Source organism: Lineus longissimus, chromosome 13, assembly GCF_910592395.1.
Source record: "Lineus longissimus chromosome 13, tnLinLong1.2, whole genome shotgun sequence".
Taxonomy (NCBI): domain Eukaryota; kingdom Metazoa; phylum Nemertea; class Pilidiophora; order Heteronemertea; family Lineidae; genus Lineus; species Lineus longissimus.
The window spans coordinates 15,418,037-15,489,761 of record NC_088320.1 but is presented as its reverse complement, the minus strand read 5'-3'; the positions used below and the strand labels follow the sequence as shown (position 1 = coordinate 15,489,761).

The 71,725-nt window shown below is 42.6% G+C and overlaps 5 protein-coding genes across 8 annotated transcripts; 2 read left to right on the top strand and 3 right to left on the bottom strand.

The window, feature by feature from the left end:
* The first annotated feature begins 21,003 nt into the window (after window positions 1-21,003).
* LOC135497724 (uncharacterized) lies at window positions 21,004-26,569 on the top strand. The gene is made up of 3 exons (XM_064787556.1): window positions 21,004-21,070; window positions 21,178-25,740; window positions 25,911-26,569. Exons 1-3 carry the CDS (start codon window positions 21,004-21,006, stop codon window positions 26,567-26,569), a joined length of 5,289 nt encoding a protein of 1,762 aa, XP_064643626.1.
* Window positions 26,570-26,593: 24 nt separating this feature from the next.
* On the top strand, window positions 26,594-27,316 carry LOC135497723 (uncharacterized). The gene has a single exon (XM_064787555.1). It carries the CDS (start codon window positions 26,594-26,596, stop codon window positions 27,314-27,316), a length of 723 nt encoding a protein of 240 aa, XP_064643625.1.
* A 14,809-nt stretch (window positions 27,317-42,125) lies between these two features.
* Window positions 42,126-48,695, bottom strand: LOC135497883 (death-associated inhibitor of apoptosis 1-like). 4 transcript variants are annotated; one of them, XM_064787871.1, is made up of 4 exons: window positions 48,669-48,695; window positions 47,442-47,576; window positions 45,316-45,607; window positions 42,126-45,078 (listed from the first exon to the last, which is right to left on the bottom strand). In XM_064787871.1, exons 3-4 carry the CDS (start codon window positions 45,595-45,597, stop codon window positions 43,525-43,527), a joined length of 1,836 nt encoding a protein of 611 aa, XP_064643941.1. In that variant the 5' UTR covers window positions 45,598-45,607; window positions 47,442-47,576; window positions 48,669-48,695; the 3' UTR covers window positions 42,126-43,524. The 4 variants fall into 4 exon arrangements, with proteins under 4 accessions (XP_064643941.1, XP_064643943.1, XP_064643942.1 ...); XM_064787873.1 differs by lacking the exon at window positions 47,442-47,576 and having other exon boundaries at window positions 48,669-48,683; XM_064787872.1 differs by lacking the exon at window positions 48,669-48,695 and having other exon boundaries at window positions 47,437-47,856.
* Window positions 48,696-53,739: 5,044 nt separating this feature from the next.
* LOC135497995 (sodium/mannose cotransporter SLC5A10-like) lies at window positions 53,740-59,512 on the bottom strand. The gene is made up of 11 exons (XM_064788103.1): window positions 59,344-59,512; window positions 58,836-59,012; window positions 58,470-58,634; window positions 57,947-58,133; window positions 57,563-57,768; window positions 57,092-57,227; window positions 56,613-56,871; window positions 55,355-55,523; window positions 54,818-55,033; window positions 54,492-54,597; window positions 53,740-54,048 (listed from the first exon to the last, which is right to left on the bottom strand). The coding sequence occupies exons 1-11, from the start codon at window positions 59,416-59,418 to the stop codon at window positions 53,819-53,821; spliced, it is 1,926 nt and encodes a 641-aa protein (XP_064644173.1). The 5' UTR covers window positions 59,419-59,512; the 3' UTR covers window positions 53,740-53,818.
* Window positions 59,513-63,857: 4,345 nt separating this feature from the next.
* On the bottom strand, window positions 63,858-69,610 carry LOC135497722 (cation channel sperm-associated targeting subunit tau-like). The gene is made up of 7 exons (XM_064787554.1): window positions 69,492-69,610; window positions 68,712-68,828; window positions 67,163-67,371; window positions 66,579-66,667; window positions 65,460-65,650; window positions 64,636-64,765; window positions 63,858-63,883 (listed from the first exon to the last, which is right to left on the bottom strand). The coding sequence occupies exons 1-7, from the start codon at window positions 69,510-69,512 to the stop codon at window positions 63,858-63,860; spliced, it is 783 nt and encodes a 260-aa protein (XP_064643624.1). The 5' UTR covers window positions 69,513-69,610.
* Between the last annotated feature and the right edge of the window lie 2,115 nt (window positions 69,611-71,725).

Sequence of the window (71,725 nt, the reverse complement as noted above, 5' to 3'; positions counted from 1 at the left end):
TGTTTCTGCTGAACCTTCTGATATACCGTGAGCTTGATACACTACAGGGTGGCCCAGAATTATTTGCCTTGGGACAGTAGAATTCCATTGTGTATCCATTGTGTGAGGGAAAATAATTCTGGTTCACCCTGTGTAGTAGGAGGAGTTTGCCGACCTTTTAACGGTTTTTCTAACTTTGCCTGATTTTTGTCCGACAAACGTCTGACATTGTCGGACTTTTCCCGGACAAGTCGGATTCTAAAAAACGGTAAACGATACCAGGGCTTCACAAAATAGGGAAGCCCTAGTATGTTTTATATGTTTTCACATCTGATATTACATGTAATATACATTATCACTTAATGTCACCATTTATACATCAGGCCTACTTATGGTCACCCCGCCCCTGTTATTAGTGACACTATGTCACACTCCCAGAGTGCTATAGAGTGTTCGATACGTGTTTGACTGATTAAGATAACTACTCAGTATAATCATTCATATATGCCTTCGTTAGTCGAGGAGGTTGACCCGTGCTGCAACTTTGCGGCCCGGGTGACGAAGAGCAGAGGCGAAGAATACCCGTGCCGCAATGTTGCGGGCAGGGCAAGGTCGTTGGGGGATCAAGGGTCGCAACGGGTCGCAACGTTGCCGCCCGGAGCAAGTTGGGATTGTTTCGTAATCTTTATCCGGGACTTTATTGGTATCATAACGATGTACTTAATCCTGACGAAGGAGAAGTCAGAAGCAAGACCTCGATTGACAACATAACGTGTACAGGCCCCTTAGAACAATTCATCTCCTCCCATGATTTGGCCTATTGACCCGTGAGCCTAATCCCTGAACAGATGGTCGACCATTACCATGATTACAATGGGGTATCAGCTCTCGGACAATGGGCGGGTTGAATCAAGCGATGGACAGTGCGCGATATGACCAACTCTGGTGAAACTAAATAGTTATGAAGTGCTCATGATCGCCCTCGTTTAAAGCTTCCTTCAATTCCATGGTAAAATAACTGCAATGTTATGGAACCAGTTGACCTTTTCGTTAATACAAGTCGGAAAGAAGAAATCCTCATTGGCGTTAAGAATGTCATCATCGTTCCACTGGTTCCACTGGTTCACTATAAATCCCACAGATTACAAATCCTTAAAATCCAAAACTTCCAAGAAGAAATTGGAAAAGAAAGGGAACAACATCCTTTCTAAACCTCCTCCACCATCTTCAAGTCCAAAAGAGGCCCACATAAAATGTAAGGGGCTATCTAGAGGTCCACAGAACCATAACCAATCAAAAATGTCAAAAGGGAGGCAAATTTAAAAGGTCCAAACCAGAGCTGCCTCCTATCCTAAGATTTTGAAACTAAATTAAAGACTGGGCTCTACAGTGTCCTTGACTTCCAGGGTCTTATTTTTCCAGGGGGAGGGGGACACTTTCTACTTTTACACCGGCACGTTCCGAAACATCGCCGATGCGTGCGATCCATAGAAATGTGTGGTATTTTCCATCACCAGGGCATAGACAAGCGTCCATAGAAATTGTCTCTACTCATGTTGATGTCCGGCTGTCAAGATGTCAAGAGAAAACATTGTATTCATTCCGCATCTTTCTAATGCTGTATTATAAAACACTTGAATAAAATTGTTGTATTGCTATTTTTGCATCACGTTTCCAAATGAATGCGTGCAGAAGTGTGACAAAAGAGGCGTCCGGTATAGTGACCAGTAGGTATTGTGCATGTCTTCCAAGCTTCAGGGATTTTACCCGTTTTTGGGTCGGGGTCATCGCTGGTTGGGATGTAAATGTGAAAAGTGTTATTGGTTTCGTTGACATTGCTCCAAGTGCGTGGATATTTTATCTCAGCAAGGCCGACCACCCAATTTTCAGCAGAGCCAAGTCTGATGGCTGCGCTGAGCTGCTTTGTGTAATGACCTATTGTATTGTCGGGAAAGTATTTCAAGGAGCTATTGCAGGGTAAAGAAACATAAAAATGGTCATTAAAAGTAGTCATTTTGCCTTAATTGGGAAAACGTTTCTTGGTTAATGCACGCGTGTTCTCGGGTATTGATGGATTTGGTAACAAGTAACCTAAACAGCTGCACAGGAGAGAGAGATCCACACAGTACTTTCACCGTTGGCAATAGCTATATCAATGAGAGCAGTAACGATCACTATGTAAATAATTATGATCTGGGCAAAGAAATTATCTCGGGTTTAGGGACATTGTGACCAAAAAGTTTCCAATTCTTCTGTTGTGAAGTGATTGAATCGTTGCCGTCGCCTTCCTTGTTTTCAGATCCGCGTGACATTTCTGCAATCATGCTTTGTTTACTCAAATATCAAACGTGTCTGTGACAGTGTAGAATAAATCATAGATGTTGAACGTCTGCCTTGCGCACCCAACTGTTGAACTTTGCTGGATATCCATCCCATTTAACTAAATATTCTTTTGTTCTACCCCTGCCGCGTTCTGCAAGTATTCTCTCGAATTTATAGGTCTTTTCTGGCGACACATCTACTTTCTGCAGCTCTTTTTCGTAGAAAGTGCCTAAGATGTTTTCACCTTGCGCGTCATGGACGCCGTACAGGGTTGGATGACTTTTAACGCGTCTTTTTATAGTGAAGATTTCTGTTGACCAGTTGGGTAAATAAGATTTTTCGAATAGCATTTTTGTCTTGCCAATCCTTACCTTATCGCCAATTTCAAATTTGAATTTGACGTTTTTTGTTGATAGGTTTTCTTTTGAGTACAGTACGTGCCAAACGTCATCTGCATTACCCTCGTTCACCTCGCTGGGTTTCCTCTTGATGCTCCTATGCCACATGTTGTTGTATGAATGTACAAGTTTCTGAAGAATTGACAGGTATGACAGAGTGTTCTGCCATGTAAAGGCACAAAACATGTGTTATTTGAAAGTTATGTTGAAACGCTCGATTATAGCTGCTTTAACCTCATTATTCGAAGTAAAAAAATTGATATTTTCTTTTTTTAGAAAGGCTTGAAATTTCTTGCCCAGAAACTCACCCCCCCTTATCGGTTCTTAAATTTTTTGGTTTTCGCTTGGATGTGGCAAATATTTTAGAGAATGAATCCACCTGTTCTGCCCCTGTTTTAGTTCTTAAAGGGACCACCTACGCGAATTTCGAAAGAGTATCGATCACTGTGAGCAAATATTTATGAGGTTTATTATATTTGACTATTCTACACAAATCAACGAGATCCGCTTCCCACTGTTCGGCGATGTCGGCGACAACAATACGCCTTCGTTTGAAATGGCGACGGATCGGCATGTGGAGCGTGTATGTGGCTTGACTTCTTAACCATTTCTTGATGTCAGAGGTCGATATCTTACTACCGACCACCCTCTTTAAGGTATTTACACCTCCAAAACTACCGGAAATACCAGGTGTGTAATAGATCTTTTTCAATAGCCTGGCTGCTTTGTCACTACCACGCTTCCCAGCTTTCATTTTTGTCGTCATATTTTCATGTGGAGAAGATGGTATCAGGACTGTCGAATACAGGAGAACTCTGTCTGTGAAACGTCGGAGAGTTCCAAGAAGCTAATGGGTCTCTCCTCCTCGACTTGGGCGTTTTATTGACCCCTATACCCTCCCTATCATTGAGTTTGAGTTTTTTCTTCCATTCCCTGTTCGTAATCATGTTACTGGATATTTCACCCTTACCATCGAGATAAGATAGGACCGAATCAACGCCGACAGGAGGGCTAGAATGTTTTGCGTTTGAAGAGGCGTTTTGTATGACCGACTTGATATCGCTTCCTTTAATGACGTCTCCGTTAATTGAAATTTCGCCGCTTTCGTTCCAGCTAAATTTTGGGTCGTCCAGCAATGCCTGTACTAATTTTTTGGCCTTTGGTTTTGAGTACCCGGGTACTTGCTGCAATATCGCCTTGGGGGAAAGCGGAGGCAATACGGAGGGCTGGGCAGCCATTTGGTTTACAGCAGTTGTATCCGCAGCTTGGGCAGTCGTTGTAACAGCATTTTGGGCTTGCCCTATTGTTCCAGCGTTTAAATCTAGTGATGGGGAATGTATTGTTCCCAAGTACTTGCGAAGCAACTGCGAGTATGCTGTGGCCTTGTCATACTCACTCATAGTTGTTGAGGACAGTATTTTTTGCATTTCTTGATCAATACCCATTGCGTTGTATGCCTGGGGTTTGGTATCCTCTTTGTGGCGTTGCTGATACAGATATTTATCTACCATCTCATGAGGTATTAACGCCATTTTGCGCATCTGACTCATTATGCGGCTATTTATCAACCACCAAAAATACTTCCAATGGCTCTAATCACGGGGCCTAGCAGTGCTCCAAGAAAACCACCCTTTTGAATGATCCGTTTTCGTTCCTTTAACGATGTCTTCTTGCACGCTAATTTACGGAGGGAGTGCTTGTGTTTCTTCAGACATTTAAATTGATTTCTATTAAAGGGGTACGTTGCCTTTTAAACAGTTGCTCGCAGACTCCCCCACCGCATTAAGAGGCCCTTTGTCGGCTGTTTGAAGAATCTGGCGTCTTTTCTTAGCCTGAGCAGATTTCAGTGCTTTGAGTTGGCGCACGTAATGTTTAATGTGATATTTTGCCATATCGAATAACTGATGCTAAAATCCAAGAATAGATATCCAAAGGGTTGACGCGTCGCATCGGCAAAAGCTTCGGGAAGGGCTTTGGTATTACCAGGAGCAATTTGCTTTGCCAAATGTGTGATCTGAGACACGTCTCTTGGATTTTTGAATAACACCACATAATATGGTGCGCTGCTGTCTCCCATGAAAAAAAAAGTTCTGTACGATAAAGATGGCTCTCCGGTTCAAATGATGACAATCCTTGGTGAAGATCTTTGTAACTTTTTCATCTGTTTCACACGTTAAATCGTCGATAATGAGCAATGTTCGCTCATCTACAGATGTATTTTCAGAAATATTCTGACCAGAGACGAACTCCACATTTGGAAACGCTGCAAACGCCTCCTGCCATACGCCTCCAAAGCACCAAACAATGCTATCAGGTGGAGGGTCAATAGTAGAGGCAGCATTGGATATCAATCGTTGTACAAAGAAAGACTTCCCGCACATGGTAGGCCCTGCTACTAGACATGTGAATGGATGTTTCAAGAGAAGGTCTCCACTTGAAATATGCATGCTGAGATCTCGACTAATATAATGAGGGATTCAACAAAAAAATACTGTTATAGGTTATAGTGTAACTGTCTAGAGCAAAAACAGATAATGATCTATTGTACCGTGGATGTTGGTGATAATGATGATGATACAGTCTGTAATAGTGCTATCAAGGTATTATACCTGTTTTCTGGCGCAGAAACCATAATAGAAAAAACTGATATCTCTGGCATGGATGGAGTTGTCTGCAGTGCTGATGATGATGATGATGATGATGGAGATGATAACGATGTTTCATGTTGACTAAGAAATGACACTGGCAATAATTTTTACAATAACATCCCTTATAAAATGACATATATGTAAGCACGATACAGTTCAATGATGTTTATAAAATAATAATATCAGATGTACAATGATGATAATAGCGCTCAAGGAGCGCGTAAACTTCACTCTGGTGAAATAATGGTTTATGCCTGTTTCGCCTATTCCTGTTTCGCCTATTCCTTTTTCGCCTATACCTGTTCCGCCTATTCCTGTTTGGCCTATTTCCTGTTTGGCCTATTTCCTGTTTCGCCTATACCTGTTTCGCCTACTTCCTGTTTCGCCTACTTTCCAGTACCCCTACAATAAATCGACTCTCCCAGGGGGAACCTTAGGGATGCATGTCCATTTTATGGGAAAAATGTGAGGGAACAATTGGATGATGTTAACGATGTGATGACAATTTGACTAATCAAATGCCATCAACTTTATTAACAAACCATGCCATGACCGTTTTGAAAGAGTCACCTTGAAAGCGGGGACAGTCCGGGACTTATTTGACCATATGACTATACTGACACACAGTAAAAACTAATAGATTAAGTAGAGTAAAGCAGTCGCTTATTTTATAAAACAGGAATTCATGAGTTTTTGATAAAAATACAAAATACTGTACATTCTCATAATTATTTGATCAAAATCAGCTGTAAAACCCATGTCATAGTAAAAAACAATGTAGCTATAGGTATTCTTTCTATTACGTAGCCAGTTACTGACTAAGACAAAAGAAAGAGAATCCACAATATAAAATGCAGGTCTGAGAAACCTTTCTCAAATCTAATGAAAGGGTAAAACTTTCTTACAATTTTATTTCTTGCCTTTTAAAATAAGCTAAAACATAAGCCAATGTAAGCTATGTATAATTTTCCAAAGTTATTCCGAATAATACTGAAATAATTGACATGTCGCTAAATCCATTATCTCAGACTTTATTCTTAATGATAGCCTTTAACACTATAGTAAGGGACGGTTCATATTCCTACGTCTGTGGGGAGGTTAGCAATACTTTTGAATAGGCGAAACAGGAATAGGCGAAACAGGAATTAGGCGAAACAGGAATAGGCGAAACAGGAAGTAGGCGAATCAGGAATAGGCGAATAAGGAATTAGGCGAAACAGGAATAGGCGGAACAGGAATAGGCGGAACAGGAATAGGCGAAACAGGAATACACCGAAATAATACACGTGAGAGAGAGACGTCATAATAGCTAATAGCCAAAAGGCAATGTAAAGAAATCGTCTGTCAGGTAACGCTTGTCGTATACTAAGCCGTACTTTTTCACCTCCCGAACTGTGGTAATTTTGAAATCCTTACGTCGCCGAATTTTGTAAGGATTTTCGACCGAAAGGGTGTCGGAAAAATTCAGGTTTTGTACCAAGTCCCTCATGGTTTCGAAATTGATTTTTTGACTATTACCATAGTTCAGGGTGAACCCTCGGACTTTGCACACAGTCTCTTGACTCTCTTTGATGCGATACCCATAGTTTTTTGGTCCCCCCTGAAACAAACTCTTCAAGGGATGCGCCGTTCAACTCATCCTTGAAATCCCCCAGATAGTCGCCTAGGGGTGGGTTGAAGTGTTTTTTGTTTGTTTTGTCGTACACGTATATAATACTATCAGTGTCAAAATATTATACTTGTTGATCAAGTTTTTCCAACTCCTCATACAATTACAGCCGCACATGTGCAGTTGTGTAAGCTGCGATAACACAATTTGTGTAAGGACACGCTTCTATGAATTCAGGCTTCTCACGGTATTTCAAAAGAACGAATTCTTCGTTCACTAATTGAGAATCTGTTACTTCAATGCTATCGTCGGTCAATTTATTGATATAAACCTCTGGACTATCTGTATATAATGTCTTCACAAAGTTATTTCGTTGCCCGAATTTTCCCCACAACGCACATATCCCTGCCTTGTAGGTACTGCGCATGCCTGCGTTATATTTGATATTGTAACGGTCTAAAGTGATCCCCTCGTGCGGCACGTAATCATCGATGTACTTCTTTTTGTCTTCTTCGGTCTCACACCAATCGGGCCAAATGCTAGCTTCTTCTTTTCTGCTTTAGAAAAGTATTAATGAAACTCATAAATAGACCGCCCTCTTTCTTCTCAAGATCATATTGGGTTGTTTGCTCGAAATCCCAAATTTCGTATGTTCGCACCAGACGATAGCCCTTTTCGACCACTTTTCTGACTTCAAATATAACCCATGTCCCTATCAGAGTGCACTCATCGTCTGAATGGTCACACGTTTTAGACGACGTCTCCGCACACTTCGCAAAAAGAGAAAACTTCAACTTGTTATCCGTCCTCTGGGGTAAAACAGGAAAATACAATTGCTTTGGCGGTAATACTTTACATTTGATAAGACCTTCGCACTTCAGTGGGTCGTCAACCTTTTGCAGATTTTCACCCCAGTACACCACCGGGTGCCCTAGAGGATAATGTTTATATTTATTGACATACGGATAAAGCGATGTAAAGTCGACATATTTGATGCTTTCGTTTTCATTGCATTCGTGATACAGTTTCACAGCGTTCGTTCTTCCCCCGAAAAAGGCTAAGGGAATTCTAAGGGAATTTATGAAGTTTGCACGAAGTTTGCACGATTTTGAGTCAACACAGGAGAAAATACTGGCTGATGGTTCAAAGGAGCACGTGCCCAATCTGTGTGTTGCATAGCGTTGCTGCCTTTTTTGTGGGAGGGAACAAAGCGCTGAAAATGATGATGACTTGAGCTGTATTGTGTGCGGGGACAGACGTGATGAATGCGTCTTCAAGGGGGAGGATACCGTAACGGAATTTTGTGAATGGTTATTCAACGGCGAAAATATGGGGCGAGTGGCAATCGCTCACGACAACAGGGGTTACGATGCTTTCTTCATCATCCAGTATCTTCACCGTGTTGGTATTAAGCCCACAAACGTAATACAGGTGGGACAGAAGTATCTTTCATTCGAAGCGTGCGGCATAAAATTTCTGGATTCATTGAGTTATTTGACAATGCCGCTGAGTGCATTTCCGAAAACGTTTAACCTGAAAGAGTGTCGAAAGGGCTGGTTTCACCATCACTTTACAGCAGAAAATCTAAATTATGTCGGGGAGATACCCGACATGAAGTACTTTGCCCCTGAGAGCATGTCTGTTGACGTTAGAAAGGAATTTATGATGCGGTACGAAAATCAAAAAGGAAAAGAGTACAACATGTTCGAGGAGCTTCTTGCATACTGTAAAAGTGACGTTACGATTCTCCGTCGCTGTTGTGTCTTATTCGCTCTGGCTTTTGAAAGCATTCTAAAGGTTAATCCCTTTGAGAAAAGTGCAACCGTGGCTTCAGCATGCAGGCGAGTGTACCGTCAAAACTTTATGGAGCCCAACACCGTTGGCGTACTACCTCCATACGGCTATACATGCGACAAACAGTCTGCTATAGGTGTCAAGTGGTTGGAATGGTTGATGCGAAAAAACCCAAATCTCTTTACACAACATGCGCAAAACGGGGGCGAAAAGGCGATTGCGAATTCCAAAGTAGATGGGTGGGATGAGCGGAATAACGTTGTCTATTCTTTCGACGTGTGTTACTTTCATGGTTGCGAAGTCTGCTTTCCAAAAGGATACACCATGAATCAACGTACAGGTTCAACTATGGGTGAACTGCGCGAAAGCACTGCGTTTCGGCGTACTTTCTTAAGAGACCGCGGATACACTGTCATTTCCAAGCGGGAGTGCGAGTTCAGAGCGGAAATTAAGGCAGATCCCGAACTGGCAGCATTTGCCAAAGATCTGAACATCTCCGAGCCTCTGAACTCCCCCGAGAAGCCTTTTTCGGGGGAAGAACGAACGCTGTGAAACTGTATCACAAATGCAATGAAAACGAAAGCATCAAATATGTCGACTTTACATCGCTTTATCCGTATGTCAATAAATATAAACATTATCCTCTAGGGCACCCGGTGGTGTACCGGGGTGAAAATCTGCAAAAGGTTGACGACCCACTGAAGTGCGAAGGTCTTATCAAATGTAAAGTATTACCGCCAAAGCAATTGTATTTTCCTGTTTTACCCCAGAGGACGGGTAACAAGTTGAAGTTTTCTCTTTGTGCGAAGTGTGCAGAGACGTCGTCTAAAACGTGTGACCACTCAGACGATGAGTGCACTCTGATAGGGACATATTACGTTATATTTGACGTTATATTTGAAGTCAGAAAAGCGGTCGAAAAGGGCTATCGTCTGGTGCGAACATACGAAATTTGGGATTTCGAGCAAACAACCCAATATGATCTTGAGAAGAAAGAGGGCGGTCTATTTATGAGTTTCATTAATACTTTTCTAAAGCAGAAAAGAAGAAGCTAGCGGTTGGCCCGATTGGTCTGAGACCGAAGAAGACAAAAAGAAGTACATCGATGATTACGCGTCGCACGAGGGGATCACTTTAGACCGTTACAATATCAAATATAACGCAGGCATGCGCAGTACCTACAAGGCAGGGATATGTGCGTTGTGGGGAAAATTCGGGCAACGAAATAACTTTGTAAAGACATTATATACAGATAGTCCAGAGGTTTATATCAATAAATTGACCGACGATAGCATTGAAGTAACAGATTCTCAATTAGTGAACGAAGATTTCGTTCTTTTGAAATACCGTGAGAAGCCTGAATTCATAGAAGCGCGTCGTTACACAAATTGTGTTATCGCAGCTTACACAACTGCACATGTGCGGCTGTAATTGTATGAGGAGTTGGAAAAACTTGATCAACAAGTATAATATTTTGACACTGATAGTATTATATACGTGTACGACAAAACAAACAAAAAACACTTCAACCCACCCCTAGGCGACTATCTGGGGGATTTCAAGGATGAGTTGAACGGCGCATCCCTTGAAGAGTTTGTTTCAGGGGGGACCAAAAAACTACGGGTATCGCATCAAAGAGAGTCAAGAGACTGTGTGCAAAGTCCGAGGGTTCACCCTGAACTATGGTAATAGTCAAAAAATCAATTTCGAAACCATGAGGGACTTGGTACAAAACCTGAATTTTTCCGACACCCTTTCGGTCGAAAATCCTTACAAAATTCGGCGACGTAAGGATTTCAAAATTACCACAGTTCGGGAGGTGAAAAAGTACGGCTTAGTATACGACAAGCGTTACCTGACAGACGATTTCTTTACATTGCCTTTTGGCTATTAGCTATTATGACGTCTCTCTCTCACGTGTATTATTTCGGTGTATTCCTGTTTCGCCTATTCCTGTTCCGCCTATTCCTGTTCCGCCTATTCCTGTTTCGCCTAATTCCTTATTCGCCTATTCCTGATTCGCCTACTTCCTGTTTCGCCTATTCCTGTTTCGCCTAATTCCTGTTTCGCCTATTCCTGTTTCGCCTATTCAAAAGTATTGCTAACCTCCCCACAGACGTAGGAATATGAACCGTCCCTTACTATAGTGTTAAAGGCTATCATTAAGAATAAAGTCTGAGATAATGGATTTAGCGACATGTCAATTATTTCAGTATTATTCGGAATAACTTTGGAAAATTATACATAGCTTACATTGGCTTATGTTTTAGCTTATTTTAAAAGGCAAGAAATAAAATAGTAAGAAAGTTTTACCCTTTCATTAGATTTGAGAAAGGTTTCTCAGACCTGCATTTTATATTGTGGATTCTCTTTCTTTTGTCTTAGTCAGTAACTGGCTACGTAATAGAAAGAATACCTATAGCTACATTGTTCTTTACTATGACATGGGTTTTACAGCTGATTTTGATCAAATAATTATGAGAATGTACAGAATTATGTATTTTTATCAAACACTCATGAATTCCTGTTTTTATAAAATAAGCGACTGCTTTACTCTACTTAATCTATTAGTTTTTACTGTGTGTCAGTATAGTCATATGGTCAAATAAGTCCCGGACTGTCCCCGCTTTCAAGGTGACTCTTTCAAAACGGTCATGGCATGGTTTGTTAATAAAGTTGATGGCATTTGATTAGTCAAATTGTCATCACATCGTTAACATCATCCAATTGTTCCCTCACATTTTTCCCATAAAATGGACATGCATCCCTAAGGTTCCCCCTGGGAGAGTCGATTTATTGTAGGGGTACTGGAAAATAGGCGAAACAGGAAGTAGGCGAAACAGGTATAGGCGAAACAGGAAATAGGCCAAACAGGAAATAGGCCAAACAGGAATAGGCGGAACAGGAATAGGCGAAACAGGAATAGGCGAAACAGGAATAGGCGAAACAGGCATAAACCATTATTTCACCATAGTGAAGTTTATGCGCTCCTTGAGCGCTATTATCATCATTGTATATCTGCTATTATTATTTTATAAACATCATTGAACTGTATCGTGCTTACATATATGTCATTTTATAAGGGATGTTATTGTAAAAATTATTGCCAGTGTCATTTTTTAGTCAACATGAAACATCGTTATCATCTCCATCATCATCATCGTCATCATCAGCACTGCAGACAACTCCATCCATGCCAGAGATATTAGTTTTTTCTATTATGGTTTCTGCGCCAGAAAACAGGTATAATACCTTGATTGCACTATTACAGAATGTATCATCATCATTATCACCAACATCCACGGTACAATAGATCATTATCTGTTTTTGCTCTAGACAGTTGCACTATAACCTATAACAGTATTTTTTTGCTGAATCCCTCATTATATTAGTCGAGATCTCAGCATGCATATTTCAAGTGGAGACCTTCTCTTGAAACATCCATTCACATGTCTAGTAGCAGGGCCTACCATGTGCGGGAAGTCTTTCTTTGTACAACGATTGATATCCAATGCTGCCTCTACTATTGACCCTCCACCTGATAGAATTGTTTGGTGCTATGGAGGCGTATGGCAGGAGGCGTTTGCAGCGTTTCCAAATGTGGAGTTCGTCTCTGGTCTGAATTTTTCTGAAAATACATCTGTAGATGAGCGAACATTGCTCATTATCGACGATTTAATGTGTGAAACAGATGAAAAAGTCACAAAGATCTTCACCAAGGATTGTCATCATTTGAACCGGAGAGCCATCTTTATCGTACAGAACTTTTTTTTTCACGGGAGACAGCAGCGCACCATAAGCTTGAATTCTAATTATGTGGTGTTATTCAAAAAACCAAGAGACGTGTCTCAGATCACACATTTGGCAAAGCAAATTCCTCCTGGTAATGCCAATTAAGCCCTTCCCGAAGCTTTTGCCGATGCGACGCGTCAACCCTTTGGATATCTATTCTTGGATTTTAGCATCAATTATTCGATATGGCAAAATATCACATTAAACATTACGTGCGCCAACTCAAAGCACTGAAATCTGCTCAGGCTAAGAAAAGACGCCAGATTCTTCAAACAGCCGACAAAGGGCCTCTTAATGCGGTGGGGGAGTCTGCGAGCAACTGTTTAAAAGGCAACGTACCCCTTTAATAGAAATCAATTTAAATGTCTGAAGAAACACAAGCACTCCCTCCGTAAATTAGCGTGCAAGAAGACATCGTTAAAGGAACGAAAACGGATCATTCAAAAGGGTGGTTTTCTTGGAGCACTGCTAGGCCCCGTGATTAGAGCCATTGGAAGTATTTTTGGTGGTTGATAAATAGCCGCATAATGAGTCAGATGCGCAAAATGGCGTTAATACCTCATGAGATGGTAGATAAATATCTGTATCAGCAACGCCACAAAGAGGATACCAAACCCCAGGCATACAACGCAATGGGTATTGATCAAGAAATGCAAAAAATACTGTCCTCAACAACTATGAGTGAGTATGACAAGGCCACAGCATACTCGCAGTTGCTTCGCAAGTACTTGGGAACAATACATTCCCCATCACTAGATTTAAACGCTGGAACAATAGGGCAAGCCCAAAATGCTGTTACAACGACTGCCCAAGCTGCGGATACAACTGCTGTAAACCAAATGGCTGCCCAGCCCTCCGTATTGCCTCCGCTTTCCCCCAAGGCGATATTGCAGCAAGTACCCGGGTACTCAAAACCAAAGGCCAAAAAATTAGTACAGGCATTGCTGGACGACCCAAAATTTAGCTGGAACGAAAGCGGCGAAATTTCAATTAACGGAGACGTCATTAAAGGAAGCGATATCAAGTCGGTCATACAAAACGCCTCTTCAAACGCAAAACATTCTAGCCCTCCTGTCGGCGTTGATTCGGTCCTATCTTATCTCGATGCTAAGGGTGAAATATCCAGTAACATGATTACGAACAGGGAATGGAAGAAAAAACTCAAACTCAATGATAGGGAGGGTATAGGGGTCAATAAAACGCCCAAGTCGAGGAGGAGAGACCCATTAGCTTCTTGGAACTCTCCGACGTTTCACAGACATAGTTCTCCTGTATTCGACAGTCCTAATACCATCTTCTCCACATAAAAACATGACGACAAAAATGAAAGCTGGGAAGCGTGGTAGTGACAAAGCAGCCAGGCTATTGAAAAAGATCTATTACATACCAGGTATTTCCGGTAGTTTTGGAGGTGTAAATACCTTAAAGAGGGTGGTCGGTAGTAAGATATCGACCTCTGACATCAAGAAATGGTTAAGAAGTCAAGCCACATACACGCTCCACAAGCCGATCCGTCGCCATTTCAAACGAAGGCGTATTGTTGTCGCCGACATCGCCGAACAGTGGGAAGCGGATCTCGTTGATTTGTGTAGAATAGTCAAATATAATAAACCCTATAAATATTTGCTCACAGTGATCGATACTCTTTCGAAATTCGCGTAGGTGGTCCCTTTAAGAACTAAAACAGGGGCAGAACAGGTGGATGCATTCTCTAAAATATTTGCCACATCCAAGTGAAAACCAAAAAATTTAAGAATCGATAAGGGGGGTGAGTTTCTGGGCAAGAAATTTCAAGCCTTTCTAAAAAAAGAAAATATCAATTTTTTACTTCGAATAATGAGGTTAAAGCAGCTATAATCGAGCGTTTCAACATAACTTTCAAATAACACATGTTTTGTGCCTTTACATGGCAGAACACTCTGTCATACCTGTCAATTCTTCAGAAACTTGTACATTCATACAACAACATGTGGCATAGGAGCATCAAGAGGAAACCCAGCGAGGTGAACGAGGGTAATGCAGATGACGTTTGGCACGTACTGTACTCAAAAGAAAACCTATCAACAAAAAACGTCAAATTCAAATTTGAAATTGGCGATAAGGTAAGGATTGGCAAGACAAAAATGCTATTCGAAAAATCTTATTTACCCAACTAGTCAACAGAAATCTTCACTATAAAAAGACGCGTTAAAAGTCATCCAACCCTGTACGGCGTCCATGACGCGCAAGGTGAAAACATCTTAGGCACTTTCTACGAAAAAGAGCTGCAGAAAGTAGATGTGTCGCCAGAAAAGACCTATAAATTCGAGAGAATACTTGCAGAACGCGGCAGGGGTAGAACAAAAGAATATTTAGTTAAATGGGATGGCTATCCAGCAAAGTTCAACAGTTGGGTGCGCAAGGCAGACGTTCAACATCTATGATTTATTCTACACTGTCACAGACACGTTTGATATTTGAGTAAACAAAGCATGATTGCAGAAATGACACGCGGATCTGAAAACAAGGAAGGCGACGGCAACGATTCAATCACTTCACAACAGAAGAATTGGAAACTTTTTGGTCACAATGTCCCTAAACCCGAGATAATTTCTTTGCCCAGATCATAATTATTTACATAGTGATCGTTACTGCTCTCATTGATATAGCTATTGCCAACGGTGAAAGTACTGTGTGGATCTCTCTCTCCTGTGCAGCTGTTTAGGTTACTTGTTACCGAATCCATCAATACCCGAGAACACGCGTGCATTAACCAAGAAACGTTTTCCCAATTAAGGCAAAATGACTACTTTTAATGACCATTTTTATGTTTCTTTACCCTGCAATAGCTCCTTGAAATACTTTCCCTTACACAAAGCAGCTCAGCGCAGCCATCAGACTCGGCTCTGCTGAAAATTGGGAGGTCGGCCTTGCACAGATAAAATATCCACGCACCTGGAGCAATGTCAATGAAACCAATAACACTTTTCACATTTACATCCCAACCAGCGATGACCCCGACCCAAAAACGGGTAAAATCCCTGAAGCTTGGAAGACATGCACAATACCTACTGGTCACTATACCGGACGCCTCTTTTGTCACACTTCTGCACGCATTCATTTGGAAACGTGATGCAAAAATAGCAATACAACAATTTTATTCAAGTGTTTTATAGTACAGCATTAGAAAGATGCGGAATGAATACAATGTTTTCTCTTGACATCTTGACAGCCGGACATCAACATGAGTAGAGACAATTTCTATGGACGCTTGTCTATGCCCTGGTGATGGAAAATACCACACATTTCTATGGATCGCACGCATCGGTGATGTTTCGGAACGTGCCGGTGTAAAAGTAGAAAGTGTCCCCCTCCCCCTGGAAAAATAAGACCCTGGAAGTCAAGGACACTGTAGAGCCCAGTCTTTAATTTAGTTTCAAAATCTTAGGATAGGAGGCAGCTCTGGTTTGGACCTTTTAAATTTGCCTCCCTTTTGACATTTTTGATTGGTTATGGTTCTGTGGGCTTCTAGGTAGCCCCTTACATTCTATGTGGGCCTCTTTTGGACTTGAAGATGGTGGAGGAGGTTTAGAAAGGATGTTGTTCCCTTTCTTTTCCAATTTCTTCTTGGAAGTTTTGGATTTTAAGGATTTGTAATCTGTGGGATTTATAGTGAACCAGTGGAGCAAAGTTTGGTGAGTTTTTTATTTTAATTATCTTTATAATTTTTCTGTAATTTGGAAGTTCAGATATAGGCCTATGGTTGGTAATTTTGTATGCATTGTTATGCATGTGCATTTTGCAGCACATGTTTTAGGCCCTCGCCTCGGGTCATTTGCTGGGTTAATTGACCAATGCACCCTCATTTCAAATGTGACAGATGGTTTGAAAATAACCTTCACCGTTTCAAGGACAAGAGTGGGCAAACACTCATCTTTCTCGGTCAAGGTCATTCTCAAAGCATTCCTATCCTCCAAGGTCAAGGCCATGGGAGGTCAAGATCACTAGAAACTAGGGCAATGCTAACTAGGTCAATTAAAGGTCAAGGCCATGGGAGGTCAAGGTCACTTGAAACTAGGGCAATGCTAACTAGGTCAATTAAAGGTCAAGGTCATGGGAGGTCAAGGTCACTTAAAACTAGGGCAATGCTAACTAGGTCAATTAAAGGTCAAGGCCATGGGAGGTCAAGGTCACTTGAAACTAGGGCAAGGTTAACTAGGTCAATTAAAGGTCAAGGCCATGGGAGGTCAAGGTCACTTGAAACTAGGTCAAGGCTAACTAGGTAAATTAAAGCCATCTTTCTCGGTCAAAGTCATTCTCAAATCATTCCTATCCTCCAAGGTCAAGGACATGGGAGGTCAAGGTCACTTGAAACTAGGGCAATCCTAACTAAGTCAATCATCAACCAGAGTCACCCATAAACTACTTGCCTCTCTGGCTCGACGTTTTCGCGAATGGCTCTTGTGGCGTGAGTAGGACCGCTCGTATATGAGCTGGGCAACCTCAGATCGATACCCGACATTAATTCTTGTTTTGTGATTTGCATTATTTTTGTCGTATCAATATTCAATTTATTTATGCATTTCTAAGCAGTGTTCTATTTATGGCTATTAATAAGTTTTATAATTACATGCATAACAGTGCGCCAACTTGGCTTGAAAACTCTAACCCCCGAGATGTAAGGTTCTCGCATTTATTAGAGAACAGGAATCCAACTACACCCTCTAACATTTAATTGACCCGGCAACCATTTCAATATCCTTCTCGCCGCGGTTCCTCTATTTCGGGATCAGATACTAACATTTTCTTTCCAGTTTTTGTCTATTTGTCGACCTTAATCGATTTATTCATTGTTACCAAACTTCATATCGACCAGGTACATAACAAAATGTCAATGAGGCAGCCATAATCCATATTTATGTATCATACTTTCAATAAAGTTATTCAGAGTCTGACTATTGGTATAGCAGAATCGTGGAGGACTGTTTCCAACGCATCACTCATCTAATGTGCAATAATTGAGTCTGCTTGCGGGCACTTACTTTAAATGTGTTCCGTCTGTCTCGATCCATTTGGAGTTCTCGTATCGGTCGTCGACAGTTGAGCGTTTCTCAAACGATTTGAGTTCTCTTGACATAGGCGATAGATCACACGCACAGCAGTAGACTCGGAGAACCAGGAATCAGGCCCAAGACCAGCCTCTATGGTACACCCTGTGTGGCAAGGTTTAACATCCAAGGGGGTTGCACCCCAGCAGCCTGGCCAGGACGAGGTTGCCGAGAAAGAAAGGTACTTCACCACACCGACAAGGTCATATAGGCCCGGATGTTGAAAAGATAAGCGACAAAATGCAAAATATCAATTTGATATCGTCAATAAAATTACCAACGTGTGCTCTGGGGCAAATCTACAATAGCGATTACGAATCAATTTTTATCCAATTTAGATTTGAGACTGAAGGGTAACTGCCGAAAGGAGCCAGGCGGTAAAGGTTTATTTTCCATAAGCGGTCAACAGGTGTGTCTACAATACATCAGCATTATTAAGGGCATTCACGAGGACTTAAGGAGAACTTACAGCCAACCGATTCCACAGCCGACCAAGTAGTCAGATATGACTCCCGATTAGTTCACTGGCCATCGAAGAACAATTGGCATCCGTGCAGGCTCCTGCCCCTGTTCGTCATCGTTTAAAACTTCGTTCAATGTCATGATAAAATAACTACAATGTTCTGGTACCTGTTGACCTTTTCGTTAATACATGTCGGAAAGCAGAAATCCTTACTGGCGTTAAGGATGTCATCATCGTTTCAAAGAGCTTACATTGAGTTGTCTATCCAACAGCCAAATCTGGGAAATTGCCAAACAGGATCATTGCTCGCTTGTTCCTCCATTTGTCACGACAACCCACTATGTCAGACGTTTGAGTTTGACTCGTCGATAGAGTTGTGCAAACTCAGCAGCAGTGATGCAGGTCATCAGATTTACAGTAGAAGAAATAGCGGCCAGGTTTATTCAAGATCGGTTGAGAACAAGGTAAAAAAGATACCGTCTTCAACTGGTTCTTTACTCTTACTTTCAAGACCGGTGTAACACCTGTGGTTGTTTCCCATGTGTCAGTGTTTCCAAACAATAGGCAGCTAGAGAGACCACGACTTTTCAATAGGGGGGATACACAGAAAAACTTGTCTATCTATTTTTGAGCGTTCCCAAACAATGAGGGGAAACACTCAAAAACAGAAACACTCAAAAACATTACACCGGCGTGCTAATCAATTCAGTGCATTTGTACCTACAAACTTGTTTTCTAATTGGGCAGAGATTAATCGGTAGCGAGGCTAGACCGTAGATAATCATTATGCAATAATGATGTCAAATCGTAACAAAACACACTGATGGATGTTATGAAGTCTATAGAGGAAGAACAATAATAGTTTAGAGTATGCATTGCTCAAGGACAATGTTTCTAGAGTTTAGTATCCATGTAATTCTTGCATTTTGTTTTGGTGCACATAGACATGTTTACAATGACAATGTTTGGATTAGAAAGTCGCAAATCAGTAACGTTCGAAGTTGTATATCTCTCAAGGGTCGCTTTAAATATGTCTCTTCCTGCTACAAGTACCTTTCCTTCAATAATGATATTTTCGCTCTCGGTGACGCGACTACAATGTCTCGTAGTGTTTTCTACTTCATTATCATTTCTAACACTGATAGTGGATATCCAATATTCATCAGGTGGATCAAACATGCAAGCTATCTCAATTAATGTGAATAATTTAGAAGCGATGCAATTGTCTGTAAGCTCGTTCTCTGTTACTTTGAATTCAGGACTAAATGCCGAATGATCAAACATTGCGCCAAACCCTAAATCCACCACTCGTTGAACATCATTAAAAACCTGGGATCAGGGGTCCGTTAAAGGAAACCGATAGCGAAATGCTTATTAATATGAGGAGTTTTGATCGGCCCGGTTAAAAACTAAGGCGGGAATAAACTTCCATTGATGAATAGTAGCAGTTTCGAGTTTCCCTCAGGTAGTTGATTATGTAACAAATGAGCTGCATGCATAACATGAATAATTTAGTTATTTTTACCACGTTCAGCTAGTCTAAATAGAGACTTGTGTTACGACTGGATCTCCATAAGCAAAGTTGTCTTGTATTATTAGATATGTCTCGTGGGTTTCAGTTTAGTTGGGAATCAAAACGTCCTCTGTCATCATGATCTATCGTATTGAAAAGCTCTATGTTTGGGCGATAATAAGCAAAATAATTCAGTTTGATCAATAGTAATCACGCCTATCAAAGCATTTTAAATACATGTATAAGCTTACATGTAAATCCGAGGCCAGCAACCGACGATGGGCTTTGGTCAAATGTATAGTTCATTTACTCTGTGGTCCTTTTTCCATGTACAAGTATTCAGAAGTTTGTTCTTTGTCAACCTTTCTGAAGTTTGATTCATGGCAAGAGGCTGTGGACAGGAGCAATAATAAAAGATTAATCTTTGGAAAGTGTCCAATGATGATTCATATTCTCTCGCTCTCCGACGATTATCAAAACAGAGCTTGCTTCAGTTTGCAGCTAATAACAGTGGATTTTATTGTTTATATCTTCGAGCATACTGTGTACAACATGGGCGCTGAGAATGTCATCATCATTCGACAGGACTTTATGCAGGTGCAACGTCTCTGAGTGTTTGCTCGCAATGCTGAGGAACGCTGTATTACAGATAGGAACGTTTTACACCTTAAAAAGGCGTCGTCTTGTAACAATCCTGTTCTGCCTAACTTCTGTCCAAGTCACCAACAAGACTGTTATTCTGTAAATCTACTTTATTTGGTTCTTGGAATACACACTGTCACTCGAACACTACCACGACACGCCTCGTCCGCCCCCCCCCCTCATCTCGCGGCGGTGCTCATGACGTCATACTCTAGAATACTAGTATCACGATCGTCACAGTCTCTTGTCCTGTTTATTGCATGAAAACACTTGAATGTGGGGAACAATAAAAAATTGTTTACCGGCGGGAATTCCCATTTGGTTCAGTCCTTTACCATGTTACTAACTAATTGTGGAGAGTTTTATGGCAAGAGAAATCCCTGATAATAACTGTTCAGGAGATATTGTTGTCTTTGGCCCCGTTACGGCCCTTGTGGAATTGTTCGAAAAGTGTAGAATTGGAAACAACATCATATTTGAAACACGTTTTGCCTTGCCCATTTTTCCATCAAAATACCCATCTTTGACGACAACGAACCACAAATAATAGAGATCCTCAAGAACATATTGGTATACAGAGCGTAGTTAAGTAGAGTACATTTAGAAGGATGGCCGAAAATAGCGTAGAAACTGTGAACAGTGTTGAAGAAACTCCCGATGAAAACCAGACCGCGATGACCCAGATAAAAAGCCCAATCGATTCGAACCTTTTTCCCCCTGCTAGTAGTAGTATGTGTGCTGGTAGTGGTACTGAGGATGATGCAGCTTGGAGCCACGCTCAGCCTGCTTAGAGCTCCTAACAGAGGTTACGTCCCTCCGGATGGTACGAAAAGAACTTGAGAAAAGAGAAGGCAGGGTTGAAGTCTGCTTTTACCAGGGCCAGGCGGCAGTTGACAGAGTTAATTTCAGATAGTGACACATTGTTTGCAGATAGTCAGTTTATACAGGCAGCAACTAGAAAAGTTGATGAAGCACAGGAAAGAGCTATGGGCAATATGAGTTCACTGGCTGATTTGTATGCGTCTCAAAATAGATTCGAAGACTTTGATAAAGTCACAGCTGAAATGGAGAAGATAGAAGAAGAATTTGCTGATTCTCAGAATGCAGCTGAACAGTATTTCGCAGAAAGAAGAGAAAAGTCGTCAAGCAGTAGATCGACACCTAGCATAATAAGGAATTGGGATTCACTTGCGAATGTTCACCGATCCCAACAATTTAGATCGGCCATAGAAATGATAGAGGAACATGAAGAATCGAGCAGAGGCCTACCTGAACCCGAAGATAGGTTAAAAGACGTCACGACAACAGAAGCTGATCGCACACCTGACAAGCCTGATGGTCGCACACTAGATGATGTTGGGGTACAACAACCAGCAGTTGTCATAGACCATGGTGAGATAGCCATGGGTGAGATTACCATTGGTGATAAAGGCCCTGGCGAGATTGCCATGGGTGTGCCTGCCATGGATGACAGCAAGCCTAGAGGCGGTAATGGTTCAACTTTAATTGGTGATCAAGGGAGAAGCGATGTCGCTACTGGTACTACAGCCCCTCCACAGCAGAAGAAAGTCGGTCAAGCAGTAACAGTCGTTAAGCAGAAACAGACAACAGATGAAGAAGCAAGACACAGAAACAGACAAGTGGAGGGTCCTAAGAAGGTCCAGTTTTATAGTCCAGCCGCGCCTATTGATAATCGTCAGGTTAAGCCTACCCGTCCACCGGAGCCAATCCAAAATCATCCTGTTGCGCAAAATCGTTTGGTTGCGCCTACTGGAAATGCTAACGTTGAGCTTTCCCACAGCAATCAAGGTTCAGTGCCTGCAGTTAATTGCAGTCAGCCGAGTAAGGACAAGAACCCACTCCGATTCCAAGGAAAACAGATTGATAGCATTCCAGCATATTCGCCCAACAGTTATGGAGCAAATAGTCAGCCTACCCATATGCCTAACACGATTAAAGCTGACTGGTCACAACCATACAACACTATACAATATTATGGCACAGGGGGCCAAGAACCAAGTAACCAGCAGTTCACACAGGACAACAACATTGGTCAGCCTTCAATGCTTGAGAAGGACATGTGGCGACAGCTGAAGAGAGTTTCCATACCGGTGTTTTCCGGAGACCTGAAGTCTTATGAAAGTTGGAAAGCAGCCTTTGTAGCATGCATCGACAAGGCACCAGCCACTGCAGAATTCAAGCTTTTGCATTTGAGGGAGCATCTGAGAGGTGAAGCGTTGAAAGTGATTGAAAATCTTGGGCATTCAGCAACAGCATATCAAGCGGCAAAGGATAGATTGGATCGGAAATATGGTGGATATAGGAGACAGGTGGCGCTTCACTTCGAGGAAATCCACAACTTTCGTCCAATACGACCTGGAAAGCTGAAAGAAGATGTAGAAAAGTTCGCTGATTTGTTGGACCTTACAGTCATAAACCTAAAAGAGTCCGGCCTTTACAGTGACCTCGACAGTCGTCTGTTGTACTCTATTCTGATGAAGAAAATGACTGAAAAGATGGTTGCCGAGTATCATCGTTGGCTAGATGACTACCAGTATAAGGAATCGATTGAAGTTCTTCATGCCTGGATCATAAAGGAAGCACAAGTCCGAATTGTAGCTCATGAAGCTGTTCGTGGGTTTGCCGATGGTACAGGAGATGATAGAAAGAATGGACAAAGCACAGATGACGACAGGAGGCACCGATCAGATGATAACTACAAGAAGAAAAAGAGCTTTTTCACATCCGGGTCAGCAGGAGCAGCAAAACCAGAATTTAAAAGGGACTGTCCTCTTTCATCATGCCAAGAGCAACATGGCATATGGAGTTGCGACAAGTTTAAAGGACTTGAGATTGACAAGAGATGGGATATGGCGAAGGAGCTAAAACTTTGCTATAGATGTCTGGCCAACAGTAATCACCGTGGTGTTGACTGCAAACGTAGTCGTGTGTGCGGAATCGAAGGATGTAAAGAAACACACAATCGCTTACTGCATCGATCCCCATTGCCAAAAGAAAGTCTTTCAGCCACGAAAGGGGAGAATAAGAAAGAGAAAAGGCCTGCAGCAAGTGGTGAGAAACCTAGAAGCCAAAACTATGGAAGTCTTACAACCACATCTGATGACAAAGAAGAGTCTGAATACATCGCTCTCCGCACTGTTCCAGTAATTGTGAAGAACGGGAGGAAACGTTTGAAAATCAACGTACTGTTAGATGATGGAAGTACGACAACCTATATCAACACAGAAGTGGCTGAAGAGTTGGGACTTAAAGGAGAAGTAATGAAGACCACAGTCAGCGTGCTCAATGGAATGGTAGAATCTTTCGAGACCACACCTGTTGAGGTTGGATTAGAGAGTTTGGACAAGCGAATCGATATGATGATCACTGCTAGAACTACCGATAATGTCACCGGAGATATGAAAGCCATCGACTGGAGAGATTATGCGGATAAGTTTGAACATCTGAAAGACATTGCATTCCCGAAACACGGAAAGAGAGAAACCATAGATATGTTGATCGGCGTTGACTACCCGGAGTTACACTTCTCACTAAAAGAGGTTGCAGGAAAGGATGGCGGGCCAATTGCCAGAAAGACTAGACTTGGATGGACATGTGTAGGGTGTCCACAAAAAGAGATGAAGAAAGAGAGGAATTTCTTTGTTAATCGGAAGAATACTGTCTTAGAGGAGATTAATGCTACCATGAAGCAGTTTTGGGAGATAGACAGCTCAGGAGCCAAAACCGAGAACCATGGAAGTAGTCACATGTCACTGGAGGACAAAGCAGTTTGCACAGTGATACAGAAGGAGATGGTGTATAAGGACAACCGTTATGAAGTTCCATTGCCATGGAGAGAAGGCAGACCTGAACTGCCCGATAATAGTCAGATGGCGGTTCAGAGACTTGCAAGCACGGAACGAAGATTGCTACGTGAGCCAGAAGTTGCGAAGGCTTACACCGCTACAATCAAGCAGTATCTTGAGAAGAACTACGTACGCAAGGTTCCACCAGCTGAAGAGCAGCCACCGTCAAAGTGGTACTTACCGCATTTCCCAGTTGTCAGGCCTGACAAGTCTACAACGAAAACCCGCATCGTATTTGACGCTTCTGCCAAGTTTGAAGGAGTATCCTTAAATGACACACTTCATCAGGGTCCTAAGTTGCAGAAAGACCTAGTCGATGTCTTACTACGATTTAGAAAAGAGCCAGTTGCTCTCGTCGGAGATATTCAACAGATGTACTTGCAACTAGAAGTTGAAGCCAAGGATAGACCTTTCCAGCGGTTCCTATGGAGAGATCTAGACACAACCAGAGCCCCAGAAGAATATGAGTTCAACAGAGTGGTGTTTGGAATCAATTCGTCGCCGTTCCTCGCACAGTTCGTCGCCGAAGAGCATGCCAAACGCCATAGATCAATCTTCCCTTTAGCCTCGGACACCATACTTAAGTCGACTTTCATGGATGACTCGATGGATTCTGTACTGAACGATACAGAGGGTGTGAAGCTGTATCATGAGTTGGATGAACTCTGGCACAAGGCTGGGATGTACTGCAGAAAATGGCTGTCGAACTCTTTAACCGTGTTAGCTGAGATTCCAGAAGAAGACAGGGCAGCTGAAATAAGTTTAGACGAAGGGGAGCTTCCTTCCACGAAGACTCTTGGTGTTCTCTGGCAGGCGAAAGAAGATCAGTTCAGCTTCACTGCCACACCAGTCGAAGACAACTTCACCTTAACTAAGAGGACATTCCTTCAAAAGTTGGCCAAAGTCTTTGACCCAATGGGTTTCATATCGCCCTACATCATACGCGGAAAGATACTTATGCAAGAGATTTGGACGACTGGAGTTGGATGGGACGATAGGAATCTTGGATGCCTTGAGCAGAAGGCACAGTGCTGGTTTGATGATCTTCGAGATTTAGGACTCATAAAGATCCCGAGATGCCTCAGACTGGATTCAACTGAGAAGCTGTTGAGCATCGAAGTTCATGCATTCTCTGATGCGTCGCAGGATGCTTATGGTGCTGTACTTTATGAGAGAACAACCTACGAGGGAGGATTAATCATATCACATTTTATAGTTTCGAAGACTAGAGTTGCCCCGTTGGCTGCAACCAGCATTCCGAGACTTGAGCTGATGGGAGCGACACTCGCCTTGCATTTGACTATGTCCGTAATCGCAGCCTTGCAGCTACCAATGCAGGACGTAACCTTTTGGAGCGATAGTGCTAATGTTCTGTGGTGGATTAGGGGTAGGAGCAGACAGTTTAAACCGTTTGTCGCACACCGTATCGGAGAGATACAGACTCAGACCTGCCCAGATCAGTGGAAGCACGTGCCAACAAAGATGAATCCTGCTGACATCTTAACAAGAGGAGCAAAAGTCAAGGAGTTATCAGACAACACTCTTTGGTGGAACGGGCCGGAATTCCTGCTGAAAGATCATTCTAAATGGCCAGAACAGAACTTCGGAGAAGACAAGTCGCCATCAAGTGAGCGGAAGAAAAGCCCTAATGGAGTTTTTGTTACATTGCAGAAGGAACCACAACCGCAAGATAAGGAGAAAAACAAGCAAGATGTTGATGAAGGAGTTTAAACCCAGAGCGCTTCTCTAGCTGGGTCAGATTAACCAGAGTTTCTGCTTGGGTCCACCGTTTTGTAGAAAACTGCCAGCAGCCAGTAGGGCAAAGGAGACATGGCGAACTCGATGCTGAGGAGATCCACGACGCCGAACATCAGTTCATAAGACAAGCCCAGCTGGAGACCTTTCCGGCCGAGTACAAGGCCCTACAGAAGAATAAAGCTTTACCAGTTGCCAGTAGGATTCAGGGACTACGGCCGATGATCGATCAAGATGGTATCCTCAGGAGCAACGGCAGACTTGAGAAGGCTGAATTCCTTGCCTATGATGTGCGTTACCCTGTGATACTGCCACGAAAGAGTTGGGTGACAACGCTGATCATAAGGTTTCATCATGAACAAGCTAACCATGCAGCCGGAGTCAATCACATATTAGCGTCATTGTCTGCAAAGTATTGGATACCAGCAGGAAGAGAAGCTATCCGAGAGTTCGAGAAGTCATGCTACGAATGCAGAAGAAGAAAAGCTAAAGCAGCAACACAACTGATGGCGCCACTCCCAAGAGTTAGACAAAGGCTACCACTCCGAGCCTTTGCTCGAACATCCGTGGATTTCGGTGGCCCTTACTTGACGAAGCAGGGCCGTGGCAGGATCCGAACCAAGCGCTACTTATGCTTGTTTACTTGCTTGCTGTCCAGAGCCGTACACCTCGAAATGGCGTTTAGCCTTGACACGGACTAGTTCCTGCATTGTTTCAACCGGATGATGAACCGAAGAGGAGTGCCGTTGGAGATGTACTCGGATAATGGTACAAATTTCGTCAGTGGAGAAAGGGAGCTGCGGGAATTGGTCGAGCAGTTTGACGAAGACATGATTGAGAGACACGGAGCAGTCAGAGGGATCAAGTGGACGTTCAACCCTCCCCTCGGGCCACATTTTGGAGGAGTCCACGAGATCATGATTAAAGCCGCTAAGAAAGCCACTGCAGCAATCCTGGGGAACGCCGACATAAACGATGAAGAGTTGATGACTGCCTTTAGTGGTGCAGAAGCCCTCTTAAACTCCAGGCCCCTAACTTACCAGTCCGCAGACGTTAATGACGACACACCATTAACCCCGAACCACCTGTTACATGGTCAAATTGGTGGTGAGTTCGCACCTGCAGCTGCTGATAACGTCGCCTACAACCCAAGGAAGAGATGGCGACATGTTCAACGATTGCTGAAGCACTTTTGGAGGCGCTGGATGAAAGAGTGGCTTCCAATGCTACATCCAAGAAGCAAATGGGCCCAGGAGCGAAAGGACATTGAAGTTGGCGATATCGTTCTTGTCGTCAATCCAGATACGAACAGAGGAAAGTGGCCGCTTGGACGTGTGGTCGAAGTATGTCTTGGCGGAGATGGCCATGTCAGGGTGGCCAAGGTGCAGATCGGGAAACACGTGATGACACGTCCTATCACCAGACTCTGTCCGCTAGAATGTGCATAAACGAGTCTCGTCGATGTTCAAGTCTCTAAGGATACGATACGAATTGTTACGTGTATGTGTAATATGGACTATATTAGCTATTAGTATAGCTAATTGCGCGAAATACGTGTATATGGACAATCTTAGCTATTAGTATTAGCTAATTGCGCGAAATATATGGACATTCTTAGCTATTAACATTAGCTAATCATGTGGAGTTCATGGACAATTTCGTTATGAAGCGCGTTGACTTTGGACAGTTTTATTAAAAGTTAAAATCGTTTTAGATAGTTCTGGATAATATTAGTGTTGCGAATCGCGCATTAGGACAATTACAGGATAAGCTTTAAATCGCGTTAAGTGCAGTCTTGTGAAAAGTTGGACAATCGTAAATTTGTGTTTTGGACTGTCGATATGACGTTGCACATCGAGAAAGGGGAGGATGTTCAGGATATATTGTTGTCTTTGGCCCCGTTACGGCCCTTGTGGAATTGTTCGAAAAGTGTAGAATTGGAAACAACATCATATTTGAAACACGTTTTGCCTTGCCCATTTTTCCATCAAAATACCCATCTTTGACGACAACGAACCACAAATAATAGAGATCCTCAAGAACAATAACGTCTTAAATCGTCAAATGTTGAGTTAAACGGAAATAGTGTTTTGCTTTTCTGGAGCGAAATGTATTCGGGTCTTAATTTTTCTTTGTGTTAACCATGCATATATATATATTTATATTAGATTAGAACATCTCAACTCAGTTACCTTCGGAGTCGAATTTCTTTCAAAGGACACTTCCTCAAATATGACCGTTACTACTTCCTCTTCAATAATGATATTTTCGTCCTCAGATATGGGATTACAAAGACACGGCTTGTTTTCTATATATTTAACCTTTCACGTATTGACAGTGGATATCCAGCATTCGTCAGAACCTTAACACATTCAAGCTATCTCAGTATACATGGAGAATATAGGAGCTTTGTCATTGTTAGTAAACTCAATCTCTACGATTCTAAATTCAGAAACAAAGGCCACATTAACCTTAGGCTGGCAAAAGATTTACCAGCTAAATATACCTTTTTCAATCACTGGTTTTATGAACGAAGTATGACGATGACTGTCTTAATGAAAAGCCACCGGTACTATCTTGTTCATTGCAATATTGTCGAGAATGTGATCATGAAAAATAACCAACGATATCTTTCTGTTATCGCAAGTTGTAGTCATGTAATAAGATCATTCAAACATACGCACGGTACTTATGATTTGCATGACGGTAACCTTATTTGTATTTTTAAAAAATCAGTTACTTCATCTTATCAGTTGATAACTATATCATTTTATGATCCGACATTTAAGCGTTTCTTGCAAAGAAAGCTTCATTTTCAGACTGAAGAGTACATTCACATCACAGATGCTTTCTTGGTAAGAGGAACACTAATAGTTGTACTGAATGGGGCGAGAATGATCCACTTCAATTCAACTGATGGAGAACTCAATTTCACTCAAATTGATTTTGAAGGCTACCATAACTTTCTTGTTCGCAACAATGGTGATATCATGCAGTTTAACCGAATTCATCTAAAACATGAGATGCGAATATTTCGATTCTCAGAAATAACCATTTACAAGAAGTTCTAAAAAACTCTCTCGGGTGTACGTTTGGTCAATGAATCATCGCACAACAAAATATAATTCTTTCTTGTGTACCAAATAGCTCCTCGATCTACAGCACAACACTCTGTGACATTTTAACCCGACCTGTAAAAGCCAATTACTCGACTCGTGTTTGTTCCCGGTGTGACAGCGGACATAGTCCCCCTGGAGTCATAGTCCGGTAGCATTGTATTTGACCAATTAAGCAGCATGATCTATTGTACCGCTAACCCTAACCGAAACATTTAGCAATGCGGGCTATTGTTACACGGACTATCAGCCCTAGGACTGCCATCTCTTGCACACCGGCGTTACGTCGGTATTTTATACTATGTTTGAGACCATAAAACGCCATTAAATCACTTTTACTGGTTGTCCAGCGCTTATCTCATGTCACTTGTGAAAATTATATCAACACCAAGATGTGGCCTCATCATATACCCCGGTTGATATTTTAATCATTGAACAGTCTCTTATTTGGATTTTGGATTTGTTATTTCTCGGATTCCACATTGTCTACTTGCAAATATGACCTTGACTAGTTGTTCAAAATATGTCCGAATGTGAAGTAAAGGCTAAACGCAAATCGATTCAAATCATTCCAGAGCTCTGATGTAACCGAGTCGATCGCGATGTTGCTTGCTCTGGTCAGGTTAACATTCAATGTTCTTTACTGGAAGTCGCTGCACCACTAATCGACCAATCCGCGAAAATCCACGAAATGAAAGTGTGGTCTCACTGTCCAGTAGGGCTGCTATCTGTGAAATCAGAAAGTAGTTCCTCTGATATTATGAGTCAAAGCTGTTTCTGCTGAACCTTCTGATATACCGTGAGCTTGATACACTACAGGGTGGCCCAGAATTATTTGCCTTTGGACAGTAGAATTCTATTGTGTATCCATTGTGTGAGGGTAAATAATTCTTGGCCGCCCTAGTGTGTAGTAGGAGGAGTTTGCCGACTTTTTAATGGTTTTTCTAACTTTGTCTGATTTTTGTCCGACAAACGTCTGACATTGTCAGACTTTTCCCGGACAAGTCCGATTCTAAAAAACGGTAAACGATACCAGGGCTTCACAAAATAGGGAAGCCCTAGTATGTTTTATATGTTTTCACATCTGATATTACATGTAATATACATTATCACTTAATGTCACCATTTATACATCAGGCCTACTTATGGTCACCCCGCCCCTGTTATTAGTGACACTACGTCACACTCCCAGAGTGCTATAGAGTGTTCGATACGTGTTTGACTGATTAAGATAACTACTCAGTATAATCATTCATATATGCCTTCGTTAGTCGAGGAGGTTGACCCGTGCTGCAACTTTGCGGCCCGGGTGACTAAGAGCAGAGGCGAAGAATACCCGTGCCGCAATGTTGCGGGCAGGGCAAGGTCGTTGGGGGATCATGGGTCGCAACGGGTCGCAACGTTGCCGCCCGGAGCAAGTTGGGATTGTTTCGTAATCTTTATCCGGGACTTTATTGGTATCATAACGATGTACTTAATAATCCTGACGAAGGAGAAGTCAGAAGCTAGACCTCGATTGACAACATAACGTGTACAGGCCCCTTAGAACAATTCATGTCCTCCCATGATTTGGCCTATTGATCCGTGAGCCTAATCCCTGAACAGATGGTCGACCATTACCATACTTACAATGGGGTATCAGCTCTCGGACAATGGGCGGGTTGAATCAAACGATGGACAGTGCACGATATGACCTACCCTGGTCAGACTAAATAGTTATGAAGTGCTCATGATTGCCCTCGTTTAAAGCTTCCTTCAATTCCATGGTAAAATAACTGCAATGTTATGGAACCAGTTGACCTTTTCGTTAATTCAAGTCGGAAAGAAGAAATCCTCATTGGCGTTAAGAATGTCATCATCGTTCCAAAGAGCTTACATTGAGTTGTCTATACAACAACCAAATCTGGGAAATTGCCAAACAGGATCGTTGCTCGCGTGTTCCTCCATTTGTCATGACATCCCACTAGTTTGGATTTGAGCTGATATCTCGCTAGTTTGGGTTTGAGTTTGTTCGAGTTTGATTCGTCGATAGAGTTGTGCAAACTCAACAGCAGTGATGCACCGCAGACGAAATAGCAGCCAGGTATATTCAAGATCGGCTGAGAACAAGGTAAAACGACATCGTCTTCAACTGGTCCTTTACTCTTACTTTCATGACCGGTGTAACATCTGTGGTTGTTTCCCATGTGTCAGTGTTTCCAAACAATAGACAGCTAGAGAGACCATGACTTTTCAATAGGGGGAAACACAGAAAAACTTGTCAATCTATCTTTTAGCGTTCCCAAACAATGAGGGGAAACACTCAAAAATAGAAACACTCAAAAACATTACACCGGCGTGAAAATCAATTTTGTGCATTTTCCCTACACAATTGTTCACTATTTGGGCAGATATTAATGGCTAGAGAGACTAGATAATCATTATGTAATATGATGTTAAACCGTAGCATGCATTCTCATGCCTTGGTGAACATACAGCCAGTCCATCAACTATTTGAGTGACAGGTGTTTGGAAATTTCAAAACTGAATTGAAGTGCTGATTACAAAGTCATTCATACATGTGCTACATGCTATACTGTTTCATTAATACGTGTTTAAGGTTGATTCGTCACGATCTCAACTTCTCTAATTTTAGATGATCTAAAAATCTGGTTCACTTCGAGGTGGCGGTCTCAAACAAATTGCCCAATGCAGCCACCTTCAAAATCGACCGCAACCACCGATGTTACTACAGCGTGTCGGGCCTAGAAGGGAAAGACCAAATCCTTCTCTTGCTACAGACCGATGGTAGGACGATTTGTTGTCATCCGGAAGAAGGAGAGGAAAACACCTCTGGGGCGGGGGTATATGGAAACAATTTTCCGTCTGGTAAGTACTGTTGATCGTTAAGTTCTCGCCCTCCAACTATTGTATTATTCAGATACTTTACTTCCTTTCTATTCATTTCTAAGCGATCAATAATCCGAGCGGTTACACGTGCATAAAGGAATCATTTGTTCCCGGACTACGCTATCCCAAAGCAGATTGTCCCACCACACCCGGCGTATAAACCATTGGTATAATATATATGACCATCGGAACTGTACATCATTTCCATTGATTCTTTTCTGGCTAACTTTCCAAGATCGTACCACGTCTCGCATGGGCGGAGCACATGAACCATCTGAGACTCTGTTCAATGGCGACAAGAACAACATCAGAACATACAGTTGATACAATAGCCTTAAGTGTAAACTTCGGAAGTACGATTATCAACATTATTCAACATAATTCCTGAATTACCCCGTAGTGGAATAGCTACTACTAGGGTACGTTGCAATAAAGGTAGCATCATTGTTTGTATCATGACATTTGTTTGTGGTGCTGTGTAGGTTTTGGCAGAAAACCTTATTCTAGTCGCCAGCTATCCGCTTACGTCCGAGCTGTTCATGTGATTCACTAAAGACAAGGAAATATTCGAGATTTGACGACAGCTTTAATTGCATCTTATGTGATGGCAGGAAAAATACAAATCTTCTTGGTGTAACCGTGCTAATCAGCAGGCGCCAAAATTCAGCACGATTTTGTTGATATCTGCAGTTCCGTACGTGTTGCTTGCGACCTTGACAAAAATACGTAGGTCATTGTCGTATTTCGATGGCGCAGATATGGTCGATTTGTACTCCTTCCAGTCACTACTAGAAGAAAGGTTCGACAAAACCTGGCTTCGGGACTTGACTGCTAATTCTGCGTTGTCGCCCGTTCTGTACCAGATAATCAGGCAGTAATTCTTCCCAAAGTCGAGCTTATGGAGAGAGATGTGCGAAGTGCGATCAAACGGTTTTACTTCATCTTTCCCGACCGTGAATCGAAGATACCAGTCTGTAGACAATGAGAAAAAGTCAGTTCACTTGAGATTTAAAGGAGTCAAATACTTTATGCCATGTTCTTGAACCTAAACTCAATGTTCACCGATCTAATATCGTTTCTGAATATATTCAAGTCCAGTATCAAAATAAAGGTAAAGCTATGGCGAGTTTCAATATTGTCCTAATGACACTAAGGACCGTATCTTAGAACTTCGGTTAAGATCTGGTCAACCAACTTGTAAAGTATGGGCGAGGGGCTCCAGGGTCCATTCGACTATTCCTGAAAATCCATCTTTCGGTTGACCCAGTTGGCTTAAGTCCGCACCAATCCCCTTTCACATAGCTACCATTGAAGTCACAGTACACCAGGTCTGAAGCGAGGGAGCGAAGGGATCACGTATCAAGGAGGTCAGCCTTTTCGATATTTTGTTATTTTCTGCTCTCTCTCGTAAAACTGCACTAGAATAGACAAGGTACATTTCATTCTTCGTTGAAGGACAATTACTACAGCATGGATTGAGTTCACGTTCATCAGTGCTTAAGGGACTGTAAACGGCAAAAAAAATCGAACGTCCGCGAAACGTTGGCGGTTAACAGTATGTATATGTATTACAAGAGTTAAAACATTGATGTATAGTACCCCCAGGTATGTGGCACGGCTTAACCCGCCGGCCATGAGGGAATTCTTTTATGGCCCAGTGGTTGGCGCGTTGGCCCCAGAGTGGAAGTTAAGCAACGTTGAGCGCGGTCAATCTTTTGATCGGTGACCGGCGCGTATAATACATCTGGCAGACCTTCCCACGCGATGCGAGCTCTGGATTTGTAGTTCGGTACTGAGACGCATGAAGCGCTAAGTAGGATCGAGGACGATCCATGTCTGTCCGAAGTGGGGAATGATGAATAGTACCCACAGGTATATGGCACGGCTTAACCCGCCGGCCATGAGGGAATTCCTTTATGGCCCAGTGGTTGGCGCATTCGCCCCAGAGTGGAAGTTAAGCAACGTTGAGCGCGGTCAACCTTCGGATCGGTGACCGCGTACAATACAATTGGTTTGCAGACATTATTGAGGATTAAAAAGACACTGCTTGGTGGAATGATCCTCTATTCGGTGATGGCAAACCAATAAGTGACCACGGTTAAATTTCCAGATAAACAATCGATGCAATCATACTAATCAATTCTATCTAACCGTTTTTATATTCAGCCAAAACAGTCTGTAACACTATTAGGAGCAAAATGTTAAGTTTGAACGAAGCCGCCATAATATTGCTTTGCCAACGCCCAACAGGACATTATGAGATTTCCAACTTAGTTAAGATCGTTTAAAACAAAAGTTAACTTATTTGGTGTGAAAGTAAAGTGTGGCATTGTATGCGAGTCAATCATCGTCATCTGCAGGTTACTCACACATATTTGTTTGAAATCCAGGCCACATGACCGGTGTGACAGCGGATATAGTCCCCCTGGATTCATAGTCCGGTAGCATTGTATTTGATCAATTAAGCAGCATGATCTATTGTACCGCTAACCGTGACCAAAACATTTAGCAATGCGGGCTATTGTTACACGGACTATCAGCCCTAGGACTACTATCCCTTGCACACCGGGCGGCAATTACCGGTCCTGCTCATGATATCTTTTGGCATCAACTTTCATCGCATAAAGTAAATCCTTTACTATCCATCGACATTTATTCAGGTTGTGTTCTGGGTATGCAGATCGCCCTAAACGTCGAAGATGGGCTGATTTGTTTACAACGAACTGGTTTTAATGTCACCACTGAAGTAACGCTCAGTATCATATTATTACCTTCATGATAACTCACCTAAAATCAGAAAGCCCATTTTAGAAGTTTGGAATACGTTAATGTTGCGTTCATGTTTGAATGTGTCAAGATTAAGTAGGAGATACTGTGCAAACTATCGACCTTCTATCGGAGATTCTGCATCAATCCAAAGTCTATTTCTAACGCATGAAAGTAGAGTGGGCCATGTACGGTATTGCGTTAAATTCCGTGTGACTTGAATGCAACATCAGCGCCGGGAAATTTGAGAGCAGTTACTGATATTCCTGAAAGACCATATTTCTGTATATAAAGGTGGTGGTTCAGCTTTAACGCAGAACTGAACTGTGCTAAGGCCATGGGAATTATTAATCCTGTTTACCGTCCACCTCCCGCATGGGTTCTGAGCGAACATGAAATATTTTCATTATTTTTTTAAAAATCTATTTATTTTATTGTTGCCATCATTTTTTTATTTAAATAATCTTTCCAGTGGTTCATCTTTACCTTAAATGATTGAAAAACACAATAAAAACTTGGCAGGGTAGGCTCTTCATCATAATAATGACATTTTTTCAATGCCTCATGTTGATGACCGACCTGATTTCCATTTACTGAATCGCGTGTTTTGACCAGTAAATCAGACTGTAAACCGATAATGAATAATGAAAAATGAAAAAAAGCCTCATCATCTTTTTAAATCTCTCGGACGGTAAACAGGATTAATCATTCCAATGGCCTAACCGAGAGAATAAACATCTGGTTACACTCCTTCTTGATTTACGATGTCATTGACTTGTCGATTAAAGTGGATGACGTCATGTAGAATTGTCATATCATATGGATGTCTATGAAAGTCGACTTTACGGCAACAAGAATTCATTCAGTGATAAGTACATTGTCCCTAGTTAAGGATACTCCTTCTGCTACTTTCATATCACGGGAACCCATTATAAGAGAATGTTTAACCGTTATCATGACAATACGACAGCAAGCTGTATTATTTACCCTCGGTAACGCGCTAGGACAGACATGTTGCCAATACTTTTTACCAAGAGATCAAGTGCTTCTCCAGTTAGAGATGACAATCATCAGTCCCGAAAAAAAGATCGGCCTACTTAATTCATTCTTCGGCACATAACTGATGAGGCTTGGCAATATTGATGCAATTATGTATCATAAATTGAGTCCGTTAGAAATGAATTTAAGGTGAGCTTGGTCAAAGCGTCCATTGAGAGAAGCAACCATCCATGAGGTACAAGTAAGCCGTGAATCAACAATGTGAGAATGATTTTGATCACTGGAGATATTAAGAACTGTGGGGAATATATATACATTGGCATACGTGATTTGATTGGCAAATAAGCTTTATCGTTGACATCTTCTCACGTTTGGGTTACAGTCAGCTGTTACAGAGTTTGAAGGTAAGTCATCAAAGCCTAGATGTCTACTGTGACAATAACTACACATCGATGAGAAAGCCAGCAGATTTAGGTCCAACATAGTCAAGCTTCCTTCGCTGACAATTCAAGTTGTCGATTACTGCACAGAAACCGTTATCGCTACGCCGACAAGCATTCGCCTCGTGAGATCGGTGCTTATGCCGCATTAGCAATAACACGCTTATATTTCGGGTGTATGCAATCCGAAGATCGAAAACTGCAGGCCTGTACAAAACGCAGACCCATGTACAAATACGAAGACCCCCCGAGCTACAAAACGCAGACCCAACTACAAAACGAAGATCCCCGAACTACAAAACGCAGACCCATCTACAAAACGAAGACCCCGAGATACAAAACGCAGACCCATCTACAAAACGAAGACCCCCGAACTACAAAACGAAGACCAATCTACAAAACGAAGACCACCCGAGTTACAAAACGCAGACCCAACTACAAAACGAAGAACCCCGAGATACAAAATGCAGACTCGAATCTTATACAAAAAGAGTTAATACTTATTTACTTTTAAGACTCAACACTCTTAAAAATAAAGGTTTTGTGCTTATAAAAAGCTTTTACGGTTTTTCAAGCAACAAAATAGGTACCCTCCAGAGGTTTTCCAAATTCTCGTCAGCGACTGTCTGACATGTTCACGAATGTGAGACCCAACCTCAAAGGGGAAAATTAGGAAAATTACATTTTATTCCTCATTTTTCGAACGCTATTGTTGTAAAATCGGGCGTATAATGATACTAGCCAGTCACTTGGCGCGGCGCTGCTTAGCTGGTAATCCGACAGGTGGCACTGCGTCAGGTGATGATGCCGATGGCGGAAGTTATAGCGATGTAGCTGGCCTCTTCAGGCAAATCGGTTGTTCTCTCGACAGGTATTTTGTTGGTCCTTCTCCTTTCGTGTCTTGTGGCATAAGCAACCCTTAGTCTCAGCCCCTCCCCAACCCCTGACACCCTGAACAATAGCCCATGTTCAAGGGTGACTAAACGGCCCCTACTCAAGTCACTCAGACAATACATCCTAAATGCCCAGTCAAACTATGTACACTACACCATGTACTACTATTACTTACAAAGTAAATGGCTTATAATCCCCATATAATCCCATAATAGTAGAAATATACGTTCCCTCACCTAACTACATGTATTTAGCTGTGGATCATCCCAGAATGAGTATAATAAAATCAACCCAAGGAAACACTGCATTGCACTGAATATGCATTATATATTTTAGTTAATACTTTTAACCCCTGAAACCCAGATCCACAACACTATTGATAAACGAATCTACATACTATATTAAAGAGTCAGAAGAGAATGTTATCGGCCCACCATCATCAATCTCATATGAAACCAGATATTGATCCTCAAGCCTTGGATCACTCCGCTGGCCCGGACTCCGTTACACCAACACTTGGCGCACGCGGATCTGCCTGTATAAGTTGGTTCTGTCATTCCTCACTAGATGGCACGCTGAGTGATCATTTGTCATTCATTGTGTGTTCGTCTGGTGTGGAGGGCTTTGCTCCACTCTGTTAGTAAGTATCGCAGTATTTGTGTACACCTTTATGTGCACTGTACAGGCGCTACACTGTGCTCTGATGGTGTAGCGAGTCTCGCAGCACATGGAAATCATTCGTGGATGGCCATGAGGCGATGAAGTTTGACGAGTGAGGGTCGTCATTTAGTAACAGATAAGGGCTGTAAGGGTAGAAGGCTACCATTTCTGCAAAGAAGCAGCGAGTCTCGCAGCAGATGGAAGTCATTCGTGGCTGGCAATGAGGTGATTAAAAAAAAGACGAGTGAGGTTCGTCTATTTTTATGGCCATCAGTCGTGATTGACCATGGGGCGAAGGAATGGCCAATGTGGCGTGCTAGTGTATTAATTTTGTACAGATAAGAGCTGTATTTCGATGGAAGGCTTCCATATCAGCGCTGTCATTTCTGGCAGGCCATTTGGTTATTGGAAGAATGTGCGTGAAGGACGGCACGGTTTAACAAATAGAAATTCCCCATTTTTATAGAGATAATGCGTAATTCCAGCTGAAGACATGTTTCAGAAATGTAAAGGGTGCACGTGCTGTGTCAGTGCGTATACAGAACAGTGTTGGATATAAAGAATCTTAGATATAAAGTCGTGCCGTGCAGCGTATGAAACAGATTTTGCGTGCATGTCGCAAAGGAGGCTATTGGTAAATCCTCCAATGCGTAAAACTAAGCCATTTGTGCCAGTTTGTCTTTGGTCAGTTAGACTCGCTGGCTCTGCATGTATAATTCTGCTCAATTGTGATTGATTCCGGTGTGCAAGGGATAGTAGTCCTAGGGCTGATAGTCCGTGTAACAATAGCCCGCATTGCTAAATGTTTTGGTTAGGGTTAGCGGTACAATAGATCATGCTGCTTAATTGATCAAATACAATGCTACCGGACTATGACTCCAGGGGGACTATATCCGCTGTCACACCGGGTTTCCAACATCGTATATTTGAAACCTGGCAATGCGTGGGAGTTGATCTTTGGGGCTTACTGTATTTAGCGCAATATTACGCCTATTTAGCGCAATATTACGCATCGGGAGCAATCATTATTTTCTGACACTAAAAAATACAATGGAACAAGGGTAGATGTCAGTTATCTTTTCATCTCATAGATGGCGCGCCTATTGATCTACTATTATATACTAGTAGTAGTACATGGTGTGGTGGCGGTGACCTATAAGCTTGAATATCATGTCTGTTTTGCTTTGGGATAATAAAGATTACCTTAAAGAGACAATAAGGCAGCAAGATAAAGTTACACAAAGTCGCCAAAAGGGTTCTCTCACATCTAACGCTTGTGTAAGGAATATAGGCCTATTTAGTGCTGAATCGGACATGGCCCAGCGCCCTCAGCCAAATTAGCACCTCTGCTCCTGCCTAGGCCTATAGTCCCCCTTTAATAAGCCCAAGGGGAGTAGGCATTTACTAATGGATTAGCCTCGGTGAGAAGAGGGTGGTGAGCGGAGAAGGCCAGTGATGGATAAAGAGGGGATGGGAACGGAAAGGGAATCAGGAAATAAGGGTTGGTGGGGAGATAAGGAAGGCAATATTGATCATTTTCTAGCTCCCAGATCTATCATCAGGAGGTTGACCCCGAAATACTACTGTCAAGGTCATGACTGGTCAAAGGTCACGGAGTGCAAAATCACGAAACCTCTCAGTCTATGGCCCGATCATCACCAATCTTGGGACATGTATGGGTCTTTAGTGGGTGTTGACCCCAGAAATGCCAGAGGGCCTTTTAAATAGTCAAAGGTCAAAGGTCAAAATCTACTTACACCACTGAATGCAGACAAAAATCAACACTATTCCGTTAACGTACGATATACCACCCTGTGTACTGTACAGTTCGGGACGGGTGCCGGTTGGCTGGTCGGGGAACTAAGTCTACCTACCACCCTGCCATCTTTAATACGACGATTATGGAACCAAGGTAAACACAAACTCACACTCGCGAAAGTCGTCGACCTAACAGTACCCGTACTTCAGTTTTTTGTTATTGGATTAGTAGTGTTAGTATACATCGAAAATATCGGAGCTACAGGTCCGTCCTCGAACGTTTATCCATGGTAAATCATCATGTGTGGGTAAATGTATTAAACCAAATAATGAACACTCCCTAAGCGGAAGTAGTTGATCTCGTGCCCTATGTCCAATTACATGCATTTCATCGTGTTTCTCAATAGGCAGAGAAATAGGTACCACATTTTGGGTTTTCCCCCATTCATTGCGCTAAGCGTAATGATTGCGCTAAATACAGTAAGCCGATCTATGGCCTTGAGCCGGTGTAACATCTGTGGTTGTTTCCCATGTGTCAGTGTTTCCAAACAATAGGCAGCTAGAGAGACCATGACTTTTCAATAGGGGGGATACACAGAAAAACTCGTCAATCTATTTTTGAGCGTTCCCAAACAATGAGGGGAAACACTCAAAAACAGAAACACTCAAAAACATTACACCTGGATATCTAAATCCTTTTGTGGAAGCTAGACTTTCACGTGAGATAGGGTTGGGGATTCTTTCCATCACGTCTTTAGCTAGTAATATACATGTATAGTTATAAAGCTGAATCTAATAAAAGTGCCAACATGGGAGCTAAATTTGACTGTTAATCTCATCTGAGCTGTCGGTTGTACAGTGCGGTATCAAGAAGACACCTTCTGGATATCTCAAACGTAAGGAATCCCCAGCCTTTGACCCACACTAACCCACTACTTGAAGCTACTCTGCAGCAAAGTATACTATATTATATTGTTTGCGAAGAAGAAGAATATTTTAAGTATTGAGAGAAGGAGGATAAGCATAATAACGAAGATTGCTATTGCACTTGTCAACATGCTTGATCCTTTCTATTTCCCAATACTCAATGAGAATGAGCGAAGGGGGTTGCACTCATGATGCTATTATAACGGGCCTCGGCTACCATCGATAAACCATTGCCACCCGAGTAATGGTTTCGTTCCTTATAAAACTTGTTTTCGAAGATTTTAACGATTGCTACAATTGTCATCGTACTGTTGATCAATTAACGTCCTCATATAGGCAGGGGAAAAAATCAAAAGACGCAGAACGAACGAGAAATTTACAACTTGAGCGATATCGCGGTCCTTGTGTACACCAGATTCAATCGGAAGGTCAGAGATCATTGCTACGCCCTGCGTAAATCGTGTACGATGACCGCCGTGGTGACATGCGGAACAAGGTGTGATATACACTTCTGTGTTGACAGAGGGAAAACATTTGATCTGCTTTGGAGAATGACTGATTTAAATATCTTAACAATACAATAGTAAAGAACACGAAGAGGCATCACATTTTCAAAAATATCAAATAGGTTGATCCTCCCAGCCTAAAGATAAAAGATAAATAGGGAGGAGCGTTGTAAAATTGTTGACTATAGAATTGTCTTCCCTGAACCCCATGAAAGGGGATGAGACGCATGTCTCCTGCATGACGTCAAATCTAATCACAATCACGATGACTTTACGAAAAATATTATTAAACCGCAAAGAGAAATTCCACAAATATAGGTCAAGAGCTTCCGATAAATCAATGCATGCTCACGGTTTTCGAACATTAACAACACATAGGCCTATGACGTTATTACAGATAAAAAAGTTTATCATTACAAGTTAAATAGTACATGTATATATAAAGCATATTAGAGTGGGCCTTGTGCGTCAATCTGAAGTTTTTCCCCTAATTGAAAAAAATCTATACAAGCCTGGCGGCGGCTGGGATCACGTAGGGTGTGGCTTTGGTTGTGGGTGTAGAAGGAATGGTCTGTAGGCATGTTGATACCATTTAGCAATGAATGTGTTGTTATGGTAGGGTAGGTGATGGTACTAATATGAAGAAAAGGTGTGAGTTATGAAACGTAACAGTACAATTTATTATTTTATCTTGGTACATCAGCGCCGTGTAGTGGAAAAGATGGGAACCAGTCCAATCACATGCCTGGGGAAACCGATAAAGGCTAAAAATAAAATGGGTCAGAAATGACGGGTTTCCCCCTTAAAATCGCATTCTTCAAAAACAGCCGTGATCCAATAAACCGGAAGAATGACCCTCACTACTCTTGCTATGCATGTCATCAGACGCGGAGCCAGCTGAGTGCTGGTCCTGCATTATCATTTCGGATGCTTAGGTCATCTTCAAATGCAGTTGGATTGAAGACCCGAATGCAAGAAGCCTCTTCGAAGTAAGATGTACTATTTCCAAATAGCCAGAGGATCAGGCCAAAAGCACTAGGGAAAGAAGGGGAACCTGTTTTGGCGTTTGCTACGTACTGTCCAGCCAACTGAATTAAGCAATATCTGTTGTGGGATTTTTCGTCAATCTAAATCATTAAGTATCTAGATTCTGACTTGGCCTCATGTCTTACCCCTAAATGTTTTGTACTTTTTGCACTCAGATCTTCAACCGTTAACAATAAAACATTTAAAGAATAAAAGAACACAAATCAACAAATGATTTTAGAAACAAATAATGTAAAAATAAATTAGGTGCACAAGTTTTCAAAATAAATATCATTTCGTCTTGCTAAATCGTATAAATTACTAACAATAGTAACAATTCTACAGCTTTGACCGCCAAGTGTTTGGTCAAAATAAAAACGATTCTGGTTACACTAGCTGATGTATATATCGCACCCTGCGCGTATATCACGGTTTACAAAAATATCCTGTTAATCAAAAAGGTCTCCTCAGCTTTGCACCAGTGTAAGGCTGATATATCTACCTCTCGAACAATCGTCTGAAACTAATGGTTGTTTTTGTATTAAAGGTGACCTGAAACGCTTTTATTAAAATTTCAACTTTGGGAACAAATGATAGGGCTTAACATAAGAAACAGAATTGTGAAAACTGCATGAAAATCAAACTACTCATCTTAAAGTTATAGCAGTATGTAATTCAAACATTCCAGCGTGGTGCAGGAAGAACAAATTGATGATGTACATTGTGTTGTACTGAAATATAGTTTTCATAGTTTCAAACTTATATTCTAATTACCTTGTCACAGGTATTAGCTTTTAGTTAACATGTTAATGTACAATTTTAAAATATAGGCATGAAACTATAAAAAAGTTTATTTTAGTACAGCACAATCTACATCATCAGTTTGTTCTTCCTACACCACCTGGAATGTTTGAATTTTATAGCTGCCATAACTTGAAGATGAGTTGTTCGATACTTGTGCGGTTTCACCACTGTGTTTGTTATCTTATGCCCTTTTACTTTTTCCTCAGTTAAAAAGAGTTACAGGTGACCTTTAATCTATAATGATGTGATATGCACATACATGTAGGTACCTAACTGATACAGGATAGTGACAGATGGTGACCACACTCCCTGGAAAAACAATTCATAAAGACATATAGATGTAGTTCCTTAGTCATTTTTTCAGAGTAAGTGTTTTTTAGTCTTTTTTAAAATTACATACAAGCCGAGATCTTGTGGAAAGCTTAAACGTTTGTGTTTTTTTTGCTTATTATACTATAACTTACTATTACAATAGCAAAACAATATATAATGCATGATAATTTAATTAATTTAATTTAATTTAATATAAGTTTATTGAGCACCAAGAGTACAGAACATAAACTATAAAAATACAAACAAACGAAGGAACACAATGATGGCACTCAATAGGGACACCCAGAGGGATCATAGACCCATAATAGGGGGTCCCCTAAAAATTAATACATATAATGATAAAAATCAATCAATATTGGACTTTTAAATCTACAGTTAAAATCTACAGTTAGCACACCTGCAACGCCCAACCCATGTGCACGCATAGTCCGGGTCAAAGCGCCCCGTCAACAATTATTACAAACTGATAGTCAGATTAAGATCCTGGGTTAAAATAGCACTACACATTTGCTTTCCCAGGGAGTGTGAACTGCCTGTATTAAGAAAGGAACGCCTTAAGAATCCCCCGTATGCCTCTCCTGCAGAGGGGACACTCATTTATCCTAATGTTGCAGTTCTCACAGACGACTAAATGTCCACAAGGTATAAAGACTATGTTCGCATCGCGTTCGTAGCAAATCTTACACATCTTCTTGTCCTTCAGTTCCCGGTTTTCTTTCTCCAGAATTTTGCTCTCTAGGCTTAAATTTCCAACCGATGTTTCGATATTGTTGACAGTTGAACTATTTCCCTGGCTACCAGCCGGCGCTGTAGTTTCTGTCCATGAGGAGGCTCCCACAGATAACGCCATGGCGGAATTGGAACTTGACCTCGAACTTGGTGTCGTGGAACTTGATGTCCTTGACCTTGGTGTTGCGGATGGAGGTTGTTGGTTAATTGATGATCCTTCCGACCCTGAAGACATGGCAGTATTCTGAGTCAAGCCTAGCGCGTAGTGCCTGACAGGGTAGTCGTCTCCCATGTCAGCAGCCTCCACGGTAGCCATTAACATGTCCTTGTACGACTTGAAGTCGTCTCCATTATAAATCATTTGCTCTGCAATGACAGCACCGACAAGTTCAGCAGAGTAACCCATTCCAATTAGTCTCCGTGCCCATTCCATGTCCAAACGAGCTCGGACTTCACGGGCTTGGACTTGCCTCTTCGGAATTCTAGGAGGGCGGTGCGGTCTAGCGACAGGTTGAACACGTGGCAACCGTGGCACGCGCCGAGACAATGACGAGGTGATATCATGTCTCCCAGTTGACACAGTTGGATGTGAGGCGTGGCCATTTGAAGTGCCCGGTTGTGGTTCGTAAACATTAGTAGATTGACTAGATGAGGTTGGAGTTGCGGCTGCACTTTGAGCAGGTAACTCGGGTGCAAGTTGAGATTCCGTAAGGTGCATGGCGGTGTTTTGTTCTATGGAGGCCAGCTCCTGATTAAGCACACTGTCTTCAATATCACAGTCATCGTACATTTCCTGAACATTTCGAATATATCTTTGGCCCTTCTCGAACTTAACAAAGCCACACCCAGGACTGAGTCTGGCGTGTTCTATCCAGGCGTCGTCACTCTTCTTCAAGGGCGGCACAGCAAAACCACAATAGTGGCACAACAAATCCTTCCCCGAACCCGGATAGAACAACCCGGCTTCAGCCGCCTCGGCAACATTAAACCGGAATGGATTATCCCATCTTCCAAGACTGAGAGTTCGTTCGATCCTGTTCAAATAATTTGGGTATTTAGCGTTCGTTGGGTGGTAAACGCCACTGCCACACCCTGTGGCAGACGACGTGGTGACGTGATTGCCACGTGATCCATCCTCGTACATGTCCTCATCGCTTGAACCGTAGGTGTCTGAAACAACATTTTCATCCAATCGGAAGAGAATGTCACGTTTCGAAGATGGCAGATCGCTCCTGGCGCCCTCTGACTTTTCTAAATCTCCTAAAGATGGCGTTGAGTTTGCTTCTTTATTTTTTATGTAATTTTCGTACTTTACCCTGGGGAGTTTGCAGTCTGGACTCTTGGCGTCATGCTTATCTAGGATCTGTAATGAAGAAGGGGTTAAATGATGATTTTGGCCCTGTTATTACAATTATATGACACGGGGACACTTCGTTCGAGCGAATACTGGGGGTAAACAAGGAGGGTTCTCTATTTCGTTTTAAAGTATTTACTTTGATTTCTTAACAGTCATTATATTCGTCTAAAAGTAATCAGTGCCAAATAGGTGATAATGTTTTAATTATTCTAAAGAGTGTTGTTAAAAACCAACTCAACGTACATTTTCTATTTCATGTTCATCCTCGATTGTTGCGTCACATTTCGAACAAACGACTGCACTGGTCAGCTGACTATAGATAAACAGCAAGTTAGCCAAGGTGGCGGATGCCTTATGTAACTTCTCTGAACTGAGTTGATCGGTCGATGATTTCCCTGTTTTCCTATCGTTCACTTGTTCCAATCGATCCTTGCTAGTGCCATCAGCTGCAGCTTCGCTTAAATCCGCAATCTTGGTATTTCCAACGTCCAAAACGTATGGTGAAGTTGGTGCTGTTGTAGTCATTTATTTGCAACTAAAAATACAAAATGCGGCTTACATTAGTCTACGGTATACATTAGTTTAATCTTAGACTACATTAATAACACCTGGTGAATGAAATTGAATTACACGTCAAGCCTGTGAAGTTGTTACTTCAGTTGTTCTACATAGAGAGATTCAGATGATCGCTGCGAGGCAAATCGATGAAACAAAACAAGTGGCTCTTTTTGGTCTTTATATCTAAACGACAAACGAAACTAACGCAAGTGTCAACCAATGTTAAATGTTAAGACTGCTGGGGAAATGAACCGTCGATCAACGGTCAATCCAACGTTGGGCCGATATCCTCCGTGCCACCTGGAACCTTGGAATGAGCCTAACAGCTATCCGTATTATATATAAATGTATATCATTCTGATACTAGTCGGGGTATTTTGAGTGAGAACGATTATTGCAAATGTCGAACGGCACCATCATGCTGGTTTCCCAGAAAGCCAGAATCAGTTCCCGCTATCTGTATCATATATAAAGGGATATCATCCTGATACTAGTGGGGGTATTTTGAGTGAGAAATATTATTGAAAATGTCGAACGGCACCATCATGCTGGTTTCCCAGAAAGTCAGAATCAGTTCCCGCTTTCCTCGAATCCGTGTCAAGCAAGCAAAGGGAGATCAGAATTAAGGGGATTCCGCGAATCTCTGCCACTGTTTCAGTTCAGACTTCCGCAACTGAATTGTAACTGTCAATTCTCAGGTCCCCTGATGATATACTAGCCGACTGATATTGCCGCGGATATCATGTTTCAAGTATACAATGTCATGTACTTTACCACATAGGCCTATGAATATCCAGTCTGTTTTGCCAACGTACAGTTGTGAAAGAACGCTCCGCCTTTCGCATATACGTTTTTATAGGCCAAGCGCTGTAAAAAGTGCTGATTTTGGATAATTTGGCTATTGTGAGATCCAGAACGTTGGTTTCACAACACTCTTGAAATCCGCCAAGCAGGCGCACTTTGGGAAATTATTAAAAAGGAGGTCAACCACTTGATGCAAAGAATGCGTATAGATTGATAGAATTGAAACTGCTGACTCACTGCCAGAAACATACACTTTAGAAACGCTATTCAGTGGAACATGGATACTTCCTAAAGCAATAAGAACTCCATCAAATTGAAGATTGCCAATATTAAGGTTAGGAGTCTGTTTTCTGGAAAACTAAGCACAAACTCCCGCCCTTGACATTGTCATTCACTTTGTTTTGAAAGGGTTCTAACTGCTTTAGGATTTCACGTTCTTTCCAAACTGATGGTTTCTATGGTCAAGCATGATAAGAACGATACTCACGGTCCTGCCAGACGACTATCAACATGTTACCATATCCTGACTTCGCCAATTTATCATTTAAACTGTAGGCCCAACGACCTGTTATCAAAAATGACTTTCGACCTCTTGAATAGGCCTATTATACCACAGTTCAATATCCATTGCAAATAAGTGCGAAAGTCATCAATGCGGACGTCATTAAGTCAATTGACAATAGGGCCTACGTGCATTGGCCTAATTTCTCAGAAAGTCTAACAGCTGACCGAGTCATATTGGATGTGATACAATCAACAATAATAATTGAAAGCAAACCAAAATACGTGCAAATATAGGAGTGATATTGAAAATATCCCTCACCTCACCCCCACCACCATCACTGAAAAAGTATGAAGACTGATCAAAGTGCATTAGAATCATTCGTTTCTTACCACTATATACTCCAGGAAATACAGAACTGTTAGGCCTACACTTGGCAAAAAGAGGCGGACTGTAGCACAGAAATTAAAGAGAAAGGGATGCAACGATCACGAGATTACCTTACCGACTGCTGGACAGAGTGAGACCGCTCACCATGCCAGGCGGTGGTCAGTCGTCCCTTCATCATCCTGTCTTGATGATCGTCAGTTGAGCTGCTCGTCTGATGAGACATGACTTATAGCTATTTTTAAGATGCCATCTGAAACGATGACATCACGTGCTTAGTAATATCAGACAGTGATGACACAGCCGGCCACGAGGTCCTCGATCATCCTGAGCCTCAAGCCGACACACGGCGTAAGGTGTGCGAGCGGATCGGAGGAGGATACGACTGACTCTGGTTTTTCGAGGATGCCGGTCAATCTATTTCGTGAACAACGATTTCGATCAAAAGAATGATTGAGGTCACCTGATGATTGTGAACAGACAGGACAACGCAAGTGGTGCCACTTAACTGCTTTATACCAGATTAATATACAATGGTCTAGATAATAAGTGTCCGTAACCACGTGATTGTCAATCAGGTTTAAGGCCACATCCATGTTTATTTTCGTATCTTGACCACCAAGGTTTTTGGATCTCATAAAGATTTAAATTATAAGATATCCATACCCCAGCTACGTGTAAAGGGATTATAGACCACCATGGGGTTCAGGGTGCCCTTTCGCATCCTTTACAAGGAGTGAAAGGGAATCTGGTTCTCTGATTGTCTTCCTCCATCAAGATATGCTATCTAAAGTCATCAGTAAATGGAGAAATCTCGCCATACACAAATTATTCACTTTTCCCATGACACAAAGGCGGCCAAGTGTTAACAGCACTGTTGGGCTAACACGGCCTAGCCTGCATGACTGTTCCCATTCAGACCCAACCCCTCCCTCCTATTCACTAAAAAACCTCAGGAATTTTCATGAGAAATGCTGTGCTACACGAACGCCCCCTCCTTTTTCCGGCTCCTGGTCCCGCCCCTGTTAATAGGCCAAAGTACCGGTGTACGTGTCTTGAGAGTCCATCCGATTATTGAGCCCATCTACCCAGTTTTTACGAGCCAGCAAGGTCGTAGTCATGACAGTATCATATGGCGCTTTATTCCCGCCAACCTCCACTGCTCTCTTTAAGCTTAACATCTCTGACCCCCTCCCCCCCCCCCCCTTCATAACAAGAGGTTGTAATAATCAGTTTCCTTTGGTCTAAACCTCCACTGGCAAGCGTTATTTCCATAACACTATTCCAATCAAAACGGCAGGCGAAACGACCGAGTCGATTAAAAATCGAAAATACCCGAACTCACCTTCGCTGAATCGGCAAACGCAGTATGTGGATGAAGTCCCGATTCGCTTCTTATAATGTCTATACTGAGCTGTGTGCGTCACTTTTGGGAATTCCCAATGACGTAATGTTCTGGTATTTTCCAGTCGACTCATGACGCATGCGCGGGACATGGCGGGATTTTCAATTTGCCAGAGCCAGTGACGGCAGTGAGCAGTTGAAAGTGTCCCCGGGGAAAATAATGTCCGGCCCTATTGTATCTGACATTACCATTAGTGTCAATAGCTCAGTGATTTAAAGCGCTCTCTAGAATCCTTTGTTCCCCTGACATTCTATATCCTAGGACATCTCAAACGTTTATACCGGGAGTGCCCCCCCTCCCCCCCCCGCAAACGAGTGACTGACTCGGATCGGATAGATACTCACTTTTATGACTGTGGTCATCACTACTACGCTCTCGGTCCAAGTGGTTTTGGCGGCCGTTCAGTTCTGAAGTTGCCCTCGTGGATGTCAAGAGTGGGCTCTAACCATCATGATAGCAACAAAAAACCATTGCTAATGGTCATGATGGCCAGGCCAGAAGAGTAAGTAAGTAAGTATATGATGGCAGAGCCAACCTGCGCTCATGCATACATATTTATTTCGAGGTTACCTGCATGTATTATTTAAAGGACAGGTTCGTTCATCAATTTGTTTGTGATCAGTCCCAGTCACAACTTCAGGGTCGCGCAGTAATCAATAAGCAACACCCGTGGGGCCTAATGGTAGGAGGCTTGATTGCGACAGGCTGCGCGACCGTTTTTGATGAAGTACCTTCAATACCTTTCTATACCTTTCAGACACGATTATCTTGGCATATTTAAGAAAATAGAAAATTACAAATTCACCATTATTCACCCAACTAGCTGTAAGTGTTCATGGCGCCATTTCGATCATGAGGCGAGGCTATCCCACAGTGCCTTGCGCTTTGAGGGGATTCCCCAAGTTTCGTCAGTTCGTTGGCTGTTTGTACGGTGAAGATCAGGTCAGCGCTATTTTTAGACAGCACACGGCATCGATCAATATTTTAGTCTCTTGCACATGCGTTCCATTGGCGGCACAGCACTGTCTAGGCGGTTCATGCCCATTTCGCCTTGTCTTTTTTCGCCTTTTCCCATTTTGCCTTTAAAAAATATACATTTCGCCTTCTCCTATTTCGCCTTTTCCAATTTTGCCTCTTCCCAATCCGCCTTATTCTATCTCGCCTTTGTCTTTTTTCGCCTTTTCATTTTTCGCCTTATGCTATTTTGCCTCTGTTTTATCTTGCCTTATCACAAGTTGCCTTATCCATTCTTGCCTTCGTCTCAGTTTGCCATTGTCTTAATCTGCCTTCTCCTATTTCACCTTGTCCTAATTTACCTTTGTCCTAATTCGCCTTCATCCTATCTCGCCTTTACCCGCCCCGCCTTTGTATTATTTCGCCTTCTTCCCATTTCGCCTTCTTCCTACTTTGCAACAAACTTGGTGTCTTTACCCATGTTTGTTGAGTCAATCTTTCATATGAAAGTGTCTTCAACAGTGTTGAAGGGCTTCTAGGGTCCATTCGGGGGTACCTGCAACCAAAACCCGGTGGACATTGCCAAAATTACAAGTGTAGATAACTTCTCAGCCATTATAGTCATATTACATTACATACCATATTACAAAAGACTTTTGTCTCTTTTACCCATGTTTTACCCATGTTTGTGGGGCCAATCTTTCATATAAGAGTGTTTCCACGAATTATGTTTTGGTACCCTACCCAAGGCTGTTGCTTAATTACCAATATTTTCAAATCTTCATAACTTCTGAACCATCTACATGTAAGCTTACATGTATCTCCAAAACCAACTTTTGGATTGATAAAAGGCGAGGTGAGATATGGCGAAACGGGAGAAGGCAAAACGGGAAGAAGGCGAATTGACATAAAGGTCAATCAAGAAAAGGCAAGATGAGATAAGGCAGGATGGAACCAAGGCAGAATAGGACAAAGGCGAAATAAGAAAAGGCAAACTAGGATGAGGCAAGATGAGAGGAAGGCGAGTTAGGAAGAAGGCCAATTGGAACAAAGGCGAGATAAGACGATGGCGAAATCGTAGAAGGCGAATTGAGAAAAGGCAAGTTAGGAGAAGGCTAAATGGGAGAAGGCAAAATTGGATAAGGCGAATAAGGTTAAGGCGGAATGGGCAGATACCGTCTAGGCCGAGTCACACGGTTGATTCAGAGACTGACGGCTACAGCGCGATATACATTTTGCGGCCTGCCTTTGGGAATGCCAAGGCGTGTGGTGATTCGATGGGTTTAGCTCTGGCTTTGGCGGGAATAATGCGGACAATTTTGATGCCGGGCGGAAAGTTTTGTGACTGGCTCTTTAGTTCAGGTCAACACCTCTACCCCCCCCCCCCCCCCCCCCACCCTAATTTTTATTGCAGATCTGCGCGAATCTCGGGACCCAACTTTTTGGATACTTCATAACCGGATCTCCGGAAATTACCGGAAAACTCTCATGCCTGGGAGCTGATCTACTATTCCTTCACTCGATGACCGTTGGTTTTCGAGGTTTGAGCCCTATCGTGGGTCAATGGCAAAACACGCTAAACCGACATTGATTCTGGAACTTTATTAAAAGTTCCAGAACGGCGTGTCCCAAATTCTAAAATTCTAAAACGGCTTTATGATACACCATGGTTCGTTAGACCAACACTTACTTGCCACCCTGTCCATCCTGGGATCTGGCTTTTTTACCCCTGAAATCGTGATGGGTTTATTGAAAACAACTTGTGCCAGGATGCTCCATGTCTCACTCAGTACAGCGTGTCTGTGGCCGGGGAAAGCTGAGACCACGTGACTTGACCGACGGCCACCATCAGATTACAGCGTCTTCCATCGCAGGAAGTGTTTGTGTATTGCATTGCCCATAATACTACGCAGTGCCATCTATAACGTAATACGCACATTACCACAACAGAGAAAATGGCGTAACGCTGTCAACAATATGGAGCCGAAACAAGACCACAATTGATTTTTTAAGCCTTTAAGCAGTTAAATTGTCAATATTATGCTACCAAATGTTCTTGGCCAATAGCGTAACTCGATTCACATCATGTGATTTCAAGTCATCACATCGTATCGGATCCAAAAAAGCAATAACGGATCCAAAAAAATGTCGTAACGGATCCTAAAAGGTTTTAATCCAATCAAAATGAAGTTTACAAATGATCTTGGATGTTTATAATAATGAAACAAATTGTTTCATTATTTTCCTTTGGATTGATTTCTTTGCCAAGACATTTGGTTGCATAATATAGCAAATTTGTATAATGTTGGACCGCGACGCATCAAATACTGCGTTGGGTTGTGAATCTGAAATTTTGATATGATATTCTGGACAGTCGGGCAAGTAAATGGTGAAAAATAAACCGGTAGTTGACCACGGAAATTTTTTGATAATCGACAAATTAGACAGACTTTTATATTTCCACTCTTTTCAGCCAACTGGCAGAAAAAACTCAAAACACGCCCCCTATTGCAAAAATAGCAAAATTCAAAATTAACTTTTTCATTAAATAATTTCTTTATATCTGTAGACCTACCACAGCAAATATTTTTTCAATACCTCTCCAAATATGTACTTGAGAGTTAAAAACATGCACTCGTCTAATTGATAGGCCTCGACCCTCCAACCTAAGAATATTCATTAGTGGTCTTGTCTCAGCCGTGAGACGTGCTCAACAGCGTCACTCAATGTGAACAAGGTGAGTCAATAAGGAGTTTAGCCCGTGGTCGAAGAGAAATTGATGCCACACCCAGCCACCTATCGGAGACTAATACTTTTAGTTGGGGACAACGTGTCCTATGGCCTCTTTTTGGCTTTTTTCTGTCGAGTGGTTGAATCAGTTGATGAAGCATGTAATTTGAATTAGAGCAAAAAAAGTGCTTTAGATTAAAATTGGCGGTTATGTTATGGTTGTCGGCAAACGTATCAAGCCATAGCAGCCTCAAAACGACCAAACTTGGTACATAAGTTTACCAAGAACACATGACATTCTGGTACATTTACCATGTTTTGAAGTCCGTTTGCTTCATAAAAAATGCACTGTTCTCTGTTCCGTCACAACGTACGCTGTCGCGCTTGCGCGGGAAGGCGAGGCGCAAACTGAGTGTAATCATGAAACATGCAAAAGGAGAGCCAAGTTAGCCCACTGAAATTGCCTTTGATCTGTTGTACATCTCTTGTGGAGGAAAGGGCTTGTCGATTTACAGGCGAATGGTCAATATTTGTTACAGACGACATTGAAACCACTCGTTGTTATTGCCCCCCCCCCCCCCCCCCCCACCCCCACACCCCCACCCCCAATCCAGCACGCCGTGCACCACCACCAGGTTACCACTCAGAGAGACGGACGAATGCTAAATAGTAAATCTAAAGGTGCCCGGATCTCCTTAATATCACTATTAGCCAATGAAATATCACATTTCGACCTACATAATCGAGTTTAGGATAACAATATCAATTTTGATAAAAGCACTCACTCTCATGTAAACGAAAGGAACCTTTTTCGAATTTTCTCGAGAGTAATCACCTTTGATGTAACTCCTAATAGATGGCGCCACATATACCATCTATATCCAGGCAGTCAACCACATGTCTAAGTGCTCTGAGTCCAATCTGAGGAACACCACCGTAGAAATAGAGAGGCCATTAATCATAGGTATTTTATGTGCGATAAAAGTCTGATATCTTTGAAATACTCATAAGCTTAATATTTCTATGGCTCAGCGAAAAATTAGAACTGTAGAGCGCTTTCTATCTTTACATGTGCATTGACAATTGCTGCGCTTCAATCGAAGTGATTCGGAAAGTGGTTGTTCAACTGAAGAGATTCGAGAAGCTTCACGAAGAAATATTTGGGGAAAGGACCTCTCTGGGTCCTCATTGTTTCATCAACCGATAAAATTATCCTTTTTCACCAGGGCTAATACCACCAACCCGAAGGTCTGTGTCTGGTCCACCTCACCATAAAAACACGTTTTGTTTCAGTAAACTACATGTACATTGTTGGTATTGTTTATCACTTGACCCATGGAAACTGTTCTTGTTGTTGTTGTTAAGACTTGACAACAAATCGTTCTTCCATCAACACAGTGGTGATTTTACGAGAAGAAGCCAACGAAGAATACCCCGACAGCCACCATGAACAAAGCGCTGATGTTAACAAATTTCCGCCATTTTGGATTCTCTGACATCGCCAGCATGTTCATTTTCTCTTCCATTGCCTTCCTCTCTTCATCCGGGACCTTTGAATCCTCACTAGTAACGCCGCAGATGAAGTTGAAGGATCTGCGTGCGCATGATTCTTTTGGTTGATATTTAACTTCGTCGCCTGAAAAAAGGCAATAATTGGATGCCAAGAATTGAACATAACGGCCTTGTACCTTCACTATACCAACGCTTCCCTCCCCTGACGACTTCGTCCTTCAACAGGACAAATATCCACACCACTAGCATAAATGCTAAGGTGACATGGGTTAGAAACGTAGTACATTCATTACCTTTTGGAGGTGAATTATCACTCCTTGTTGATAATATTTGCTCAACTGTTGGAAGAGGGCATTTTTTCACTTGATGCAAGAGGACGAGATGTTATATCATAACAAACGAGTGAATTCAGAGCAACAGTACGAGATGTTATATCATAACAAACCAGTGAATTCAGAGTGATTAGCGCTGCACATTGGATATACTGGTACTAAATCCGTAACTTTACTAATAAGGAAGAGGCAACGATATCGAACGAATGACAAAGCGGGTGATAATTAGGCCTACCAAGTGTTTTGTCTAAGTCCGAAAGGACAGCTTCCACTTCTGTTTCTTCATCTTTGAGCGTGGATCGATTGACTTGGTTTCTTGTTAACCACGTAAGACCTTGGAGCTGGAAAAGAATGTCGATGTCAACTAGGTGGCGGTAGAGAACGAAACCCTGTTTTACCAAACAGCTACTATATTCAGCCAATAACGGCCTCGGCCAGCGAGAGGAAAAGCTGACCTGTAACCATCAAACTCTAGTCTACCTATCAAACCTACAATAACGTCCGACACAAAGGTGAAAAATTCTGACTGCAAATAACGGTGATTACTCAATAATGTCTTACCTCCTCTTCCTTCTGTTGTTCCGTCAGCAAGCTGACAACAACAGTCACAACGAGACTCAACACGAACAGGAACACAGCATAATGTAAGAAATGCCATTTTGCCAAGATGTCTGGTCTAGTGTCTGGTTGGCCGCAAGGTGGCGCTGGAAGGGCGAAGCTGGCAATCATCCTGACAACACCCAAGATGAGGCCGACCATTAGCCCCCAGAATGCACCCTGAAACGAGAAATCGTAGGTGTTTGGGTCTTTACCGCCGTTTGTATCATCACCGTCACCATCATCATCATCTGAAAATCTAGAGCCAGAGGTAGACAATCCACGACCCAGGTCAAAAATTTCGAGATAGGCAGCTCTCGTTGTGATGTGCAACAAAGAAGAAGGCCTGGTGAAATGTAAAGTTTCGCATAACTGGCCTGCTATACAACTGCCTCCTGTTGGGATTTCATGGATATCGATGTCTCACGATATGAACGATTTCTCGATCAATACCGCATCTTTACTTTAAGCAATGTTAACGTGAATTTGTTATTGACCGACCTGTTCATTGGTTCGCTTCCAGAGGACAGCAGCCAAATAGCAGGAGAGGGTGGGTGGGGCCAGGTACGAGTTGACGCCCTGGAGATAGTTCACCAGCTGCCCTCCTTCTGTGTTCTCGAGCAGTGGAAGCCACGCTACGGCAAGTCCGACGAAAACGAGGACAAACAGCCTACAATGACAACCAACGACGATACTTCTTGATGAAGCAAATTAAATATGGCACAAAGACAATAGTTGCACATGGGCTCATGAAATCGATTTGTCTCATGTAACTCATGTAACGCAAATTCAAAGACGTTATTCGGCTATCTCCCGTTCCTTGACTAAGGTGTGGCTGCGAAATCTGCAACGGAAGACCAGTGCGTCACAGGCAGACAATAGGGTGGTTTCGCAGGCGCACGGATAGCGCGACGTGAACAATTAGCAGCGGTGACGTCATCACTACTTGCGGTGTCGTGACGTCGTACGCAACGTCCCTTCGCGTAAACGGAGGGAAAAGACGGATAGCGGGCTCGATACACGTAAGTCTAAACGGACAGCAAAATTGACGAATTTTCACTGACACAGAAGTCGTACATCCTGAGTAGCACCTGTAATAGTTATTAGCAATATTGTGCTGCAAATAAATGGCTTTTGTAGTCGATATCGCCTATCCTTGCAGGCGAAAAAAGATGATGAAGTGCGGTTGCCGATGTTTCGCTCCCATGGATGTACACTTGACACTTGTGCCGCATGCATTTCATGCATGTCATGATGTGGATATTTCCCCGGCCATCCATGGTCATGATGATGATGGAATGTGTTGTCTTGTGTGTTCATGTTGTGAAGGCAGGTCTAGAGTGGTGCACGGGTGTGGCACAGCCAGGGGCAGGCTCTGTAAACTATATAGCACAGGAATGTCATCTTTGCGGAATCTGAATTCGTTCCAACATTGATCGTCCGTGTAAGTCTCTAAATCGAATCTAGGCAACGCTAGATCATATGTTACCCCCCTTGGCACCGCCATTTCTTTAAAAAGTAGGTACACAAACTCATCATCTTCATTTTCAATCGCCAAATGCAAGAGTTCTCCGAGTGCCGCCATTTTCAAAATTCGCGCCACCTAGACTTAAACGTAACCGTTTTCTTGTGCGCAGCGAAACCACCAAAATGACGCAGCAGTAAATAAAACGGTTACGTCTAGCTAAACGTTCACGTCGTGCTATCCGTGCGCCTGCGAAACCACCCTAATAGCTATACGGTCATCTAGAACACGTACCTGCTCACAATCATCTGCTCTGTCTCGGAAGCCTTCTTCCTAAACTCCGTCCACAGATCGATAGTAAACACAGTCCCACCACTGTTAAAGATGGACGTCAGAGAACTCATCAGAGCTGCCAACATGGCCGCCAACATCAACCCTCTCAGACCAACTGGCAGGATTTCCAGGACGAGTTTCGGATAGGCTACGTCGGCACATCCTGCGGCGTTACCACAGGCAGCCCTGCAATCGTCGGCGGTGGCACACGCGAGGGTCTCTATGGAAAATAAAGGCATAAATTCCGTAAATTGGCCACGAACAGGCGATGGCACAGCAAATAACGTTTTCTGGATTATACAGGTCGTACCACCATTTCGATTTTATTTCAAAGAATATGTGACTAGAGTGACCTAGACCTTTGATTACGATAGTACATAGATTCGTATCCAATACACTGAAATGTCCATGTACTGCAAACCTGTCCCGATAGAAATTACCAGGGAAGAAGACGCGGCTAGCTAATCCAGGCCAGATCATGATAAAGATTGGTAGAACCTTCAAACAGGCGGCAAGTACACTCCCTGCCTTGGCGTGGGTGAGGTCTTTCGCTGCTAAGATCCTCTGGGCTAACACCTACAAAAAGAAAGGATGGGTTACGTCGTTAGCTGCTCAGATGACCTGGGCTATGACCTGCAAAAGGGAAAGATGATCGTAGAATGGCGTCAACTAGCGTCGTTTTTAATATGGAACCTTTAAACATTCAACCATGCTCCAAACCTCGGCACTGGTAACTGTTGCCGACCGACTGACTTCCCAATACACAGCTCCGCGATGAATAGACATCAACCATCTTCATCAAGCGGCAGTTTAAGACTTCCTGTCGTACTGGCGAATCAAAAGACCACAAAACTGAGTTTGATCTCGGCAGTCCCTGTTCATCACCTTGTACGCCTGAACTCCTCGCCTACCTGATCAGTACAGAAATACAAGGTTGCTAAGATGCTGGCCCCGAACACTGTGCCAGGCCAAGGGTAGTTTGGATCGGTCGCTGGCCGCATGATGTTGAAGGCGTACGGGTCAGGGTGCCCGCAGGTCGAGTTCATGGTCGCGTTAACGCCAACAGCATCCATGTATTTATTCTTCATGGCTTCGTAGCCACCGATTCGTATCATACCTGAAACAGAATGTAGGAAGAGATTGGGAACCGATCTACTGACAGATGGCCGCCCGTCACTTTGGTACCGTACATTGTACACTTCCTCTGTTTTCAAAACGAAAAAAGAAGCACGCTGATTGGTGGACCACACAGATTTCGAAATGGAGTGGATCTCGCGAGACAGGGTTGCACTTACTCATAATTGCCAAGATGGTTGCCGAAATCAATGTGACCACAGCCTGTAGAAAGTCTGTGTATATGACTGCAGCTAGTCCTCCTAGCACCGTGTAGAGGGCGGTTGCCGCTAGCAAGGCGAGCACAGATACGTAGACATCCCAGCCGAGCGTCGCCTTGATAATCACTGCGCCAGCGTAGATCTCCGCCTGGAAAATGGTTGGAGGAAAGCCAATCAATCAGGTTAGCTGCGACACCATAACCTACTTCCTCAAGCAAACTTTGCTGTGACTTCTTCTCGGATTGGCCCAACAGATTTCCTCTTTGACCAATCACAAGTCCTCATTCTATCCTTTTGGCTAATCAGAGCCTTCAATCTGTAGATTCAGCCAATCGGAAGCCTTTATTCTGTCGATTTGACTAATAAGACTTCCTCATTCTGATTAACAGTAGCACTGAAACCGAAGGTATGATATTTCTTTATTGTATGGCACTAAACGAGGAGTCACGTATCAAACAAGGGATACTGACAGAACCATACCTACCGACAGTTTGGTGAACAGAAACAGTAGTAGTGACAGGACAGCATAATAGATCTTGAGCCTCTTGCCGCCGAACCTCTTCTGCAGATACTCGGGCATGGTGTACACTCCCGATGAGATGTAGACGGGCATGAAGAGAAAGCCCAGCAGCAACACGCCGAATAGACCCTGAAAGAGAGTCGTCATAATGGATACGGGGTAAATGGAAGTATCACAGTAATGGCATCTCCACATCTCCATCTCCATACAGGTTCTCTTTTTGTTATTCGATTACCTTCTTTTCAATGCACTTCCTCATTGTCTTATCCCATAAAAGATGATTATCTAACCTGATTATTCCATAGCGGATGACTCTCCACCTCGACTTACCCCGTACTCGTAACAGATGACCGCTATCCCTACAGAAGACGATGCTCCCGCCAGAGCGATGAATGTACTGCTACCGATGTTGCTCATAAACAATGACGTGCCCACCAACCACCACGGCATCGCCCGCCCTGCTAGAAAGTATCCTTTGGCTGAAGACCGCCCTCCGCGGCATGATGGCTGGAAAAGTATCAAAATGTTATATCAGCAATCATGTTACAAACGTGGCCTCACAGCCCTCAAAATGAACAGGTTTCTTGTCCGTTTCTGCTGTGTCGTCATTTCTGCTCAAAGGTATGCGTGTATTTTAAAGGTAAACCTATATCTTTATATACCGTGTACTCGAGTGATCTCATGTACAACCGGCCTTACACGACCCCTCAGTTCAAATGCCCCTCAACCCTCCGATTACTGAAGCCCGCCGAGTATGACTTCGCCCTGACATGAACATTTTTGATTCACTGAAAATTTTAAAATGAAACACGAAGTTTCGAATACATCTCTTTCTTACCCAAAGTCCAACGATAACTGTGATGACGAAATGAATGCCGATGATGACGTAATCTCCCACCTCGAGATCGGCCATGATGACTGTAGTTTGACGACCTTAAATCTTTCAGCCCTTCTGGGCCACTCTACCAAGAGCAGGCTGTTTTCCTTCTGGTTTCGTGCAAGGACGTCGTTACGTTTGGATCAACCCATTTGTATAACACCGGTACACCCGCCCTATCGACACGAATACATATCTAGTATATATACTCTTACTTTTATCTTGTCCTAACGAATTACAGAAATTTGATAAGCGTTATCTCTATAGCTGAACGTTTGAGATAGTATCGTAAGCCTGAGGGTGTGGCACGGTGGTTTATGCCTGTTTCGCCTATTCCTGTTTCGTCTATTCCTGATTCGCCTATTCCTGTTCCGCCTATTCCTGTTTCGCCTATTCCTTTTTGGCCTATTTCCTGTTTGGCCTATTTCCTGTTTGGCCTATTCCTGTTTCGCCTACTTCCTGTTTCGCCTACTTTCCAGTACCCCTACAATAAATCGACTCTCCCACGGGGAACCTTAGGGATGCATGTCCATTTTATGGGGAAAATGTGAGGGGACAATTGGATGATGTTAACGATGTGATGACTATTTGACTAATCAAATGCCATCAACTTTGTTAACAAACCATGCCATGACCGTTTTGAAAGAGTCACCTTGAAAGCGGGGACAGTCCGGGACTTATTTGACCGTAGGACCATAGGACCATACTGACACACAGTAAAAACTAATAGATTAAGTAGAGTAAAGCAGTCGTTTATTTTATAAAAACAGGAAACCTTTCTCAAATCTAATGATAGGGTAAAACTTTCTTACTATTTTATATCTTGCCTTTTAAAATAAGCTAAAACATGAGCCTATGTAAGCTATGTATAATTTTCCAAAGTTATTCCGAATAATACTAAAATAATTGAAATGTCGCTAAATCCATTATTTCAGACTTTATTCTTAATGATAGCCTTTAACACTATAGTAAGGGACGGTTCATATTCCTACGTCTGTGGGGAGGTTAGCAATACATTTGAATAGGTGAAACAGGAATAGGCGAAACAGGAATTAGGCGAAACAGGAATAGGCGAAACAGGAATTAGGCGAAACAGGAATAGGCGAAACAGGAATTAGGCGAAACAGGAATTAGGCGAAACAGGAATAGGCGGAACAGGAATAGGCGGAACAGGAATAGGCGAAACAGGAATACACCGGCACGGTACCCGCAAAGCTACGGTGACCGCTACATGGCGCTGCCTGTCCCGAGGGTTTGAGTCGGCGGGGAGACGTGACATAATTTTGCCTCAGTTTTCAGTCATTTGACATATGATGTGAAAGTCAGCGCCGCCTACTCAGTGGAGGCGATTCCAAAGCAGAACTTAGAATCACTCTGATTCTTTAACAGCTGATCGAGGCATGTTAACCACCATGCCCAAGTCCAATTCAGGAAAGATGACACCAATTCTGCCAAACTGGCGAGGAATATTTTGGCAGAACCCTAGACGGGGACCGGGGCCTCGGTTGCAAAACGCCAGACGGCGCGCGCGTAGCTCAGAACATAAACAGGACATTCCATTTGTCAACCTTCATATTCATTGATATTGAATTCATATAGATTAGCTGCCATACAGGCCTAAACCTGAAAAAGCTATTTTTGTGTTGAAAATGCATCCGTCTGTACTCGCCACATACATCTACACATGAGAAAATTGCCTTAATCCTCGCAGACGGGCACCTGAGCGATTGATGAGATTTCTCACTCTGCTGGCTCGATTCGCTTGCGGCATCATCCCCTCAACCTTCCTGTCACCATTGTCTACTGGTAGCTTCTCATCTGCCAAAGTCCGCACATGGGCTCCCTAATGGGGCATCATCACGGTTGTTAAAGCAGTCATCGACCTCGTCCTCGTATTCTCCCCTTGGTGTCCCTAACAGCCTGGACTACCTCCTTCATCTTGCCAATGTTCGTGAACGAGTGTACCAGCCGGACAATGACGCCTCCAAATTCCTCGAAGGTTCCCTTCATCCTGTCGGCCATCCTGAGCATACCGGTACGACTGCCTCTTGATCTCAACAGAACATCGACCTTTTTCATCTCCTTCTCAATCTCGTCCACCAGTAAAAGGGCCTCCTTCTCCAATCAAGCTTCAACTGCATCCTGTTCTTTGGCTAGGGGCAAGACATCTACTCGATCACAGTTACCCTCCTCTTGGTCATGGATGGAACCATCTCATCTGACGCTGTGACCCGTTTCTGTAAAAGCGTAGCTTTCGGTTGGGGCACTAAACCGTTTCAATACAAACCCGCCTATTCTTATAATGAAATGTGTGATCTGTGTTACTTTGAAGACAACCATGGATTACAGTCACAGCATAAATGTTATTAAGCATGAACTTGGAAAACTCATGACAAATGAAAAGTCCTAATGAGCGTTAAACAATGCATCACAATGGTCAAGCTAAGTATTTACATAGTGTTATCATTTAGGAAGTGACTATTTGGCAAGCCCGGCTTACCAAACAGCGACTTTTTCTTGTCCTGAATGGAGAGCGAACTCATTAATATTAAAGTAAAGTCTCCAGCTCGCCAAACAGGGTAGATTTTTTACCTGTTTGGCAAGCCCGGCTGGCCGAACAGGGTGGCTTTTTAGTGCTGTTTGGCAAGCGGCTCTCCAAACAGGACAAAAAAAGATGCCTGTTCGGCGAGCGGCTTGCCAAATAGACCCGGCCTATCATTTATACGACAATTTCTACGGATTTTCGAAACAGATACAAGATTTATTGTCAATGTATTGGTGGCCTTTCTCTCCGTATGTGGTATAAATGTGGTGGTGGAGTTAGCTTTGCTGGGGGAAACTTCCTAAGAAATGTCGAGACTACATTATTTAGCGTGTTCTCGTAACGTAGATTGCACTGTAATTACACTAAGTTGCAATAATATGACTAAAAAAAGCTTGTCTTTTGTACCAGTCCGTCGTGTGAGGAGAACAAAGAGGGGAATAAAATAAAGTGTGCCGATAAGTTTTGCGTTCCGACCTGCTTCATTATTCATCCCTCGTTAGAATCCTACCGGTTCTCTTCCTCGGACTTGACGGTTATTGAAACGAGGTCATCGACTGGTTCACTGCCACTGGCAATCTCATGTTTGGACGGATCATGCGCGACAGGCGCTTCTGCCTTACGGGCTAACATTCCAAATGCTCCAAGCACACCAAACATGCGGGTCTTAGCTTTGCGCCATGCCATTTTGGTCTGAGCAGCGACAGTCGGCTCCGATGGACTCCTCGCGTCTTCGCTCAAATCGAACATAACCGCTGGTTCGGGGTTCTGAAGAACCGTTGGCTCCTCACTCTGCAATGAAAACGTAATAATACCTATACGTGTTGAAGCAAAGCAAATTTCGTGGAGAACATGTATTTCATTACATCTTAGAATGCAGTAACACAGACAAACGAAAGTTTTCGAAAGTTTCCCCGATTCCTCGTACACAAAAGATGATTTACGAGTGTCGCGTAAATGAATTAGCACATGGCTTGATGACACGACAGACCTTCGTCGTTCGTAGGGGTCGCGAAACCTGCCTATTGACATGATTGGGGACGTTCGTGATATAATGACTTCAGAGGTGATTCAAGTTTTTTGGATAAAACGACTGCAGCATCAAAGGTATTCTTGTACACGTTATACAGGCTACATACAACAATATATTAACACTAAAGTTGAAAATGGCAGATTTTAAGGTTGGCTTGGCAGGAAGGCCGACGCGGCAACAACTGACATTCTTTATAAGCCATATGAATTGTGCGCGCAGAGTGATGTCACGTCATATAAAATGGACATGTCTCGATCAGGTTCGTGTACAAGGTACCAGGATTTGATCAGTTTAGATGTTATGTAATTTCATTTAGCGTATAAATCATAACACCGACCCTAAGGCCCGTGTCCACTGGGTGCGTTATTACGTGCGTTATCATGCAGCGCACTGCGCATATGTAACGCGTTGCGTAATACGGGCGTAATACTATGTCCATTGGTCATCATGCCTTCCTTGATCCCTTTGCACATATTGCCACCCTTTCATATCCAAGGCCTATGGTCATTTTCTATTGACTGATCACATAACACGGACCAGAACTACGTTGCGTGATCCGCTTCATAAAGAAAATTTCTTTATGGGCCGTATTACGTAGCGCAGTGCAGACCGTGTCATGCACAAAAGGACAGGGTTCTTTGAAAAGCCATTGAACTTTACAATGCGCAGTTTCTATGCGTAATACGCTCCGTGATAACGCAGCACAAAACGCACAGGTGGACACAGACCTTAAGTCTTATGATAATTATTTCTCAACAATACATTTACACTGCTCATGGACACATATGGAACCTGAACACTTACATCGTCTCCGTCCATCGTTGCTTTGGTCTTTTTGTATGCTACATTCCGAGGCCGAATAGCTGCAACGAACACAATAAAGCAATAAAGAAGGGCTTTTTATGGGATGCCGCGGATATTACAAGCTGTCGAAGAGACAATACACATGATATGATAAGATAAAGTAAGCTTAATACTGTGTCTTCTCAAATGAAAGTGCTGGCCAGATTCGGCTTATCGATCAATGAGGAACCGGCGCGATTTATCCGCCGCGTGGCGCTGCAATCGATCATACCAAAACTCTCAATTTCCAATGCATTATCATGTTATTTCTGAGCCCGAAAACGATCGCTTATTTTCGACCGATTTCGGCGACGTTTGCATCTTCTTGTTTTAAATCTATTGAGCTATCAGTTTCTTAAGATAATTTTGCGGAAAATATGCGCGATGCCAGTTATTGGGTACGTTTTCTGTTGTTGAAATCCTGTGCAAAAATGTACGCAATGGTTTCCCGTGATTGACCTCATGCGACGTCAACAGACCAGAAAATGACGTCATGGCGTCAGAAGGTACGATCGATTGTGGCGCCGCCACTGGCATTTATCTTAACGCCGGTTCCTCATTAGGGTGTGGGCTTTCAGAGTGACGCAGTGGACATGGTGGAAACATCAGCGCCAGTCATCCATGAGGCCCAGGTAAACGTATGAAATAAAAAGGGCGACTTTTTTCAACAGCGTAGGTGCCCTTTGGGGTCTCCAGTTTCCTCCTACTTTCATATATTACAATCGCCAGATATATTTTATACATGTAGAGCTAATAATGTCCTAGTGGACGCTCAGCTGAATATCTTTAGTCGTTCACCACGTTCAACAGTCAGCGTGAGGATATATAAACTCACCGGGAGCAGTGGCCATAAGTAACGTCATGGTTGGTAGATCTTCATCAGAATCTACATCCATGTGGGGTACCGCAAGAGGATTCATTGAGTTTGGTACGGTTTGTTCACATTCCTTGTGTTGTTCCATTGTCTATCGAAATAGAGAGGGAAGATGTAATCATTGTTCTTGACAAGCAGTGTTTTGTATCAACGGTGGGCAACTATAATGTTACATTCCTCTTCGAGACGGTTTCATCATCAGCTCATTTTTGTCCTGTGTTGGTCATTAGATCAACATTTAAGTTTCATTCTATATAGTCCGCGAGGGAGCGACTTTTATACGATATGTGGGGTACAATAATGATTTGAATGTGTTGTGAGACGGAGTACGCATACCTCACTATAGAAATCCATAAGTTTTTCCAGTGATGGGTGTACGTAGGAAATAGAGGGGTTAGATATTTTTTGAAGACTTCATCATTGGACCACGAATGAAGCTACAGGGGAACGAAGGATATGTGCACGTGTGCGGTTTTTTTTCTCGCAAACCTATTGGAAAAGACATAGATAAACCTTCTCGCAACTAGATCGTGGACATGACATGGATATGAGTGGTGTTGTCAAAAATGTAGCCCGAACGAGCAAAAACTCTCAGCCTGACTCGATACGGCAACTAGGCCGATACATATGGGTCAATGGGACGTGTCATCTGCGTTTGAAGTTGATGTATAAGCACGCAGAAACAATAAACTTCGTCATGCCAGTATGCATACTAGGATCCAGTCATCGAAAATCGAGCGGGTATCATGACGCATAGCTTTATCACTATGACAATGGAAAATTACCGCTTTTTCCCTCTGGTAGTCGCTGGCTGACCTTTCGTTGACTAGTTTGTTAAGGAAAGCCAATCTCTCCGTCCGTGACGACAGTGTGCCGTAGTGACCTAGTAAAGCACCCATCCTCTTCCGGGTCTTTGCGACCAGAATTAACGGGTCACTTATGGTCCGGGTCAGGTCCTTCACGTCAACATCGATATCTGAAAATCGAGAGGAAAAAATACATGCGATCATCGATTTATTGTTAAAGGAATGGGCGGATTTTTACTGCAGTATGTTTGTTCTTCTTCTGGTTCTTCAGTAAACTATTTTTCTGAACGTGTATCGTCGCAGTAGCGGGGTATATCAAGCGCCATCAGCGTGACGTCGGGAAAATCTATATACACCAAGACGTCACAGGGTAGATCCATTACTCTAGGAAGCACCTTACTAGTGCATCGTTCCACATGGAAAACACAACGCATGGAGAGCTAACTCGGGTCTAATTGGAGTCAACATTGGAAAAGCGTGATAATCCGTCAGATTTTGAATTTTTCCTTTTTTGTGCAATTGGCTGATGGAAACTACTTATGTAGAATAGGAGGTGACTGGGCAGTCGACAGCTGGGTAATATTGCCCTTAACAATGCCAATGGTCCTTTATTGGCTTTAGTCATATTAACACTAACAGAGTTAGATTTGGCGGCATCTTTTCCCATTCTCGGCAGAGTTATTGAACTGCTTGACAGGAGACTCCATTAGCCACTCGCGCCTTCCGAATCTTCGTCCGCAGTTTCCCACAATTTGAACGTTCATTTTGGGTTATCATGGTGAACTTCTCAAAAAAATCTTACAGAAAATGAAGTGTATGACTATTTTTGTATGAATTTCCCATTCTTAGTATGTAGTAAAGTGTAAAATTAGTAGTACCAATGACTACTGATGATATCAAAGTTAACTTTAAAACGATCATTATTTTCCAGTAATAATATTATACTATTATTATACTATAACCCTGTCATCTACCAAAAACCTACATGCAATGTCCGTTGTGAAAGTTATCGTCGCGGATCGCGGACGAGTGTTGCGAATCTTGTGGTGAGTGAAGAATGTTGCACTTGCTCATTATTGTTTCCGATGAGGGACTTACCGAGCTCCTTTGCCGTCTTCCCGATTTCCGCTTTCACGGTGAATGGGATAAATGGCGGATGTCCGATGGGAAGCGCTGAGGCAATATCCCTGCAAAAGAGGATAGCATTTATATGCTTGACTTTAGAGACTCGTCTAAACCATCGACTCCCAACTCCTCCAAGCCATCACGACGTTTGAGTCTCCTCTCAGCCGTCCATTTCAGTACTTTGCCATCATCGACTTCAACTCTTAGATAATGGTACATTAGACCGATGCACGAAGGCCTACCACCAAGGCATGATTGCGAATCTTACCGCGCGGTCCACAGATGACTACTTCATCAAGCTTGGAATTGATGCCAATGACGGTGATCGACTCTTTATGAAAGAGATTGACCAAAAATCTTGAGTTTTACTTGCAAGCGAAAGTAAAATAGAAGAAGGCATATTTCTCTACCGCATTTTCTCTGTTACAGTTACCATCACATCATGGAAGACCAACAAGCTAAAGGGAGGAAGAATTCCTGCCAGACTCTGTTCATGTACTGGCTGTCCATCTCACCCGGGTTTTTACCAGAAATGCAACCTAATAAAATTAACTCACGATGCGTTCTCGAGAAGTCGTTCTGTAGGCGGCTCTTGACGATAAAACATTGAATGCATGAGCTGTGATCCTGGCGTTATGATGGGGTTCTGAAGTTGATTCGACCAGCCATACCCAAAGCTTCCATACGCAAAGGCTAACTCGATATCAGCAGTAGCAAACACCCGGTCTTTCCTTGCAAACTCAAATGTTTCTGACATGTAGGGGTTCTAAAAGAAAATGATTAGTTATGGGACCGATACTTTATAAAACTCTTCATCAGCCCAAAATGATAGTTTACAGGAAGGAGGGGGAGCTATACCAGGGGTTCTGAAAATGATTAGTAATTGCGAGTAACTCGTTTAGTCTTAATCACTCCAAAATTAAAGTTTGCAGGAGAGAGGGGCGAGCTATCTATCTACTATGTAAACATATACATGTACTGCATTACATTACATTTGTTGTCCGTCAACGGGTGTGATGCATGCACCTAAAAGAACCCTTCGCATCGTAATCCGAGAGCAGAACTATAGTGGAATCTACTCCATCTTAAATTTCCTTCTATCCTGTATGGCTATCGTTATACAGGGTTGTCCAGAAAAATGCAACCGAAAACTTCCGCCTCCAGGCGGTTAAAATCATTGATACCAGTGGGTTGGAAATCTTTCTAGATCAAGAATGATACCAAGATCAACCAATTCCGTTCAGTAGTTTTTGTTGTAGAGACGTTTTTGTGAAGCAAGGTTGGAGTCACTTGGCCAGGTTCAATGCAGAAAAACAGAACGCTTCTGTTGTAGCTTACAAACATCTCGGTGGTGTGGTCGATTTTTCCTATGTGCGAATAAGGTCTGTCTATGCTTCACAAAAAGAGGCTCTAAAACAAAAACTACTGAACCAAATCGGGCGATCTCGGTATCTTTCCTCTTCTAGAAAGATTCCCCATCCACTGATATCAATGGTGTTAAACCCCCGGTAGTGGAAGTATCCGGTTGCGTTTTTTCTGGACCACGCTGTATTGCTGCAACTTGTTCGGTACAACAGTACGTTCCATGTGCAGCGACGAAAATCACAATGGTGAGCCAGTGATGAGAAAAATAAAATGAACATCGGGCGTGCACTGCATGGTTACCACAGAAATCTAGGAAAGGGGCACAATAGTAGTAGATTAGAAGGCTTTTTCCGACTTCCTAACGGTTTCTCTAAATGTTTCCGGATTTATCCGACAAAACTTTGCAATGGATGGTCCAACTTTTTCCGGAAAGACCTGATTTCTTAGAAATCCTGTGAAAAATACTATGCCTTTCCAAAATAGGGTAAATATCAAAGGTCTATGTTGAATGAGGTTAATGAGCCTTAACACTTAGAGTGACCATAAATGTAAATTGGGTGCTACCCTGGGAATGTCGTGGATGAAGATGTCAGACTTGGCCAGAATGATATTTTTGTTTATACTTTGAGAATGTCGTAGTTGTGGATGCTAGACTTGGCCAGAATGATATGTTTGTTCTTACCTTTAGAATGTCGTAGTTGTAGATGCTAGACTTGGCCAAAATGGTATGTTTGTTCTTACCTTTAGAATGTCGTAGATGTGGATGTCAGATTTGGCCAGAATGATCTGTTTGTCAAACTCGTGATATCCAATAAGGACAAACCGAATATGGGTGGCATCCTCCCGATTGTTATGAATCTGCAAGTGCAAAATTTATGCTCATTACAAAAAATCAGAGGTCAGACATGTCAGAGCCTTAAAGGACCATTGGGATTATTATTGCAGTATGTTTGTTCTTCTGTTGGTTCACCAGTAAACTATTTTTCTGAACGTGTTTGATGCTTTTCCAATTTTGTTTCAGTTCTTAGATAGTAGAAACACGTGTTATTCGTTCGTACGAACAAATCCTTGCGCGAAAGACCTTTCCTGCCATGGTAGTGCACGCTGAGATCCGAATTCGCGTCATCCCGCTATACGACGGAGCGTCATTTCAGTTATCGCAATAGCGAGGTGATCAAGCGCCATCAGCGAAAAATTCGATATCTAGGCCAAGTTGTCCCAGGGTAGATCCATGGCTCCAGGAAGCACCCTCACCAGTGCATCGTTCCACATGGAAAAGATCGACGCTTAGAGAGCTAACTTGGGTCAACATCGGACAAAAAGTGTGATAATTTCAGCCAGATTTGGAATTTTTCCTTATTTGTGCGATGTGTTGATAGAAACTACATGTAGAATATGAGGTGACTGGACAGCCGACATCTTGGTGATATTGCCCTTAATAATAACAATGGCCCTTTAAGGCACTTGGCTTTTTGATATGCCCATACCACTTTGCAGCCGGGACTCTTGTTTGTAACTTACCGTTATTGAAAAATGTCTCATACAGTCTACCACTACCTCGTTAGTACTGTGGTCAATATAAAGTGTTGGCACGTCTCTGTGTTGGCTCCCGACTTGAATTCGAAGATACAGGCACGCGCCTGATTTGCCACTGAAGTGTGAATGGTCAAGGAAAAGGACACTACACTAACAGAAAAACTTTAAAGTGATTTCCGTATGATGAATACAAATTACGATGGCCATCGCCTCCGTCGGTATCAAAGCAATAATGCATCTTCAAGTCTGACGCGAGTTTTGAATGAATGAGGAACCTGCAGAACTAAAAATCTAGATGGCAGCACCAGAAGGTACACTTCCAGTGCATTTTCCATTAAAATTAAGATTTGTTGATTTTCTCCCAAAAACTCATCAAAATAGAATTCTAAAATACCTTGGTACCGTAAAGTCAACTTTTAAATGGAAAATGCATAAGCCTCGTTCTGAGAGAGGAGTGTTTTGGACACGCAACCAAGATGCTCTACCAAAGTTCCCTCGGGTTGCACTAAAATGTGGAAACCATGCACACGTCACGTCAATGGAATTTCAGCTCACTTCAGAAGTTTGAGGCTCTCAAAACACTGCTTCAAACACAAATCAGTCAAGGAAGCATCAACCACCCTAAGTTTTTTAATGAGCACTACACATATTTGCCGAGAAAAACGCTTCAAATAGCCCATTTGCGCGGATTTTAGCATCACTTGAGCGAGCGAGCCGATGCGGACTTCCTATGCGCGCTGTACAAAATGTACATGTCTCATTTTCTGTAACGTTGCCGTAACATAATGTAAACAACGGCGCTACCGGCGCTACGGCCGGGCCGGCGATGGATGGAATTTGCCAAATTCGCACATATTCAAGTTATTTTCGTGGCCTATCTTTTTAAGTTTGAGGTATTTTAGAATAGAAATTGAACCCTCGGCTTCGGACCTTGGTTGAGTTACCAAGACACTCTCGGGTGGAGCTAAAATTTCGTCCAAACCCTCGCCTGTCGGCTCGGGTTTGGACTGTATTTTAGCTCCACCCTCGAGTGTCTTGGTAACTAAACCAAGGTCCTCCGCCTCGGGTTCAATTCCTTAATTAAAGACCAGTAAAACAACATTGTTGGTGCTATTTCCCCATGTAGAGTAATTAAGGGATGAAATATTCAATAATCATTGACTCAGGAAATGGCCTTCTCATTTCAACCATGGTCCACTTGCCTGCAGGGCCCCCTATTGGCAGGTTTTGTGATGTAGGTTCCTCATTGGAAGCCTATAGAGTGGCATTGCGGGCCTTCATCAGGGCGGATCCCGATTAATTGATCTGCGCCGGACAATAAACATGAAATGAAAATGTGCATTCCCACCGTTTGAGAAAATGTTGAGAGTAGGCCTAGTCTAGGGCCTATTTGGGTCGAATAATCTGTTCTTTCAGACTTTCGACGATAATAAGAGCCATGCCGTGTGCTTCTCGGCTTATTTTCAAATCGGCTTTCAAAGTTGATGCCAATGATGGTCTCACAGACTAACACTGCAGTAAATCGAACTCCGCACCAAATAATTACTTTTGAATCTCAAAAAGGATATCTGTGCAAGCACGCCAAGTCGAATATTAGCGTATCGCTTTACGTGAATAGCCAGAACACCCGTCTGAAAAACATAAAATCTGCGTCGTAAATCAATGAAAATCGAAAGAAATTGTGAAAATGATCGACCGATAGCCTATGACGTATGTTACATTTCCAAACTTATTTTGATGGAGTAAACAAAACGAAATTATAATGCGATTGCTTTCTAAATTCTCTGTCTTTATTACGGGAAAACAAGCGAAAGGTGGCCATAGGCCTACAGGCTAGGCCTATAGGCCCATATCAAGGTATTACAAAAACAATTTTGTCAAATTGAAAGAATGAATCGTCCCTGAAATTGCGCCGAGGGCGAGACGTGATGATTGATCATGAATGGCATCGACAATGCGCCAATCAGTAATGACATTGACAATGATATGATAATGATGAAATGAAAATTGAACGGCCGAGTGGCCTGTACACTGTACGGTGTAGCATGATGATGAAGGCTACTCACCGGTAGAGCGTGGGAAAAACGGGATTTCAGCTTTTTCTCAAGTACAGCGGTGCTGTCGGTATTGTTTTTGTGGGCGATTGCAACAATCTGGCTTTTTGTGAGCCCAGCGTAAAACTCCGAATCGGCAGCTGGCTTCGTTTCTTGCATCATGTA

Coding starts and splice junctions, on each gene's coding strand:
- LOC135497724 (XM_064787556.1), top strand. CDS start 21,004: ATGATGCAGCTTGGAGCCACGCTCAGCCTGCTTAGAGCTCCTAACAGA. Junction 21,071..21,177: donor AGGTTACGTCCCTCCGGATG/GTACGAAAAGAA, acceptor CATTGTTTGCAG/ATAGTCAGTTTATACAGGCA. Junction 25,741..25,910: donor AGAAGACAAGTCGCCATCAA/GTGAGCGGAAGA, acceptor ACCGTTTTGTAG/AAAACTGCCAGCAGCCAGTA.
- LOC135497723 (XM_064787555.1), top strand. CDS start 26,594: ATGAACCGAAGAGGAGTGCCGTTGGAGATGTACTCGGATAATGGTACA.
- LOC135497883 (XM_064787871.1), bottom strand. CDS start 45,597: ATGACTACAACAGCACCAACTTCACCATACGTTTTGGACGTTGGAAAT. Junction 45,079..45,315: donor ATGAACATGAAATAGAAAAT/GTACGTTGAGTT, acceptor TCTTCATTACAG/ATCCTAGATAAGCATGACGC.
- LOC135497995 (XM_064788103.1), bottom strand. CDS start 59,418: ATGGCCGATCTCGAGGTGGGAGATTACGTCATCATCGGCATTCATTTC. Junction 57,228..57,562: donor TGTATTTCTGTACTGATCAG/GTAGGCGAGGAG, acceptor TTCTTTTTGTAG/GTGTTAGCCCAGAGGATCTT. Junction 54,049..54,491: donor GGACTTAGACAAAACACTTG/GTAGGCCTAATT, acceptor GCCTTTTTTCAG/GCGACGAAGTTAAATATCAA.
- LOC135497722 (XM_064787554.1), bottom strand. CDS start 69,512: ATGAGACATTTTTCAATAACG. Junction 66,668..67,162: donor CGACTTCTCGAGAACGCATC/GTGAGTTAATTT, acceptor CCTCTTTTGCAG/GGATATTGCCTCAGCGCTTC. Junction 64,766..65,459: donor ACTACCAGAGGGAAAAAGCG/GTAATTTTCCAT, acceptor CTATTTCGATAG/ACAATGGAACAACACAAGGA.